The 72,089-nt window shown below is 25.8% G+C and overlaps 1 protein-coding gene across 3 annotated transcripts; it reads left to right on the top strand.

Annotated features, from left to right (window-relative positions):
• Window positions 1–21,941: 21,941 nt before the first annotated feature.
• Window positions 21,942–68,987, top strand: LOC113555636 (putative fatty acyl-CoA reductase CG5065). Of its 3 annotated transcripts, none has more exons than XM_026960099.1 (9): window positions 21,942–22,522; window positions 36,687–36,909; window positions 37,787–38,035; window positions 45,923–46,068; window positions 58,020–58,129; window positions 58,310–58,502; window positions 62,432–62,671; window positions 66,150–66,407; window positions 67,312–68,987. In XM_026960099.1, the coding sequence occupies exons 1-9, from the start codon at window positions 22,506–22,508 to the stop codon at window positions 67,469–67,471; spliced, it is 1,596 nt and encodes a 531-aa protein (XP_026815900.1). In that variant the 5' UTR covers window positions 21,942–22,505; the 3' UTR covers window positions 67,472–68,987. The 3 variants fall into 3 exon arrangements, with proteins under 3 accessions (XP_026815900.1, XP_026815901.1, XP_026815902.1); XM_026960100.1 differs by lacking the exon at window positions 21,942–22,522 and adding an exon at window positions 35,877–36,141; XM_026960101.1 differs by lacking the exon at window positions 21,942–22,522 and adding an exon at window positions 35,984–36,002.
• The last annotated feature ends 3,102 nt before the right edge of the window (window positions 68,988–72,089 follow it).

Below are 72,089 nucleotides of genomic sequence, written 5' to 3'. Positions count from 1 at the left end.
CAAAAAATTATAATAATATATATATATATATATATATACCTTTTAATATTTACAAAAATAAGTACATAGTTAGAATCATAAATATTTACAAAATAATTTATCGCAAAAAAAAATACATTTACAATTTACAATTTTCTAACATCACCATTAAATGGGTTATAAGTTATAATCTGGTCATGTAATATTAAACAATAAGCCGCCGTCTTTTCTGGAATAACCTCATCAGTTTCAAATTCTATGCGAAGGTCAACTGAAGACGATTTCACGTTATCATTCTGGCGTGATAGATCAACAACGGCGATTGGGGCACGGACGTAATACGATTTTTGAAAATCTGTATGATCCTTATACAATATGGACGTGATATTGTTGTGAAAGTCTGCTCGCAAATCTTCATATGGGTACACTTCAGAATTCAAGTATACCTTAAGATTTTTCATTCGACAGTGATTGAATTGGCCTGCGTCGATATTTATATTATTTTTTCGGTCTGTTTGAAATTCGATCAAGACAAATCTAGGTTTTTCAAGTAAATTGTTAGACTTTACCGTCCATGAATGTTACGTGTTTTTAGGGAGCACTGAATATTCGCATAAATCCCAGATTCTGAATGCGCATGATAATGTTTTACGGGAATTTAATACTTTTATCAGTTTTAATTTTTCTGTATCGCTAACTTTGATAATGGGCATTTTTCAATGCACCTTAATCAGCTAAACAGTAATTTTTTATTTTTCTCAAAGTTATTGCAGCACCGGTACCAACAAAATGTATTACATCAAGATCAATAGATGATCAATTTAAAATCAACTGATGATTACAATTAAGTAATATTATTTTGTAATCTTCACAAAAACCGAAAAAATGTTTTAAAAGAAACATAGCTACAGAAAAAATATATATATATTGTTTATGATAATATAATTAATACCAGATGTAGGGTATATATTAACTCATTTGTATTAATTATTAGCTAAAGAAAAGATTTATTATTTATGATTTTTAATTAATATATTACCATCTTGATATATTATCCATGATTTAGGTTTTGAAGAATCAAATTCACTCATTTTAACATTTTTAGCTTTAGCATATCTTTTGCTATCTTGAACCAACCCTCCACGAATGCCTATAACAATAAAATTAATATCAACACTTTTAAACTTTACCTTTCTCGAACATTAGTAACATTTCATAGTCATTTAAGAGCTTTAATTTCATTCCAGTGTATTTCAACATACAATAAAAACTAAATCCTGGAGCAGTATATAGTATACAGGATCTAAATTATACATCGAAATACAAATGTCACGAAAATTTTCAAAAACATCAAGTAGCAACAGCACGTCAATTAAAAAGTATAAATCACTATATTCACCCAAAGTTTTACAGTTAAAGTGATTCCATACATTTTTAGCATTAGCGTAATCATCGTCGTTTACATGAGACTCTGTCAATGAACTATAAAATGAATCTTTCGACGGAAACTGGATGTCATCCAGCTTATCCCAACAACCGGTATACTCGTAAGGGTATATCCCCTTACGAGTAACTAGCTGCATTGTCAAAACGTTGACATGTTTTGAAGTTTCTCGGAATTCAGCTAAATCAGGTGTAATTAAATTTTCAGCTAAGCTCGCTAGACTTGACGCCATAAAACGAATAGAATCGATGAATCTAGTAGTAAAGTTGTTAGTTATATATTTAAAAAATGATGTGAACTTTTCCTCATTATTAGGTAACACAGTAATCGTTTTCGTGTCATAACCCAGCTCTTTCACGATGAAATGTGAATCATAACTTGTCAAGTAATGAAAACAGCATGGGATAAAACTAAACGTTTGCAGCTTTAAGTTGCATGTATTGCACAGTTTTTGTTGATATTTACCTGACAAATGACAGTGGTCAGCTGTCTTATGTTTTCATACCGTAAACACTGTACAACACAGATTGTAATGGGTGGCGTCGTCATGTACTCGTCAATCATCCGCAGTCATTTTGATCGGAACGTTGATCTTCAAAAGCTTTGCAATATTCAAAGAAATTTTAACTAGCGTTTGGATAAAATGTTTGGCAACCGACGAATGTGATTTAGACCCGCGTTATATTATTGGTGACTTTGGGATATCAAAGCGCTCGAGTAGCTCGACCGGAACGTCATTCGAAGTTACTACCGAAAGTCTATAACTCATTGGCTCGTGCGAATGAATTGCGTAAGTGTTTTCTCCTTCCTTGTCATGGCACTTTGGAAGTAGAGCTTCGAAATCGGTGTAAAACACAAATGGATGACGTTGTGTATTACCCCGTACCACTCTACTCCGCACAACTATACTTTAAATACGTATAACTCATAAAATACTCGCCCTAAATTCGATTTTTATGTATCAAAATACTCAAAAATGATTAAAATTATTATTTATTATTATGAAATTAAAAATTTATGTTGTCATTCAAAAAAATTATAAGGATAAAAATATTTAAAAATATAATTTTTTAATAAAAAGTTGTTTTTTTTAACAATTTGAAACTATGTAAAAAAATATTTTCAAAAACATTAATACTTTTTGAAATAATGAGTGTTGTTTGATAAAAGAATCACTCTGTATAAGGTGGTCAGCCACCGCTGAAACCAACGGTGGCAGCAATGCTTGTGGTGTGCATGTGCGAGTTTCGACCGGTTTTCGTCCACCTGCGTTCTTATTTTTTATAAAAGACATTTACAATTTGTTTACATAAAAAAACAATAAGTAAATTAGATAAAATAGATTACTAGACGTTACTACGTGAGAGAAGGAAGCGTCCAGTGACACTACTTCCAATATTTTAGGCAGACTATAAACTTACTATATCTCCACCCACCTCAAAATTTAACATATTGAACATTTCATCCTGTTGATTATCGTTTTGTATCTCATACGTATAATCTAGTACAGGGGATATGTCCATGTTAGGGAAAAAATTGGTGATGAGAAAAAATTATCATTAGAAATCTGAAATAAATTAATGTTTAAATATGAAATGAAAAATAGAACAGATAAAATATTTACGTTTACTCGACGGATATTTCTCACTTTAAATATTTCGAAAATTGGAATAATGTCTCGTCCACCTTATAGCAGTATCGCGGTAAATATCAGATTGATAAAACAAAATAGGAATGTTTCTTTGCCTTTTCACAAAATGCACAAAAATGTATCCCCGACAATATGCACCCCGTTGTCATGTACCCAGACGTCTGCATTGTTAAAAACTGATTCTTTTAAAATAACGAAGAACCACTTTTTCCATTTTGATAGCATGGTAAAATGTTCACGGCGCCATGTACTCAGGTGGCAGGCGCCTGAATTATCGATATGCGAGTCTTTTAAAATACCTAACAAAGAACCGTTTGTTCCATTTTGATAACGTGGTAAAATGTTCACGGCGCCATGTACCCAGGCGGTAGGCGCCTGAATTGTCGATATGCGAGTCTTTTAAAATACCTGACGAAGAATCGCTTTTTCCATTTTGATAATGTCGTAAAATGTTCACGACTCCAAGGCGCCCGAATTATCGACATGTGAATCTTTTTAATAACGAATCCTTTCATTACTATATGTTTATATGGTATGTTTTATTGAGGGGTAGCTTCTTAATGACAATTGAAAATGGTCTGACGTCGTTTATACATAACCGGATATTAATTCTATCTTTATGTAAAGAATGACCGAGGGTCAATTTTATAAATATTGAAGAAATACGATCGGCGCCATGTACCTAGACGCCACATTGTATACCCAGTCATCTGTATTGTCGAAATGTGGATCTTTTTTTAAATAACAAATCTTTTCATTACGATGATGAATATTAAATCTACCTTTATGGAAGGAATGACCTAGGGGAGATTTTATAAATATTTGAAAAGAAAATACGCTACGTTTATTTCACTTAAAATATTTTATAAATAACTATAGCAAATGGAAATTCGGCAAGGTGAAAAATGTTTTTTGCTTTCCCTGCAGATATGGTACAAAATGTTATCATGTAGTAAAATTAAATATAATTCCGGGCAAATATTTTACTTCGGCAGATACCCCTGAATATAATATACTTATGTTATCGTAATGTTTTCATGTGGTAAAATAACTTAACAAAACGTTTATATAATACAAGTTAAAATAATTTATGCAAATTTTTACTATTGGTTATCATAATATGATAAGAGAACTTAATACGATAAATTTATTTATGTAAATTTATTCATCCATTACGTTAAAGAGTATAAATGAAAATGGTGCGTTTTGGTGTGTATGGTGAGTATGGTGTGGACCTAAAACTGGTTATTTTATCCTACTATTTCATTATTTATATTAGTATTTCCTATACACAATAATATTTTCAAAAAAATGTTAGACTAATTATTAAAGTTGTTAATAAGCATTTTATTTTTTACATTTTTTGTCTATAAATATTGATTAAATATATTATGGACAGTCAAAAAGCTTGATAATTCCAAACAAATTTCGTCCAATGTAGTTCTTAATTGGATATTTAAATGAGTACTAATAATTTTTCTCCAATGGGTTGAGTACTTATTTTGTTGTGACTCAAAACCAAAAAATATTAATCGTGATTGGAAACTTTTAAGTTAATAACAATAATTTATTAATATATGATATACAGGTAAGATCTAACATGACAACAAAATATTAAAAGTATAATTTCATAAATTATAATCGTAATAATATATTATAGGTATGTTATGTCTTTGAAAAAAAAAATAGTTCAAACTATTGTTGTATTAAGAGCAATGTATAAAATATACATTATAAAATGTTTTTATAAGTATTGAAAACATATATAAGGTCTTTGTTAAAAAAAAAAGTTTTTCGTATGCATTGATAATTAAATTAAATTTTAATACATCTTTCACAGTAACCTACTTAATGGTGATAAGGTACACCATATGTATACACCAGTGTATACCAAATGGTATTAGGTACCATTTCTATTATACAGCATTGCTACTTCATTTTTTATTATTATGTATGTTTTCTGTAACAAAACGTATAAATATTGCTTAATGAATAAAGCGTAATTTATACATAATATATATTATATTATTATATGAAGACACATTAATACGTGGTAATCTAAACAAATAAACTTGGTGGTATAATAAGAAATGGCACATCGTATATATTTACAAAGCTCGGTGATATGACTTCCTCTTAATTGCAACTGCAGACACTGCAGTGTTTAAAGTATCTATTTTCAAAGCATACAACTGGTAATCAATTAATAAGTTCAGCCTTAAATATTCAAATTAAGTATTTTAAATTAAGTTAATTAATATTAATATCAAATATTTTACTATAATTATTAGTTAAGTAGGTAGTACAAATGTTGTTGAATGCTCTTATAATTTTAAAAATGATCTTCAATTCTTGAATACTCGTTTCTTAATGATCATTAGTATTCATAATAGTATAATACTACCATATATTTAACTTAGGAGTAATATTTTTGTTTTAAATAATTCGCTTGTATATATTACATATATATAATGCATTTTAAATCGGCAGGTAGGTAAATAGATATTTTCAAATACTGACGAATACAAAATAAAAGTTTTTACGGAATGTTATTACCTAGGATATACCTACTATAAAGTTGGGTGAATCTTTCAAATGTTATGATAAAATATATGATTTGCCTTTTTTTCGCATTTTCACTCATCTGAAATTAAGGTTAAATATAGTATTACTCTATAAATAAATTAAAATAACTTCGTTAATTTTGTTTTAAATACTTAATAAATTAATTGTTATTTAGTCGAATATATTTTTAATGTTACCAGTCTTAACAGAGCATATTATGTAAATACGCCATACTTACGTATGTGCATCAGAATCAATACAGTTTTCGACATGGACATAATCGACTAACTCAAATACCGACGAATTAATCTAACTTAATATTATACTAGATTTACAATGACGAAATTATTAGGTTTTTCGGAAATACCAACGTAATCAGAACGAAATGGTACATTGTACATATTTTATAATAATTATTTTCTATATATCTATATTCTATGTATAATGAAAGTGAACACTTCAAGATAAGTGAAAAATGTGACTAAGACCTACTCGCAATGCATACGATACGTAGCGAATATTATACAATCAAATCAAAAATCGGTTTAGTTCACCCGTCTTGCATCAACAACCTATACTTAATTCGTATAATATTATACGTAGTAATCCATTTAGGTAACTGATTAAAATAATTATTGTCCGTCATTAAAAAAAAATATTATTGAATTATTTAAAAAAAATGTATTTAATTTATTTATTATAATACTATATTTACCTACTATAATACACAGCTAGTAAATTATAATTCTATACTATTTGTTTTTTCCTTAACGGTATTTTAATGTTTTTAATGGAAACTTTTATTTTTTATTTTATTATTAATAGTAGAATAATATTATATAGTAATCTATACCAATTGAACATTGTATAAATTTTTTATTGAGCTTTTTAAGTTTAAATAACTGGTATAATGGAACACGCATTCTCGGGATATTCCTAGCCACTCGATTCCTGTTATCAAACCTTTAAATACCGATTAATAAAAGATAATTTATTAAAGTACATAATCGTTTTCAAAAAATTGATAAGCTTTTGATTGTGAAATCATCGAAATTTATGAAAAATCACTATGATAGAAAAAAACTTAATGTTATACATTTTGGTAAAAATGAATAATTATATATTATAGTATGTACCATTTTAAAGTTTAATCTACATAAATATGCAAAAAAAAATATAGCAACAGAAAAAATGTGTTGGCACTTCAATAGATTACTCCGTATTATAAATAGGTACCTATGTAATATGTCCATTTACGATTATTGGCTGGGCCACCGTCTACATTGCCATGTTAATATGTTATATATTATATAACAAACGTTTGACCGATAATAATTATCAGTGTAGGTCAAGTTTTAATAATGGTTCTAAATCTACAGTACCAAAGAATAAATTCTAAAAATCTCAGGAGGATTCTTTTTTTAATAACTTTTACTTTATATAGATGTAATAACTTATAAGTAGTAACCAAATATATTTTTATCGTTGAAATACTTTCTATACCAATGAAATAAAAATAGAAGTAATCATAAAATGAAATAATAATATAATATAATATTTTAATATGAATTAAAAATTAAATATGAATAAAATACCAATTAAGCAGGTACCTAAATTATAATTTTAATTCAATACGTTCTGGCCTTTATGATTTTTCATAAATTGAAACATCGCTATTTCGTACATTTATTTACACAATATTTCCAATTTAGAATTATTTCAAGCCATTTAAATGACCAATGTATTTACACTATTATAATTTCTAAGGACTTAAAAGTTAAGAATAATTCCTATAGTATATTATATAATAATATAGTAATAATTATTTAGTATAGCCATGTAGGTGATTTGTGTTTAGAAAAATTTAGTTCAAGTTACTATACTGCCGAAAAATAGAAAAATAAATTTATTAGTAATATTCTGATGCACTCAGAATCATTTTTTGTATATGCAATGAAATCGTTGAATCCAAATTTCATACCTCGTGACCTATTCAGTAATTTCCTTGTTTTTTCGTTACCATTTTTATTATTTTTTATAATTCTTTAGATATTATTCATGACAGCAACGAATACAAATTTGACAAAAATTTTAATTTTGCCACTGGTGATGCGATATGACAGAAAACTAGTATCAACATTTGAATAGACTTAGCTATAATAATATTGTAGAGATAATTAACTTATTATTTACTATTATTGTGATTTTATTTTTTTAAATTTATTTTAGACTGGAGAATATGTTAAGAATCACTGGCTAGATATATTAGGACATCATTTTCAAATATTGATATTTAGATATACTGCAACAGCAAATTAGACTTAATACTCGTAAAAATAAATTATGACATGTATATACATACATAGTCTACACTCAGTATAATACAATGTATGAATTTAAGTTTTTATGAGAAGGTCCAACCTCAATACCTCAATAATATTACCTACTATCGTAGTAGCAGTCAGTCACGCGTTTATATTTTGTTGTCGGTATAGACGTATTTTTTTCGCTCCTTAATTTTTTCGATGACTTTGTAATATTATGAAACGAATCAGTTTTATTATTTTGCTTACGAATGTAATGGAAACATTTATTTTACAGGGAAATTAAAATTAATTAATGCAAATCAAACTTTAACGAAGAGATCAAAATTTTAAAACAAACCAGTAATAATTATTCGTAAATCGCAATGCACTAATGCATTTATGTGTAATAATAATAATTTTATGGACTTTTAAAACGTCGTCTGATCATTATTATGTGTTACACTTTTTTTATTTTATAACAAACCAATATTTAAATTTGGAAAAAGTAGTCAAATAAAATGTAAGGTAATACAAATTTGGTCATCACGAAAGGGTAGGAAATTTCATTAAAATGTTTGTCTTATTCGTATTAAGTGTATAGCATGTGCCATGTATATATTATAACAGATTCCTACTGTTTACGAAATATTAGACGTTGTCGGGTTATATACAGTTTTTAATCCAAAAAACACTAAAACGTATATATTTATATATCTATACAGTTTACATTATTATATGTATAATAGAATATTAGAGATAATTACAATATTATACAATATAGATATCGATATAATATTTTATAATCGTAGAAAACAATTATTTCCACTCGTCTGAGGTCGAGTGTACTTCGTAAAAGGCACCTAATAACATTTTGTTTGAAAATATTTACAATGTGTAATTACTAAATACGATAAATTGTTTATCAATTGTGAATGTATATACATAAATTATTGTGTATTGCACAATTGCTGTACATAGTATACATACAATATAGTCAATGTATGTTATACACGTTTGAATATACGATTGTAATTTGAATACACAGATCTAGGTTAAGTCCATCTTAAAGCTTATGTTATCCAAACGTACCTATATATAAATATGTCAAGTTACGAACGCGATAAAAAACAAATATATATGTATATTGTATATAATATATTTGAAACGGAAGGGTTGGTTAAAAATGCAAAATAAATATAAGAATACGAGAAAAACAAGCGCTGTACCAATGCACGATAATTAAAGTGGAAGAAAATTACATTCAAACTTGAACGTAAAAGCTTAGAAGTAAAAATAGTAATTAACGTTAGCTGGATATCAATGTATATTTTTAGTTTATAATAAATTGCATTATTTAAAAACAATAATGAGCTGTTCGTATGTATCTAGAATGTGTCTACGGTGACCAGCCATTAGTGATATAACAACACGAATAAAATGGAATTTTTATGTATATATAAAAAAAAAATAACAAACGTGTAAATTTTGTAAAATTAATTAGGTAACATTTCTGGCTTGTGAATACTTTTCAAGATTAACCGACAATATTAATTTGTGTGTGTGTGTGTGTGTGTGTGTGTGTGTGTGTGTGTGTGTATGTGTGTGAGTATTGGATTCAATAACTGTTTAAACGTATTTATTAGCGGTTTTTGCATTTTAATTATTATTATTTAAAGCGCTTTATATAAAATATATTTTATCTCGACATATTTTTCACATTACACTTATGACAAGAATTACCAATGTGTGAGATTTATCTATGGAATTTAGAGAATGTGTTTAAAAGAATGCAGCGAATTCATCCGTATATCTACTCAGTGTTATAGTAATTATACATAAGTATACCTGTATACCTACATCTTTCAGTCCTCGAGACTCTTTTAATGAGATACAGTGACGAAAGACTGATGATTATTTTTTTAGCATACTATATTACACGTAGCCCGTGGAGCGCAGCACATTTGGATCAGGAATAAATATCTACAAAATGTATGATTCATAAATCATAATAAAATAAATTATGAATGATAAACAATGTTGTGATTTTACTACTGCCGTATATAGCCATTTGTTTTATAAAAATACTATTTTAATTAAATATTATATTATGTTGAGACATAGTTATTGGCTTATTGCAAATAAAATACAAAAATCTCGTGAGACATTATTTTAAACTTAACACTATTTAATCATTTATATTAATTATTTGAAATACAGTAGGCATGGTAGTACATGACAAAAAATACTATACAAATATAATTTAAGTTAATTCTTCGATAAAAAAAACAACAGTAACATTAATATCCTAGGGTTTACCCAATTTACTACGATTTGTCATACTTACATAGATCGGTAATAATAGTATTGTACGAAATGATTTTGCTCGTTAGACTTCAATGACTTCAATACTTCATTAATATAATTTTCAGAATAAATATATTCTTGCCTAATGTTTGCAGTAGGTAAAATACGGCTGATAGTTCTATACGTAGTTTAATGACACGTACCTATATAAATATTGTGTCTGAATAAATATTGCAAATTATAGAGGGCGGACATAATCTATACATTATACATAACTAGTAACTACGTAAGCAATAATCTATTATATGAATAAACTCTGATAAAAAAAATTCCACAAATAATAATAATAGTACCTAGTACAATATAATTGAGATTCTAATTGTAGGTACCTATACTTAGATTATTTAAAAACAATGGATTTCAAGAGGTCGTACACATAAAATAATAAATTGAGCAATATGTATTCTTCATTAACAATAATCGAATTAGATTAATTATTACTGACCCACATAATAGTGTGTCGCTTACCACTTTCAATTCATAATATTGTCGTACTCAGTGCACTTGGCCCTGGTTTGGTTTAAACGGGTCGTAATACAATACGTGGGTCATATTATTTTTGTTAGTTCGCGTTTACACATAATTAGCGTCTCCGTGGTAGAATAACAAAATATCCATGTGTGTATTATTATTATTAAACTGATCGAATTTCAAAGCTGTGGACTATGGACTTACCTACACATAATTACGTGTAAGACAAAACTATGTTAAGCATAAAAATTTAAACAAACATTTAAGCGGTACCCCAGAACCACGTATAATTAAACAGTTTATCTATCAGACAATTACTACCATTCTTGAACATATAACAAAAATTAAAATATGACGTGTTAAAAACATAACAATATTTTTTAATGTTGAAAAAATATCTTTAGAAGTGTATAAAATACTGCTCAAATACTAGTTTAGAAAAGTATTATTATAAACTAAAAACATTGAATATATATTTTTTTAATTTAACAATTTATCATAAGTTTATTAAATTGCATGACAGGAGAGACAAAACCTGATGATAGGTATACTATATGCATAATAGTCTGATTTCGTCATTAATTATAGCCTATAGGTAATATAATTTGATATGTATAGTATAGGAAGTTTTGTGTAATACTGTAATGTGCTACTTCGTTATTTCGTAGATTACTGTAATAATTTTGTTAAATTTGAATTTATTGATAAATAATATAATGTTTTGTACAAAATAACGATTTTCAGTGCGATTTATATTATTGTTCAATGTATTCTTTTTTGGTAGTATAGCATGTTAAACTTTAATTTTAACTATTTCCAAAAACCATCGCATACAACATATTATATTATTAATTATTGTAAAATTATAATCCACTTATAAATCAATTAATACTACATACCTAAAAGTCTTAAAAGTATGCAATTAAGTTATCGTAGTATAAATAGTTAGAAATGAAATACTTAACTAAATATATTAGAAATTGTATTGTGCATAGAAAATAACATATGTATTTTTGATATTTTAAAACTGCTATAAGTTAAACTTACGAAGAACTTTGGAACTTTGTATCAAATGTTCATACTTTTTAGTTTTTACTCGCAAAAGAAAATGTTATCATACAGAAATTGATAAAATATTCAAAACTTATACATTTCTATAAATAGTATCAAAATGTTTTTAAAACAATATTTTTTTTCTAGAATATTCTAGTAAAAATATTTCGTGAAATATCAGTTTTCTACAATTATTAATTTTCAAATCGAAATCGATTTTGTCGAAATATACAGTAATTATTTTTTCCGATTATTTTGAAAAGTTAGATTTTTAGATTCTGAACAGAGCGATAAATTTATTATTAGTAGAGCCAACACTTGTATGCATTAGCTATAGTTTATACCAAAATTTGTTTCTTAACATAACGATGCTGTACACGAAATTTTATTTTGCATATTTTTGCATTTAGTATATTTTTGCAGCATATTTAAGATCTTAAAAACTCGTTAAAGACTCAATTACACTAATAGAAACTGCGCGAAGTAAAATATTGGAAGTTCGTGATACAAATGGCACTGATATTAACAAAAAATGTGAAGATGTTTTTATAAAAATATAATGGTTTTCATATTCTTACGAACATTTCTAAAGTATTATCCGGTGATGTATCCACGTTAAAAGGTATCCCAGAATATTTGACAAGCAACGATTTGTTGTATTATAAATACGCATCTATTATATCCGTTGATGTAGAACGTTCTTTTTCACGCTACGAAAATTTGTTAACGGACAATCGATGCTCAATGCTGTTAGAAAACTTATTCAAATCTTTAATTGTTCAATGCAATAAGATCAAGTAAAAATTAAAATAATTATCATTTGATTAATGTTTTTGTTTAAATTATTATTTATTATTTTAATTTTCAATATTTTTTAATACCGCACATTTTTATAAATCAATCATTGGCAATAACTGCATTATAGTATAATACAAAAATAAAAATTAATTATTTAATAATTTTTACAATAACATTTTTTTTTCTTTTAGAGCATATTTCAAGGGCATATTCTGGTATCTTTTAGACTATAACTGCATACATATTTTATAGATTTTTAGGGCATAAATTGGCCTTAATTATTAGTATGGAAAGAATACTTCTGATTACTCCCGAACTCCAAAGCCCCTAAGGTTTATCGGTGAAAACATCAAGGATTTTTATTTGTAATTTATTGAAAAAATAAGCTACCAGCCTATCTACAGATAAAAAATTGAATCGAGAATTAAAACTTAAGATTTTTCGTTGAAGGTGTGTACTATGTAAATTACAATATATATGACAGTCTAGAAAATGATGTAGGTACATCCGTTTTTTAAACGGAATTAACGCAAACGAAGTGCGTTGCAAGATCTTTTTTTCATACGAATTCTATCCCGATAATAATTAACAACAACACTAATTATTGCGTTCAATGTAAATACATTATTTTTCTTCCCATTTAATACAGACTTAGGACTGTTAATAAAAAAACTGTTTAAATATCTAATGTTATCAAAAATTGAGTTTTAAACTATTATAAAAAATGTATATAGCTTTACATTATTCTTTTTTTTTTATAGATATACCATTCAAACTAATTAAACATTTAATTTTAAAATACTAAAATTTCGTTTAAAGCCTTAAAATATTAATAAAAATATTTGGGCTTGATCATGAAACTAGAAATTTTAATACAAAATTTCACATTTATAATTCTTATAATAATTTAAAAATGCATAGATGAAATGGATAGCTTTTAATTTCAAAATTGCGTCAAAATCCATTTTTTTTTCAAAATTTGCTTTTGCATAAAAATTTCTCTTCTATTTTTCTCAACTACATATTTTGAAAAGTATTAGATTTTTTTTATTTTTAATCCCTCAAAGAATCAACTAAATCCAATTATCTAGCAGAAAACATCTTCAAAATTGAAGCATTTTTCAGTTTCTAAAAGTGATACCGAACCAATGAAAAACAGAACTTAAGAATAATTTATATAAATAATTTTGCTCATTTAACTTAAAACACTGAATTAATATGATGTAGTAGCCAATAGTTTATATGCATTGTCATTAGTCGCAAAAGTATACTATAATATAATAGTATGTACCTACTGTAGTCTGTAGTGTATAAATCTGCAGTTATAAGTTATTATAATATTTATAAATTTTTGATTTATGTGGTTGAATTAATTTAAAAATATATTTGCGTATTACAGAAAAATGAGAAAAATTATACAATAGGTAATTTATGGGGTATTACATTAAATAAAGAACTTCGTGTGCATGTATAAAATAAATTTCTGGTGATTAAAATTATATACAAAAGAAATCCATATTGATGAATAAAAATGAATGATTTTTTGTTTGGTATAAAATATATTAATTGTATAATTTAAATTTTGATTATTACAATCTGTTTCATAATATAAAATATGTATTCATTGTCTATATAAAAAAAAAGTTACAGTTATTATATTTTGTGATACAAATTCGAATAGATTAGGTTAAACCTAAAGTTTATATTTTATTAAAACATTTTTAATTTGTAAAATATATGTTTAAAATATTAATTGTATTTTATTGAAAATTTTAATTAAACTGAAACAATAGTTAAAAATTGTATATCCCGATGTACATTGTACATATTTGAATTACTTAAATGATCAATATTTATTTTTATTTCATAAATTAATTCATTTGTGATTTGTCATCTCGTTTTTTAGCAGAAAATATAATTAACTTCAATCTCTGACAAATGACTGTGGATTCTGATATTAAATTTGATATAGTTAATACTAAAGTCACTTTAAGATTAGGGAGGGGGGCAAAAGTATTCAAATACATTTATTAGTAGACAATTTTTTTCATTATTTATTTTAATAATTAGGAAAAACTAACAAAATACAGCTAGAAACTGAATTAACTACGAAACACAAATTTTAAAATAGTTGTTTTGTCACGATACTTTTAACTTTTATACATTAGTAAAAAACCTGAAATTTTATCAGTTATAAATTAAGATAGTTATAGATCATATACGCATAGAATTCATAGAATGAAACACAATTAGAAAGTCTTAAAAACATTTTTGGTGCTGCTATCAATAGGATTATTCCAAGTGCTTTTTCTCTTTAGATCAAGTGATGTTTTTTAGAGTTTCATAGAGATTCGAAATCCTGGTTCTACTTATAATATATTTTTTTAAATGTTATACAATCATTTATACTGTATACATATAAATAAAATTAAACAACATTTTTCTAGATTTGTTACAGTGATTTATCAATTATTATCTTATTATTTATTTTTAAACATTGGTTAAAATCAATAACATAATGGAAAATTGATTATTTTATACGTTTTTTGCAATATATTTTATAGTATTATTTTATCTCATTGATTCTGAGTGAAGCACAGAATGTATTGATTTTATAATGATGTGTGCTTTTATTTGTTTTTACCTTTGTATCCTAAGACACTTTTTTAGTAGAAAAAAAACTCTGTTGATCTACTACTTTGAGGTAGTTTTCTGGTAGCAAATTGAATCTAGTTTAATGGGTCAAGAAGAGAAATTTCTCATTTTTTTTTTTTTAAATAATTTAAGAAAAATATATGAACATTTGTTAAAATGTTAATATTATTATTAAAATAATTGCTTAGCAATCTAAATTAGATTTCTTCGCTCGAAATTGTTTTAGCCGTATGTGATGACTATGATTTATCATAGAATTTTAATTTAACACTTTATTCATAAATAACTTATTACTCATTAATGAGAAATACTCAATCGCCATACACTGTACAGCAAACCTATTGTATCTAACCTATTTGATGCTTTTTAAAATTTTTTCATACTAATTAATGTTGAAAGAATTTTTATACAACAACTACTAGTGTTAAAGTTGTTTTGTTAAGTGTAATATATTATTGGACCTAATATCGTATTATAAAATGGAAACTTCAGTATTAGTATTGGTTAATAGTTAGCACTAATGGTTTGGAATTTTACCAGAAAAATACGATGGGATGTAAAAAGGATATTATTATATTTTGGCTACTATACTAGAAAGGTAGACAGATGACGATTAACGTTTGGATATTTATAACACATTCTTTATTTGTAAATAAGAATCTTGAAAAATAATTAATACGTTTGAAAATTCAACTGGAAAATACATCCGTAAAGAAAATATTTATATATTTACCATAATGTTTATTATTTTAAATAGAATATTTTATTCTTGCAATATTATTTATTTCTGTAATTTTTTACTGATGATAGAGCAAAATTATAATTTTACGATTGCATATAAACAACTAATAAAAAGATGATTGTTTGAATTATGTCTTATATTTTAACAGGAAAGTTAATATATTTATTTTTTTGAATTTTGTATAAAAATATAATATAATATTTTAGTGGACCAGATATTTTTTTCCCCGCTGAACGTTTAGAACTAATTAAAATTATTTTTATACCTATATACGCAACACTTATATAAATTAAATAGATACTGATTATTCTATTAACAGTAAGCCCACTGTCTCACTCATTATCTCAAAAAGTAAAATCGTTTTTAGAATATTTTCCTTACATAATATAAATTGTAGATGAATAAAGCAGTAGTCCAAAATTTTTTTTTTTGCATACTACTCCATTCCACTCATCTGAAATTTAAATACTTATAAAGTTATAACTAGTTATATTTAACTACTCGTTTGATTTCGATTGAAAATGCGAAAAAGTTCTTAAAAAAATATTTTGATTTGGAGTATGAAATTAAAAATGTATAGTATAATCAAAAAGTATAGTCTTAAAACAGTTTACTTGAAGTACAAATATAAAATAATATAAAAAAATATTTTTAAAAACCTTAAAACTTTTCAGTATAATTTATTATTAAAACAATTATCCAGTATACATACTTATGTAATACGTATGTATTTTAAGCAGGTAAATTATTTAGTTCTAGCATTACCAAACTTTTATTTTACCGGACCTCTTAATAAAAATAAAAAACAACAATAAATAATAATAATTGAAATGTTTTATTTTCTTAACTAAATGTACGTATTTTTATGATTTAAAATTGACTTAATAATAAAAATAAATTGATAAATATATAACTAGTATAATTAGTAAAAAAGAATTCATTGTGATAAGTGATGTTGTTGTTTTTTTAATAATTATTACTTAACCGGGTATATTAGGATTTAACATATAATAGATAGTTGGATTCGTAAATTTGATTCTACTTGTAATCGCTTTCAATATTTATTATTAGTATACACCATACACGTTAATAGAATGAGCATTTAATTATTCTCATTGAATATACAAAATCCCCTATGGATTTCATATAAGTAATACGCTTGATTAAAATCATTTAATAATTCAAATATTTAATTTTTATAACCATACATTTGTTAAAATTAAAAGTGACTAATTTATATTAAAAATTATATCTATATAGATAATATGGTATATATATATATATATATAAATTATATTTCATTCAAAGTTTCAATAATTTTGTTTATATAATATGATGTTTTTATATATATAAAAAAAGAGGATCGTTAATTATATATTATTTAAGTTTTGTGTTATGTAATTACAAAAAAAAAAAAATTACGTCAATATATCCGAAAACTTTTTAAAGTATTTTTAATATATAAGTATTAAAAAAAACTAAAAATCGTCCAGGATTAATCCTAAGACATACTTTTGTTACGAATTACAATTATTAATCGAATAGATACGCACGGTGTCTACTAAACTATTTTTTCGCTATTAAAACGTTTGATATTTAAAAAAAATTATTTGGTTTATTTTTTGATAGCAATTAAACTAGTCACATTTTATGAATGTTAAACATTTAAAATGATTTATTACTAGTTACATTATTCAGTTTTACATAATATGCAATTTAAAGAATATTAGGTAGATAGTACAAAATAATGTGTAAAAACTAGAGTTAAATATTAGTTTAAATTATTTTCATATGATATAAAATAAATAACGGTACATATTCATAATATGCATTTATGGTTAACATTTTTCACATATGTATATAAATATATTTACAACTCTGTATCTGAGATGTATTATTTAGACAAAAAAATGCGTTGTCACTTTTTTTTAAATATTTTTTAAAAACAATTTAAAATTAACATTTAACTATATTAGGTCGTATTGGTCGTAGCTGGTGAGTAATTGAAGTTTTTCTCAATATTGAACTATGTAATAATGTTTTATAGATTATAGCCAATACGATTTGTAACATGTGTAATATGTATTTTATTTAATTGCTTTACTGTAAGACTTTATCAATTAAACACATTATTTAACAGTCAAAAATATTTATATTTTATACATTTCTAACGGTAATAAATGTATAGCTATTTTAAATAATAATGCGTTGAATTAAAAATGACAAAGTACAATATAGAGATTGTTTTCAAGTGACCGTTAAAGCAAAATCATAATAATAATAAAAATCCATATACCATGTCAGCAATAATGGCTGAGTAGGTACATTTTATAACTGTATATTATGCACCATTTATTTTGATAATAAATACTATGGTCGTATTTGATTTTGTTTACGGTCAACATTCATTAAAAAGCAGAATCATTTTATATCAATCTGATGAAAATAGGTTCGATAATATTCCCGCCGTTGTACCTATTACACATAATTTATGCTAGTGACTGTGGTGTGGAAAATGTTATGCAAATTTTTAATTTTTTTAATTAAATTATTGTAGACCGTAGGTTTTTGTTTTATAATATATATTACGCTATAGTATGTGATGAACATAATTCACATACATTACCTGTATATTGTATGTACTATGTAGGTGGGTACTTAACATTAACATTATTATAAAGAAAATATTTAATGAATACCTATAGGTAGGTATGAATGTATAATACTGTTACGAGTATATAACAATATATACTTTAATTTAATTGATTTAAATTCCGATCAAAGTAAAAATGTTTAATTTTGCTCGTTTACATTTATAAATTTACTTTTTATATTATTCAAATTAATTAACAATATAACTATTAAGACAGTGAGCAAATTACAAATTACAATTTTATTATAATAATGATATTGTTTAAAAATTCATTGGGAATAATGAGTACCTATTTAGTTAAACAGTGGACATAAAAGCAAACTACATGATAAAAATAATAGCAACTTTTAGATTCCTTCTTTTGTCTTGTTTTAATAAAATAATAGGTGCAAACATACAATATCAATAACGTTAAGTGAAGTCAGTGGAGATGATAGTTTACCTAACTAGTTAATTTTATTATTAAAAGCTATAATAGTATAATTTAATTATTTTGTAAGCCAATGTATACTATATGTATGTGTAATGTATATAATTATAAATTAAATAATTTTTATTATGTGATAAACTGATAAGTGATAAGAAATTTTTACAATTAAGTACTTATTATAATTTATACATTTTTAAAGATAGATTATTGAAATATTGAATAACATAAAACAACCACCTATTCGTCTTATTTTTGTATCTTTAAATAATTAATATACAAATATTTATTAATATAATTTATTTATAATAACTAATAACGACTTATTATTTATTCCACGGCAGAAACACGTAGAAAAAACAATGATTATTAATTATTACAGTTATTTTGAACATGCGAAGATAAAATAAGGCAAACCTTTGCATAAAATATCATTATTACTTATATAATTAAAAATGTATTTTATATTTATTCTCTAAGAAATATTTTGATCATGTCAAAGCAAAACTTGCAATTTGTCGCCATCATCATCCACGAAATGTCTAAAGAATCGTTTTTACTGTCAAACAGTGTCAAAATAAGTGAATAATGGAAAATAGAAATAAGAACGTGAGAATTTTCCTGGAAAGTATTTCCTTCGTGTTTGTTTAATCGAGCAGAATAATAATTATTTTTGTTCGGAGAAAAATGTATTTTTGGACTGATTTATGTAAAGTTCAACGTTTATATTGTAGAAAATACCGCGAGGGTAGGTAAATATTTATTTCTGTTTATTCTTTAGAAAAGAAAACGAATTCTTTATTTTGATCATTAGCTCGGTTAACCGTTAAAAAATTCTTTCACTCTCTCACCCTTTTACAACACGCGATTAGGTATATAATAATCGAGAGAAATGGATTCTATGTGCAATTTTCAATATATATCATATGTGTAAATAATACGCACATAATATATACCTTTTATACATTTTAATTGGAGCCGTCAGCTTTATATAAATATATTGTTAAAAATACATATTATTTATTAACTGTGTGTTATTTTGCATTGAATGTGTGTATTGTTCACATTTACCCTATATGTACAGTGTTCTGATGTAAAAAATCGAATTAAAAATTGTTTTCTGTGACTACTTTAACCGGTACATTATGCTATTGACTTTCCAAATAAATATCATACTGTTTACAATAAAATATTATTTTACCATATGCTGTACTTATTTTGTATTAAATATGGTGTATTATACATTTTTTAGATAAATATTTAATACCTATTCAATATTATATTAAATATAATCGTTGTGGTGAAATTTATTTTAATAATTATTAATTTTTCCAAAACTTCCAAAACTTCTACGAGTAATCTTAAAAAGAAGTTTTTAACCATTAATAATTATGAAAGGTTATACTTAAACATAATGGTAAGTTAACGTATATTTTGCGTATTACCAAGAGTTTCAATTCAAAATATGAATTCTTAAATTTCCAGTGAGCTGCAAGCCAAAACACCCAAAACAAATATACCTAATATTATATTTAAAAGACTATTTTTTTGCAGGTGTACGTGTATTTCACAAGGTATTGTTGTCTAAAGGTAATAGTATTACTGTAAATTACGCGCTGGTTGAAAAAAAAATCAAAATAATTTTAACAATTTTGTACATTATATGTATAATTTGTTAATGTGAACACCCTACTATATTATACGAGATTTACAATTATTAAAGCCGGGTTAAGACTATTAAGGTCATAAGAAAATAGTATATACATAATTCTTGATTACATACTTATTTAAATGTTGATACTACGTTTTATCATAATAATCTCGCTTTTCAAAAATATGTGAAACTATACAAAAGAATATAATTTTTTTAATTCAATTTTAATATTGTTAATTACTTGTAATTTTTTTTTTTAATATTAACTAAGTTGGAACCCAATAATATAATTATAGTTACATTAATTGTTTTTGATAATATGTTTTGGTTTATCTATTGTATTTGGTATATTCTTTGATTTTTTATACAAAATACCTAGGTATCTGATAAAAAACCGCATGTAATATGCTTTGGTGACAATATAATTGAAAGAATTACATTATGATGGAAACAAATATTATTTTTTCAATTTAAAAATACCAACTAAATTTTAATGTTTTGGATCTTCAGTCCAAAATTATTGCTTATTTTTGTCTTTCTCTTAATTTCGCAGTCCCGCCGATGACTATATAATAAAACAGCATATCATATCATACTAAATATTCAATCGAAAATTTGACTATTTAAGTAAATATATACTCAATTATATATATATAAATAAAATGATACAGGTAGGTAAATCATACCTCTCTCTACTCGATCTAAAAATATCGCGCGCTTTTTGTGAGCGCCAGTCGCGCTGGTACTGCAGTGGTAGCGTTGTCTCTGTCGTGTCGTTCGTATTTCACCGATTGTCCGGAACGCGACGACACCATATATCATCATCATATTATTATTATTGTTATTTTTTTCTGACAAAATAATGTTTATGCAAACATTTATAATCGCGTGAGGCCCACACATTCCTCGGTGTATTTGGTTCACGCACACACAAATGTATATAATATATATAAATATTATATACGTGTAGTAGTAATGATAATAATAATAATCCAATAATGCGCCTAGACAGACACGACGACCTATCATGGTGGTGGTGGCGTCGGACACAGTGACGGTGGGGATAGAGGGAAGAGGGGTCGTCTATTTCGTTATTAAACAACTGCGATACTGTAATACAGTCATGTATAATATTGTTATAATATTATGACGAAATCGTGAGCGCGGGTTTAGCCGCCGACGAGGGTTTTCGCAGTGGCTACGCGGCGGTTATTGCGATTTTTCACATTCGCCGTCTCGCCGATCGGTGGTTGTCGCTGTCATCGTCGCATTAGTCCGCTGCTGCAGTCCGTGCACATTATATCATATTTTACCTATTCCGTGGGACGCGAGTTCGAACTTAAGTCCGACTCTATGTAACATCCCTTCGTCATCATACACCTCCGTCAGAGCAACCCCTTAAAACGATCCGCATACCGAGTGACTTCCGATATTATAATATTAGCATACGAGTATATTATTATATACACCGGCCCATCGTATGCTTACGCGTTAGACTGCGCGTTGGTCTACTTTATATAGGTATATGAACCCGTAGTGAAAACTTACATTCGCTGCTGTCGTCTGACCGTATAACTGCAGTCACGTGCCTCACCGTCATACCTCGTGCATTCCGATCCGTGCTTCGAGTCAAATTTCAAACCATTTTACCGGCATGACGTCGACGAGAACGCGCAACAACGACACTTCTTAGTCGGTGACATATACTTACCACAATCATCGCGTTCATTTCGATATAAATATATGCCAGAGATCGCCAGGTAAGAACTGTCTTTGACAAATTTACCGAATTTATTTGTTTTAAATGAGCGAACAAACTTAAGCTGTATCATTGCGCCTAATAAATATAGTTATTAACACGTATACAACTTTTTTTTTTTTTAATAAAAACTATACGCACTAATTGAAATGAAAATAATTGCATGGATATATTCCATACGATAAACATCCATTTTCATAAGTGTTATAATTTAAAATTATTGAAACGGTTTTATAATCAAAAATTTTAAGGGTGAAGCCTAATTGCGTGTGTTATAATTTAAGGTTAGTGTTTGAAATCTGATAATATTATTATATTCAATATTAGATTTTTTTTTTAAACAAATATTTTAGAAATTAATGCATTAAAAGGTGTTGATAAATCTAGAAATTGATTTAATAGTTCTCACGATTAAATATATTTTATTATGCCCGTAATATTATAGAACTTAGTTCTTGCGTTATATTTGTATGTTTGACATGCCATACAATCAGCACTTGTTAATATCGGATTTCGGGTTTAGTTCACCTCCATTAGTTCACAAGTTCGTTAATCGCTTTATTATAGGTTAGGTATAGTTAGATACATATATATTATTATCATTATTGAGTCATATTGAACATATGGTTACAGTTTTATTCCATAGATAAATAATATAATTTTTTATTTATTTAGCTTAATAGTATTATAGTTTCCTACAGTCTACAATAATAACGAAAGAACTATGCAAAATTGTAAAACCATAACTATTTATGGCTTGACTATGGTCTACGTTTAAATGGATAAAATTTTGTCAAGTCTATGTTTAATAAATTTCAATAATTATAAAAAATAATTAATATAATTTAAAAAAATTAAAATTATTATACACGGGTAAATTAAAACCACAATGCGCTGTTTTATCATTTTTACTCTATTGTTTGAATCAGTTATATTGGATAAATGTTGTTTCATCTTGTGTTATAATAATAATAATAATAATAAACTCGTGATTACTTTGTTATATATATCTTGTATAAAAAAACAAAATGAAACTAATGTATTATTTATAGTACAATATTTTTGTATAAAAAGTTTTGATTAATTAGATGAATTTAAATTATTTCATCGTAAGTACAATGTTCTGTAGTAATCAGATGTTTTTTAAATATACTTTGTAAACATTAAAATAATAACACAATTTATTGTTGTTTGAAAATATTTAGCTGTTATAAAAACAACAAACTTTTTTGAAATTGAAATAATGTAATTTAACAAATGAAAAATTCTTACCAACGTACAAATATAAATTAGTTCATTTTTCATTACAAATATATATTTTTTCCCAGAAATTAAATATCGAGATTCTTAATTTAACAAAAACAAACGTGATTTGTTTGGTGTATTTTTTTTCCATAGTTAACATAGTTTTATTAATATAATAATCGATAACTACCGACTAGTGACCACTATCTAAATTTTATTGTTTATATTATATTCTATATTCATTATTCAGTAATACTGATATAATTTACCTATATTATACCTTCATTATTTATAAAGTAAAGTTTTTTTTTAATAATTTGACATTGTTTGTATTTTGACTATAGATATGAAATACAATATAATTAACTAAATAAATGATGAATGATGATTTGGGTTTGATAATTTTTTTAAGCAAGATTACTCATAAGTTTTTTACTAGAAATAAATTAATAATTACAAAAGCTAGTTGAACTTACCACATTAATGAGTTGTGTATTGCAAGTAGAGAAAATAAATTACTAATAATAATATAAATAAATTTTACCACCAGAATCATTTAAGTATAATATGAGTTATGATTAATTTGTTGAACACGTCCGTTACACAATGACTACCTGATGAAGAGGTACATTCAAAACTCACTATACAGCATAGCGACTTTTCTGAAATTTTATTGTTGTGGTTATCTGGAGTATGAAAATTTGTAATTGAGCTGAACTTACACCACGCTAATTATACATGTTAATAATTAAATTAAATTAAATGGAACGTTTGAAAAATAATGGTATAAAATATAAATTATAAATTTTATATTTTTCATAAATGTTAAAGAAATTTTTCTATGTAATATTGATGTATTCGAACTTAATATCAATTAATTGGAATCATCTTGCATTTAATTATTAATAAATAATTTATTATTTTAAAAACATTTAAATTTAAAACAATGTTATTAATTTGTCAATGTTTTCCTTTATTTAAACTACCTAGATTAAATAGGTTAATTTTCTTGGATATATTTTGTAAACCAAACTAAGTAAAATGCATAATTGGGGTAAATTATACACAAACAAGTTGTTTTCTAAGTAAAATTAATCAATTATATTTTAAATAAATATTTACAATTTAATCATTTTAGTGGTTATAATTGCTTTAGTTGTATGGTTGAGTGAACTTATTTTAACACCCGTTTTAGACAGAATTTCAATGCTTCCGTGTCATTTGTATTCGATTTCAAGATAATTACCCACCCTAGGTCGAGTAATAACACTTGAGAAAGGTAACTTTTATGGCTTCTTCATGTACGTAATAAATTAAGAATAAAACAAATTGATCCATTTATGTGGTAGAAATATTCTATGACCTGAAACAATAATAAAAAAGACTATTGTATAGAGATAATAAATATTTTTCCTAACTTGGGACTCGAGAGTTCCTCCACAAAAACATTAATCAATGTGCAAGACTTATTTCCAAAAGTATCAATTTTTACGAAAAAATTCATTTTTAATTATTAAAATATAGAAATAAATAATTCTTATCCTGTACAATGTATATAATTTATCTACAATAAATAATAGAAAAACATTAAACACTTATTTTAAATTAATACATAATATCATACCTATGCACTATAATTTGATTTTAAATAATATATACTATATTATTTAGACTTATAATTATTGATAAAATGATACCTGATGTATCATTTGAATTACAATCTATACAATTTACAATAAAGCTGTAACCAGACGATTTTTTTGTCCTATACATACAAATTGATATAGTAAATATTTTAGATTTTGGACGAAGTAAAGAATTTATTATTTTTATAGTGCAGTTTATTATTATTATTCTTTTCATTGTATATTTTTCAGAGTGCGGAAAGCTTAAAAAATTCAACTGCTTAGTCTGTAGCAAATATAACCTTTTGTTCATTTACTTACCATAATAATAAAATACGTCCATCAATGACTGTATTTTGATATTGAGTAGAGCAAGTTGGTTTTGTAATAATTATGTGTTTTTTGTTTACGACGAAATTTTTTAGAGCAGAAAAATTGTTGAAATCCTAAAGGTTGAGAATGATTTTCGGTAATAAATTTGATTTATGTATAACAAATAAAAATGTTGGTACGTTGTGAAACAAACAAAATTATTTTCACTAAATCAAATTTTGATGTAATCGATTTATTTGTTAATATATTTATTCAGTGATCGACAACCGGTGGCCCTCGCAACTATTCCATATGGTCATATATGGCTCCAAAATAACAATTAAATTGAATATTTTATATACGTATTATATTAAATACTGACGATTTTTGATGATACATTTAAGTATATGAATAAACTTAATTTAAAACTAAAAGGTAAAAATAAACTTATTTTTATATGTGGTCTTTAAAATCTTTTGAAGTAAAGTTGAAACTTTTACAGTTTCATTTTGAAGAAATGAACTAACACATTTTCTTGCTTGTAAAAATCTTTTTGAATTCTCGAAATTTTTATTTTCATCAACTAAATTTGTTGAATCTATTTTGACACTTCAATACAAATTTAATAATTGTTTTCAAGGTTTTAAATTATATTCACAATATTTTCAATTACTTGCCAACCATTTAATATCGAAGTTGACGATGTTCCTGTTGAGCTTCAAATGGAAATAATACGTAAATTTGCAGCGCTAAAATGTTCTTAAAAATGCATTTAAACAATCGTATTTACATTTTCATGCTGAACTTACTCCATTATTTTCGAAAATTAAAAATGTAGCTGCAAAATATTATTATTATTATTAATATTATTATTGTATGTTTGCCGTTTGGGTATATAAATATATGTGTGTGAACAGCTCGGCCTTTTCTCATATGAAAAAACAATTTATAACCCTTACCGATCACGTTGAACATATGAATCATATGATCATCTCCCTCCACCATATTATGCTTAGAGCGTGAAAAAGTAATATTGATAAGGAAATCGAAAAAATAGTGAACAATATACGTCCAACAGTATATTTATCAAATATTCAAACAATTTTAATTGCATTATATTCTCTAATTTATAACTGTTAAATTGCAACATTTTTACATAATAATTATTAAACAATTTTAAAATAATACTAATCATTTTTAATCTTTAAATGTAGCCCCAAAGTTTCAAAAGGTTGTCGACCACTATTTTTATTGATATATTTTTGATTATTGGAATGATGTCATACAGTTGATATTCGGGGGAGTAAATAATTCGTCAGTATTTTGTATGTTAGTCTGATGTGCTTAATTCTAGTTTCATTTAATTTGTGATACTTATAATTGGGTTTCTGTTTTATCTTATAACCGAATATTTAATTTTGCTTAACTTGTTTTTGTGACTACCTCATATATTTATCCACAAAAAATAGTGTTTTGTTTAATTTTTTATTTAATATCGGTGTATGGAAGATACATGCATTGTATGTTAGGTGAATGGTGAATGGAGCTGTCAAAATGAAGCATATGGTTAGGAATTTAAATGATGATTATAATTTTTTACTATAGATATTCCTACATCCTTGTGATTTTTAGTGGCTTCCGTAATTATTTCCTGAAATTCTTTATAAGATTCGAATTTAATTTTGAAAATATTTGCAAATAGATTTGGTGGTTTTTTTTTTAAATAGTGCATTTAGTTCGGTGTTTATATAAAATGTATTTATCCACGGAGGCCTTATTGTCTTTTTTCTTTTTATTATTTGTGTTGTTTGGATAAGTTTCGATTTTTTTTTAATGTTTTTAAGGTTATATTGTTTAATGATGCGAGGTTATTTATTGATCTGGCTAGTCTTGCAGCATACACTAGTGATATCTCTGGTCTTTTTAAATCAGAGGTTGTTTTACTTTCTATAATATAAATACTTTTAATGGAGCTAACTTTTGAATGTACTTAGGTATAATCATTCAAATCTTTATGTTGTGGTTTACGTCAACGCATTTTATTAAAGTGTTAGAGGCAGTGATGTATATTATATTATCCAACTATGTTAAGTTTAGCTTGTGTTTCCGATTTAAATATTTTGTTTATTAAGCGATTGATGTTCATAATTTGACAACATTTAATATTCAAACTTTTAGTTGTTATTCAAGAAATATTAATCACAGAGATTTGAAACTTTTCGGTATTATACAATATATATTATTGTTTTTTATAAACAAAGGAAAATTTTTAACAAACATTACAGTATTATACATATTAATATTTTATTTAAAGTATTAATAGATAATTTTCATAGATGACAACGAATTTATTTGACAATTAATGTGGTTGAAGTCAAACATCAATTTGAATTAATTTATTAAATAATTACAAAGAAAGAATACGTAGAAGTAAAACAATGAATAAACCTCCTCTTACAATATGCTAGGTATATCATCATAATTACTAGCTGTATGTATCAAACTATTATACAAATTTGTCTTAAATTTTAGTACGTAATAAACAAATATTAACTTGGTAGGTATATTTAATATATATTATATTATATTATAACACATATCATGTATATTGATAAATACATAATGAACATTAGTAAATTATATCATAACAAATTTTAAATTATCGTCTAATATTAACTGTATTGACATAAATAAGACATGATGTAATCGATATGTATAAATAGTTAGTACGCATAGTTCGTATGGACGTAGTGGATTCTGTATAAACGATGTAATGGTTGTAACATATTTTGAAATAGTATGTTTTGGTAAAATCGATGAATCCTCGTCAAATATCTTTTCCCCGAAATTAATCTAATAATCGTGTCAAGTAAATTATAGTAAAAACTGAAAGGTATTGATGTTTAAAAAATGCACTTTATCGTTTTTCCGTATTGAACTTTATCAAAAATCGAATTTCAAAACTATTAAAGCATTTTTCAAATTGTAAATTAATGTAAATAAATATTAAATATGCAATCATTTTTTTCTTGGATACCTGTAGCCACCAGGATTATTTATTGGAAATGTAAACGTTTTCTTCTTATTTACATTACATATAATAGAAAATCTCCAATCAAAGTATTTACAATAAAGTAAATTAAATGCAGTTCAGTGAGGTTTATAATTATATTTTAATGCAGTAATCAAAAGATTAAATGAAAAAATAACAAACAAAAAACTAAAGAAAATTTTCTCTGGTATTGAAATCACATCATAGAGAAATATACTTGTTATATATAATTGCATATAAGTTACGTACCGTTAGGCATTAAGATGCGTATACAATTATTTTTACGATAAGTTTTTTTGTGCAGATCGCATGTAGTATTCTATTAAATATTTTTGGCCCAATTTATACTTTACGTTTTCTATGCTGATTTTGATGGTTTTGTAGTTTGTTGCCATACTTTATTAGGATATCCCTGTCATACATTTAATCAATGTTGGCCTTTACGAAAACTGTTTATAGAATTCTATGAATTATTACACAAAAGTTAATATGTAACAAGTAACAACTACACAGATATTTCGGGTGAGATTATATCAAAGAGCATAGTTTATTTGGAATACACATATTGAATTAATTTAGATAATATAAATTCCAAACAAACCTAAATATAATTTAATATATTATTTTTGGTTTAAAGCGTGAGATGGTGATGAAATATTGAAATTATATTGATGTTATACTATTATTATGGATGCACCTACTATTTTATCATTTAGTTTAAACGTATTAATAATAAACTATTTTTGTCAAATTAAACTTTTGAGGCTTATACAAATTATTATAATTTTAAAAATACCTATTGATATTCAATATATTTATATTCTTGTTGAATAAAATATCATGGATTATATTTATTAGATTATTATTGTTAATAATATGAGTAGGTGGGTTTATTATAATCAAGTTGTTGAAACTAAAAATGTAGTCTTTAAAAAACGAAGAAAATAAAGAAGTTCATAGTACTTGTAGGTACATATAAAAATATTTTAAATAAGTTTATAACTTTTAATTTTTTCATTATATCTGTGAAATGCTTAGGTAAATAATGAAAAAACTTTAGAAGTGTCTAGAGTTATTAATTTTTAATCAAAATATAAAAGAATTATAATAGGTTATGTTCATAACGGGAAACCTATACATTTCACATTTCTCCCAACAAACTTTTTTTTTTTAATTGTTCGATGTTTTCTTAAAAACAACAGTGAAATAATAGATTCTAGTTTTTTTTTGTGTAAAATAATTTATTGTCTAATTTACAGTCAATAAAATGGCGAAATAAAAGTTTGGGACATTCCTTTTCTCATATTTACTAAGTGAATTGTTTTTAAATTTAAAGTATATGTAATTGCATTAAAATTTAAACACCGTAAATTCCTCATCTTGAAGACAATCTGGGATTGTCAGATTTATTTTATAGGGTAAAAAACAATCTTTTACATCAATATATCTGATTATGAATACATTTACATATCAAATTGCAGTTAAAAAATATTTTTAAACGTGTTAAATAATTTCTAAAATCACCAGATTTATGAACGGGCGAATAATTAGTTTTAATTAAAAATATATATATATTATTATAAAAAATAATATTTTAATTAATTTCAGTAGTATAATAATTGTTTAAAATAAATTAATGAATACCTATCTAAGGAAAATAAATTATTTAATTATATGAAATAATAAGGTCGGAAGTACATGTAAAAATTAAAATTAATTACAAAACACGTAATGATCGCAGTGTTTATACTTCTATGTATTTAATTAAAAAGTTCAGTGATTAATATTAATTAATCTGCCAATATTTTTATCTAAAATGTTTTATAAAATCATTCAATACTTAAAAAATTAATGAATTTAATTAATTTTTAGTGTTAGGTATAACTATTGTAAAATTACTCTAGTCATATTATCGTCTAATTTCAATAGTATAGGCATTTTACTTGAAATTTGACTAATTTCGCATGTACCAATGTGTTCGTTTTAAAAATCAAACCATAAGTTAATAAAACCACAGTAACTGAATAATTTTAATTTATTTAGACCAACAAGGAATTTAATGAATTTTAATTGTAAAACATAATCGCCAATTATTCAATCATGATAAGCATAAAGAAATATTTGTACATAAATCAATGGGCGTTACTCTGTCAAAGAATGTATGAATATACTTTTATTTGTTATTACTGTTATAGTTTATAGTTTGGCCAATAAAAAAGTAAAGAACATTTTATTAGGTACCTATTTACCTATGTAGTAGCCAGTAGGTAATATACATGCACCGTTATACAGACTAAAATGGCCTATGTTATATTTTTATTTCGAACCACTGAAACCATAATCAATTTAACTATAGGTACGTTTTCCGTTACAATAATATTATAATAATTAATAAAGATGCAGATAATATGGAGTGATGGTAATATACAAAAATACCTAATTTATCACATGATTATTTCATCAACCCTATACTATATAGATTAATAAATTATACGTAAATATAATGCATCCTAATATTAATATGCATTCGATGCACTAAATTATCGCTATTCTTATAAAGAATCTGTGAAGTATTATATGACTTATAATATAGATGACCGTTCACCGTTTTTCCTGATAACTCAACATGGGTACATTATGAGCCACAGGGGATGTACTTCTCGGCTAATTGGTGAAGTGTTTCACTGTTAGGTTGGGTCGATGATTGTATAGAGGCCCTTTCAAGATGTTGTTTTGTCAGAATTTCGTCGCATTGCACAACAATAATATATATATATATAGCGGGGATGGAAATGTTAAAGCGTGTTCGATTGAGAATTATTGTGAATCGAACGGCGGAGACCAATGTCGTAATACTAATGAAGTAATGAGTGATGCCATCCGAAAATATCATAGCTGCCCACTTTCCGTGAGCTTATCACGGTTTTTAAAAATGTATGAAAGGCTATACGAGCTCATTGATCTTCTATGTATCCATATTTCAATATTTTAAAAATAACGATGTCAAAAATTGTTTTTAAATCGTTAGAAATTATTTGTTTATTAATTATGTGCAAAAATTCGTGCAAATAACGTATTTTTATATTTTTGTGAAAAGAGCTAAAAATATATATTTTACTACGCGCTCACTTGGAAAATTTATCACTCGAAAACATCCAGTACTTGTTATATTATGCAAAACTGCCTTGTAGGTTTCTGGGTAAAAAACAATTCTGTTTTTCGTCTTGTTAGAACCTATCTGTTCAAAATAGTAGTCAATACATACCATGGTACTTGATCGCTAGACTCGCTCGGATAGTTTAAATCGAAAACATGCATTGACTGTTATGCAAAACAATTACAAGTAGGTCACAGGGTAAAAAAAATTCTTCTGTTGGCCCCTAGAAACCGGCCAGGGTAACTAGCTCGCTACGCTCGCTCAGAGAGCTTACGTTGAACACATTCCTCGATTTTGTATATGCAAAACCACCTCGAGTAGGTCACAGGTTAAAAACCAATTGTTATGTCAGAACCTAGTAACCGAGTGAAGTTATTCGCTCGCTCAGTTTTTATATGAACCACTATTTTTAAAACGTTAAAATAGTATATTCTTGAAACAAAATTCTAAAGATGGATTTTTTTACTGTTTTTTGTGAAAATAATGTTTTTTTATAAAGTTACCTGTGCATAAATGAAAAACCTGATGATTTTTGCAATTTTTTTTGCATCATTGTTTTAATTTAAATTGTTATAATATATTTTGTTATTGTACCTAATTCACAATATTATGTATGTAGACATCGTACTGTAAAATGTTAGTATTATTTAATATAAACCTGATATATTTATTTACATTTGTATATTATGTTTAACACTATATGTTTATGTATAAAAATTGTTTAAATAATATAATATTAAATACGTAATAATAAACATTTGATTATTTAGATTATAAAATAAAAATAATACAAGAAGAAACTTTTCATTACAGCATTAAAACTAATCAAAAACATGGTTTAAAATTACAGTCATTAAATTAAAAATATGTTAGTGTTTTGAACTGTAGAAGGTATTTATTGATAATAATAAAAAAATAACTAAAACATAGATAATTGTCTGAGTTTTTAAATAATTGACATGCAGTTATGATATGTAGAGAATAACGTTGAATTCCGTTCATAGTCTCGTATTGCATGTTATAGGCATAAGAGATAAGAGTAACTATTATACAACTATAGTATGAAATTCAAATATAAAATAGATATTATATTACCTATAAGGACACACAAAAATTGTTAACAAATTTAATTGTCCTTAACCTAATAGTAATAAGTATTATTAGGGTCTATAATTATTAATACTTATATTGACTATTATCTATTAATAACAAACCTTGATAGTTGATTAAGACCTACAAAGGCCCATTGGTTGATAGGTACTCAGCCGTGGACCTGCATTAATAAAAATACAGTCCATTTTTTATTTCTGTTCGAACGTTTTAATATTATAATATATTATAATTATAGACGTTGTCGTCAACAATTGTTATTTTCTGGAGAAAAAAAAGTGCCTACACATTTTCTAAAAATAGACAATATTCGAAATCACAAAAAAACATGAAATATATGTTAAATCATACTAGTACGGATTAAATATAATACAGTTATATTAAAATAATTCCATGGTACTGGAATATAAAATTTGCATACGAATTTAATACATATAGTGTATCTATGGTATTATATTATTTTTCTCTTTCGTCAAAAAAAAAAAAAAATGTTAATGTTTCTTAAAATGTAATATTTTAAATTCTTAGCGGAACGACGATGAATGTATTGATTTTACAATTATGTGTTATTTTTTTTTCTGTCATCACCTTTTGGAGCAATATAAATGCTTTGATTTTAAACTTTTAGGGTATCGGGTAGCAAATTGGATGCAAATTACATCTTATTGATACTTTGATAGGGGTTGTAAAAAATAAAAATATCATACAATTTTCGAAAATATTAAAATAAAACATAATATCTTTTTTTCTTTAAAAAGATCTATTTTACTTTAAAACAATAAAATTAAAACCTATAATTATTGTTTTTCACAAATTATAATTATATTTTACAAGATATCACTGTATTTAATATAACGAATTATCTACAAACTTGCAAGCCTATGTAACCTATCTATTTTTAATTTCTATGGTTGCACGTAGTCAATAAGTCGAAAATAAAACATTAGGTAATATTTATTTTCTATTTTATTTTATTTATTTTTTTTTGACTTTAAGTATATATTTTTTCATTTGGTTTTTTTTTAAAAAAAAGTGTTAGATTTAGCTTTCTGGGATATCAATTCTGATACTCAGATGTAATAACTTTTGTCCTAATAAATACTATTACAAAATAATTAATAGCTATGATAATATAAAAATAAAAATAAGTATTAGGTATATTGATTAAAAATGATTACAATATTATATTTATTCAATTAACATTAACGAGATCTTTCTTTTACATTATGTTTCGTAAGTGTTTATATTCAAAGAATAAAAAAATACCGTTTAAAGAGTTTAACAAAAACTACGACAGTTATGAACTTATGACTTATGATTTTATCAACTTGATTGAAAATTCTCGCTCTAGTTATTAAAATTTAAAATTGCATTTACCGTCATTCAATTTTCATTCGCTGTATCAAAGGTATATTGTATTGATAGAAAAGAAACGTTGGATGTTAAATTTCTCACAAATATATAAATAGGTACATTGTAAAAGGTATAGGCGATCGTGGCGTAATATTAAGTAATAATAGTAACTAATGTTATATCATAGTCGATTGGCGGAGCGCGCATACCTATACGTATGTATATAAGTACCGTAGTGGGTCGAGGGATGACTTTCGGGGGCATTCGGACGCACTGCAGTCCGCGGGTACCGGAACGGGGTCGATTTTTTGTACCGTTACGTATACAAAGTCGCAGTATTCTTTTACTCTCGGACCGCGTTCCAGCAAAAAAAAAAAAAAAACTCTCTCACCCCTCCGGCAAAACCGCGACGAGAGGAAAACAAAACTCGGCACCGATATAAAACACGGTCCCCCCTCCCTCCCCCCGAGGTAGGAATCAAATGCACACACGGTAATAATGCGCGTGTACACAACACGCGTTACGCACACACCATACACACAGACGCATAATTATTGTGCACATAATAATAACAACGTACTTATAGGTCGTCGACGCCGAGTGGACGTTTTTCAAAAACCAGACGGCGGTGGCGGCCTCGGGTTTTCCGCGTTCCCATACACCTCTACCTACACCTTCCCATTCATATCACGAGACGGCGGGCGCCGCGATGTACGCGAAAACAACACTGTACAGATTAACCGGCGCGGCGGTAGATGTTTATTCGCAGTCTCGGGGCACACGCAGTATTACCTATACGCAAATACGTACACACACACACACACACACACACACAAACAAACACGCATACTTTTATCCTGCCACCCACAGATTTATCGACACGCCGCGACGCCACCACCACACCCACATCCACCCCCCCCCCCCCGCCTCCACCGTGCCGCTCCTCCGCCGAGACCACATTACAGCCGTCCGCCACTACCGCCAGGGCCGCGGCCCAAAGACACGGGGGTGGCGTGCGAACAGCACGATAGGGGAAGATACCGCCAACGCCACCTCGGCGAGGGATGACGCGACGTTACTCGAGCGAGGGGAAGGCACGGGCAGCTCCCCGATTTTTTTTTCCCCGTCCCGTCGCCGCACGCACACGGCGGAACGCGGGACGGCAAGCGCGCCCGCCCCTTTATCGAATTACCATTGCCGCCGCCGCCGCCGGGATGGGGTCGTGAGTGCGTACGCGCACACATACGCGCGCGCCGACACACACACAGACACAAGGCGCGACACGCACGCGCACTTTGGCCGCAGTCTGCGACGGCGACGACTGACGCTCTCAGGCCTCAGCTGTACGGTCGCTACACCATACGGTGCGCACAGCGTATCTACACGCACACAATCGCAAAACACACACACACACGAACGCGCGTGCGCGCACTCTCTATCTCTCTCTCTCACACCTCTCTCACACACACACACACACACACACACGCGCGCGCACACACACATATCGTCACGTTGTGTACCGCCGCTCGTGGAGTGTCGTAGTCGGCGTCGCATCGCGTTGTCCTGCCGTCGGCTCTCGTCCAACCGTCCGTCGGCGCGTTGGTTGGTTCACAAGTCGTACACTGAGGTACGTTGCGGCAGTCTCGTATCCGTCTTATCCGTCCGCGGTCGTGCGTTTTTTTTTTTTCGTCTTACCGCATCCAAGAGGGGACCACCCATCTCTATTGGTATAATTAACGACAGCGACAGCGATACTATCGTTAACAGTAAATATTTATTATTGTTATTATTATCTTGTATATATGTGCCATGGATATGTTTGTAGGTAATTTTTTCTCTGAGATTTGAACTCGTGAAGTTCACCCCACATTGTCGTAATATTATATCTCTCCGATTAACCTCGGGGACGGCCGCCAACGTGCGAAATGCGTTATGCGCCGATCCAAAAACGCACCGGATTCGCCGTCAGAATTCCGTCACCGTCGACGAGTGACTAATGTATAGACAGGTAGAGTGGTCTCGTATCAGAGGATCCGGAGGGTGTAAGTTCTCACACGCGCCACGTGCACGTCACGCATATAATGCCACTATTAGAGGACATAAAAGGATTTCACCGTCTGTCGCTCTTTTCGTTTATCATTCATTCTTTTATTATTCGAGAAAACAATATCTACCCTACGTCGCTCGTTCTGTGTATTATAGTCATCGGCATACCACTACAGCTTTTCGTGTTATTCGTTGATTCAGAGTCATAATAATGATATGATAATAATACAAAACGATTATGTTTGAATTTATTTTTGTTTTTCAGTTGTGCTGCAAAAAATATCAAAATGGCCAGCACGTCCAGCCCGATATCGGACTTCTTTCGTGGTCGTCATGTACTCATCACCGGTGGCACAGGGTTCATGGGCAAGGTGTTGGTAGAAAAATTGCTGCACTCGTGTCCGAACATCGCATGTATATACCTATTAATCAGGCCTAAACAAGGCCACGACGTCAAGTCTAGGCTTGATCAACTACTCAACGCTGCGGTAAAATAAAATTATAATATCAATAATTACAGTAACAATTGTGTATATACATTTATCGTAATGTTTATTTTATTTTTATTTTATTTCTTTGATTAGGTAACTATTTCGGTTTATGTCACACGATGTACAAATAATTTTCATGTTTGCACAGTTAATTTATAACTACATTGAAGCATGCCGCATGTGTACCTTTAACATTTTTTATAAATTACTAAGAGAATCTAATATCTTTCATGTTTTAACTAAATTCATTCGGGAATAGTGAAAATCATAAGCTACGATCTATAAAATATTATAGTTCATTCAAGACGCGTGCTAAATTTGAAAATAACACTCGGTGTTTGGCAGCACTCGTTGATATTTTTATTCTAATTAAGGTCTTGGTAGTCATATAATAATAATATATAATAAGCTCTTTTTTTGATTTGTTTTTAGTTTATATCTACTTATAATATTTGGTCTGTGTTCAGTCTTATTCACTTTAATTAGTTTTTAATGTACCTATTACTTTCAAATCGTTTTACACTATATTATTTCGTGTTTTCTGATTACCAAATAAAAATGAAAAAATAAGTATACACAATAAAAAAAAAACAACTATAATATTGACATTTTGTATTTGTATGTACATAATATAATAATATTATTATATGAAACGTAATGATACTTCGATATTAAATTTATTAAAAACTAAAACTAAAAAAGTGGATACAAAATATTTTAAGCTTAGCTGGAAATTAACTAGAAAAATAATCTGGCAATAAACTGACATTATATTATACATAATTTTTACGTAATTTTTACGTAGGTACTCGTTGTAATGTTTAAAAATTGCAACTGCAACTTTTTGGTATTTTAATTTTTCGTTTTTTTTTAGATATTTGATTGGGTGAGGAAAAATCAACCCGAATCCTTAAAAAAATTAGTGCCGATTAATGGTGATGTCACTAAATACGAACTTGGCATCAGCTCATTGGATCAAAACACGTTAATTAATAACGTATCTATTGTGTTCCATTCGGCAGCCACCGTTAAGTTCGACGAAGCGCTTAAACTTTCAGTTGCCATGAATTTGTTAGGTACTAAACGATTGGTTGAGTTAAGTTACCGTATGACCAAGTTAGAGGTAAGTGTTACATATATACATAGTTTCTAATTATTCTAAAAACTAGTTGAGTTAATATTAGGCAACGGACCGTTAATAGGACATAATAGCCAACGGTAATTTAATTATTATTGGTTTTTGTTTGTATTTTTTGTATCGGTTTAAACCAAAAATATAACAATTACTATTCATTACTCTGATTAATGAAAGGGTTATTAATATTTTAATAAAATTGTTTTTACCTCACTTTAAAAGAAATCGATCATAATCATAAACTATTATTTTCTAAAACTGTTGACTATTAGGAATAAATCTAATAAAAAGTATCACTTTCAAGTTACTTACCTAATTTAAAATAGCTTATGTAAACTACAAACGAAAGTTGAACAAGATTGGTATACTTTTCTGACGTTTCAAGTACGAAGAAATAAACCTTTAAAATTATATCAAGATAAAACGATATTAATTAACGGATTGTAGGTACATTGTTATTTCGGGCATATTTTAAACTTAAAGTTGTAATTAATACGCCTTAATAATAAAGGTTGTTATTAAAGATGCAAGGTAATATTTTAATGGATCCTGTGTGGAGTTGTTTCAGTAGTTATTTCAGTTTTCTAGAAAACAAAATACTAACTTGAAAACTATTTTCGTTTTTATTAATTAAAAACGTATACAGTTCAGCAAGTACAAAATACAAATATTAATATTTAATTAAAATTTGAAGGATTTACTTTAGTCAGAACGTGTTACAGTAACTATAAGTTTAATATACTTATAAATAACAATATTAACTTTAAAATTAAAATACAATTAAATGATATGAGTTACAACAGTTTTGCAAATCATAAATCTTATTTTGTAACAAATTCACTAAAAACCGTTTTATTTTTATTTTTTTAAATTGTTTAAATTAATTTAACTATAATTTACTAGGTATACGGTTTCAAAAATATCGTAAAAAATTGTATAATTAAATTTATATATTATATTATATTTATAAAACGGAAAAAATTACAATAATTTTATTTTAAATTTAAACTCATAGTAATATCCACCTAGTTTTATACTATATAAATGAGGTATATAGCGCAAAGATAGTTTAACAACAAATGTAATTACATTTTATTACATTAAACATTTTGGAATAGAAACACATAGATAATATTTCATTGTCAAATAATACAAACTTTGAAACTTAAAAAAAAGGTCCACTAGATAACAATTTTTTTTTTGCACTGTTATTTAAATATATTATAGACCAATTCTATGATTAAGCCATATTTTACTGCAGGCGATTTATCAATTTTATTAGTTACTATTCATTTATTACTTTATTAAGGAACTACTACTTTATGATAACATATTGAATCGACGATCGTTGTTTCTGGTGACTATTGTTCATCATACTATCTACTTACCAATTTTCCAAGTGTTAAATTTATAAAAATTGTATTTATGTATACTCATATTACTGAACGTGTTATTAAAATTATTAATTTACAACATATTTTGTTTTAATAATTTTTCTCGTTAGATAACTTATATTTTCTTTTTATACCCATTATGTTGAAGTTTGTATGATCTGTGCACAAGGTGATTAATCAATCATGCTCACCAACAATCTTTCATTAAAAATGAATTTATTGAAATTCTGCTATTTAGAATTGGTAAATATATTAAAAAAAACAATATTTTCAAATTTTTAAGATTTTTATGCTACTTAGAGAATGTTCTGTGGCAATACAAACTTCTGTTTTTCAAATGAGAATATTTTTTTTAGTTGTAAATTATTACTGGATAATTTTTTTTTTTAGTATTTATGAACCTTAATCAAAATTCAAACGAATAGTTTCTCATCAGTCATTAAAATATTTCTAATAAGATTAATAATCATTAAAAATAGTTTTACAAAAGTATAAAAGATACATAAAATTGGATCTATTACTTATTATACTTGGCCAATTTCACAATTTATTAATTTTGATAAATAAATATTAATCATTACAAGTTTCAAAATCAGCATAGCCCCATATCGTTTAAACGTCAAGCCAATCATGAACCAATCATCTTTAGTACACAAAATTAAATAATTTAAAAACTTCTTGTTCTAATTTTAATTTTGATATTATATCAATAATCTCAAGGATTAGAAAATGTGGCTTAAGTATATTAGTATATACATAGAAATTCCAAAAATTAGAATTTCAATAAATGTATTATTAAATTAAAAATAGTGGTGACCACCTATGCTTAGTGAACCACTGTCTATAAAATATGTGAAATAAAAAAATTACGGAAGAAAAATGTTATATTTATAACTGGATAATGTTAAAGTCACTATAGCTATATTGTAATCATGTCAACTTATTATGAACAATTATATAGATTCAAGTGTATTGCACGATAAAATACAATTATAATAATTGTTATTATTATTGTTTATAATATGAGAAAGATGTAAAAATAAAAAGCATTATAATAGAAAGATGCACAATTTAAAAATTGTTGGAATTAAGTCATTGAAGTCGTTAGATAAATATAATGAACAATAATCGACGGAACCAATAGCCGCCAAAGTCGATAAAAAATTGGCCATTTTTGCCACTATAGATTAAATAATAATACCTAGTTGAATTATTTATTTCAAAATCAAGGTAACTCAAATCTATGGTAGCAGATTTTATTTTCATTTTAGTCACTATAAAAACTGATATTAGTTGGACCAAATCTATGAAATAACTATACGGTTAATTAATTAATATTAACTGAAGTGTTTTAACTATCATTAATTAAATAATTAACTTAAACTAAAAAAAAAAAAAAATTGTCAGATAAAAATAAAATATCATAAGTCATAATATTATGTAAACATATTATTATAATTTTACTTACTGTTATTTTGTAGCAAAAAAATTTAAGAATAGAATCATCTAAAAAATATACAATAATTATTACTAGAGTTTTATTAAAATAATGGATATTATGGATCTATCAGTCCGATTTCTTCCTTATAAAAGGGATTAATATAAGGTATTTACTATTTATATCCTCCAGGAGTTCAATTCCTCCCCATTTGAAGTTACGGTAAGCACCAATCCTTTCTAGTCTGACTAGCGTTACTCAAGATGCACAATTTTTTTTACGGTATTGATGTAAACATCAAGTCTATTTATTTTTGAAATGGCGTAATGTCATCATTTTTAAGTCATTGTGTATTTTTATCATACCGTATTATAGTTATACATATTTTTTAAAACGATGTGTTGCTGTACAATACAGATATCACAAACTAACATAATAATGATATTTATAATTTATCACTCGTATAATTATTCATATGCTGCTGAATGTATTTTATTTTTACATTTTGTTCTTTCTTTTGTTTTAACTGATGTATTAATTTCATCATTAGTAGCAGCTTGCTTTTGCAGTACAGCTTCAATAAATTTATAAATATTGGGATAGGGTGAATATAATTTACTTTGGGAAGGAATCAGGCTTACGTGCGAATTTATCAGTAAACTTAGCATGGAAGGAATCGTGTACATTTTGACAAACTGGTATGTATGGGAAGAAATCGGGATTTGCCCATTTTAGTGTTTTATCTACAATTAAAATGTTAAAAATGTTAAGTACTTACAAAATATTATATTACGATTAATTTTCCTATGAAAAAATGTATTGTTTGAATAAGGTATAAATGATTATTATTTTAAAAGTTCACATTCTTAAGTAAATACTTCCTCTTAACGATCGTATAATAAAAATACTTTAATTTTTTTCTATTATTACTTATCAACATTTTTTTATTTAGTTAATGTAAATAAAGTATGAACTTTGGGGATATTTGGTATTAAAATAAATTAAATAAATAATATAAATAATAATATTGATAGTTTAACATTCTCTTGGTAGAATACATTTTTAGATTAACATTAATCCAGGGAAGGTGACATTTATAAATCAAGTAATATATTTAAAAAAAATTTAGTAATAACATATATAAAATCCATACAAACGTTATGTATACAAATACTAATTAGCTAATGGATGTATAGTGTAGACATTCTTTAAATAGTTATGGCAGTTGTAGAACATATAAATGATTTATTACAAAGAAGTCGGAAATGTTTGAATTGACATTTCTTTAATAAACTTTAAGTTGTATTTAAAGAAATACATTTTTAAATATTAAAACTTTTAGTACCTGGTTGAAAATACTTGCGTGTTATAAAAAAACAATAGTTCATTGAAATAGAAAGAAAAAACAGGAACTTATTATTTTATGTGTATATTATTCGCCTTTAAGTTAATCTATATTATTTTATCACGTATACAGTTAAAACACTATTTTACATAAGTAGGTGCTCTTAAAAAGTTGAAAAGTAATATTTATGAATTATATTATAAGTAATAAACAAAATAAATGAAAAATATAAATTTAAAATGTTTACATGTGTAGGTACATAAATACAACCTCGAAATTCAATATAAGAAATTACGTTATTGTCTATGGTTATATAATATATAATTAATATACTTAAATAATACTATTAGTCCTCCTTTTACTTATTTATATTACTTAATACTAATTAATAATAAATTTAAAAAAAAATCCATTAAGTAGCCGCTCCGCTATGTGGTAGCAGTCGGGTTTATCTAGTATTGAGCAGGTCATTGTAATGCATGTGATCTATTTGAATTCAATAAATTATATACTATATAGCATATACAAATTGATTTTGAACGGAGACGATTAGTCCGTCTATTGTCATATAAATATATTACTATTAATTATTATAATAATTTATTTTACTATTAGTGATACGTTAATACGTTATACATTATAATCAGACAATATTGTAAAATAAATCTAAATGTTTTGGAAATAATATACGTAAAAGTTTCAAATCCCCACGAAAATATTTTTAATTTGCAATAAAAATATTAAAATTGTTTTACTCTGTTTAAATATTGTATTTCATCCAAATTGAACTTAAAATACTTACAACAAATTTATTTAAATCTAAAGTTTATAACATTTTTAGATTATTTGGTTTCATTATAAACTACAAGGAAATATTTGTATTAAATTATCAATCTTGAGCTTTAAATATTGAATAGGTACTTAAAGCATTTTTAACTAGAAAATAATTTACACATTTTTATGATTTTGACATTAACATTTAGCTAAAATTCAAATACTTATAAAAAAAAAAAACATAAATCTTTAACCTATGAGGAATTTTTGATTAAGTTTTCAAACTTTTTGATTTACTCATATTAATTTTTTGAATGTAACGATTCATCATTGAATTCAAATTTATCACTTCCACAACTATGACTTACTCAAATACGATTAACGATATACTAGATACTTAATGTGCAGCAGAATTCAAGTATTTGATAAATATTCTGGTAAAAGTATTAAATTATAATTTATACATATTTATTTTTTATTTATTATTTTTTTAATTTATAATCTGTTAAATATATAATGAACTATTATTTAATATATTGAATCTATATAATATAGTGAAAAAAAGGCTTGTTTTTTAAAACAAAGTATGGTTCTTTATAACTTCGATTTCAACAAATATTCATTTTTTTTTATTAATTGTGTGTCTTTATTAGACGTAAAAGTAATAATACAATGTTTATTTGATTTGATTTCATACAATTATAAGCAGATATTAACTAAACGATAGGTAAAATTTTAAAAACGTATGCTATTTCTAAGCTGATAATCTCTTTATCCATATTTTAGAATTAAGTACTTTACATCAAAGAATATAAAAGGATATAAACTGGAAGTATGTTAAAAATTGATAATTGAGTACAAAAAGTATATGAGAGGAGTTTGTAGGGATAAATAGGTATTCAATTATGTAGGTTATACCACAATTATTGTTTTTTTACACAAAATGTTTTCATTTAACACTGGTACTCATATTAAAAAACTTAAGTATAATATGATTATATTTGAGTGAGTATACTAATTTCATAAAAATACAAATATTTATTTTTGATTGAGTAAGTTTTGTCAAGTATATTATTTTTTTTCAAAATTTCAGGTTACATAATGAGTATTTTATTATTAGCATTGTTAATGCTAATAATAAATGCTAATTATTAATGGTATTACTGACATTTGTGTGCCTGTAAATTGTAACATTTAAATAAAAACACAATAATAAAATTAATAATCCATTTATCCAGGAAATTATTATATTGTCATATATGGCACGATGTATTTAACACAAATTTTCCTTCGTGTTTAGATTATGTAAGCAAAATGATAAACTCGCCAAGTAAAATATTTCATGTATAGCTTGTTTTAAATAGATAAAACTTTGAAAGAAAGTATTATTTGTGCCTATTTGTGTCTTGTTATAAACGTGTATGTGAATCAGATATTTCATGGATTTTTAACTTATTTATTGCCCAATGCGAAGGAATAAAATAGTAATGTGTATTTTATTTATTTAATTATGTGTCCATATTGACATAAAAAGAGCTATTTTATTTTAAGTATTTACCAATTTTATAAATAATAAACATCGCCTGTCCAAATGGATCTAGAAAAAAACACGCTTTATGAACTGCGAAATATCGTACTTTTAGGGCGTAACGGTAAACGTTGTCATCTAAATTAAACGTTATATGTTTAAGTACATATAATACATTTATATCATATTATGTTATATAAATATGAGTATACAAATAGTTGTGAACATTGTTTCAACAAAGATTTTGTTGAAACAATTAAAAGTTAATAAATAAAAAAAAAAAATTATATTTCTTGTTTGAACTTTTCAAACTATAGGAACTGTATTCATTTAATATACTTCACAAATTTCTCTACAATGTACAAGGTAATCCATTTAAGAATTAAAGACTCGTTATTAGGGCTTGAAAATTATATCACTAAAAAATTTAATTTTTAGAACTTTAATATGCAATTAAAAACACCTATATTAACGCCGAAATAGTACCAAAAATTGGTAAATGTGAAAAATAAAATTGTTAAGTTCATTTTTAAAATTTTAATTTTATAAATTATCTATTTTTTTTTTATATAAAATATGGTAGTATATATTTAGGAATTATAGATATTTAATTAGACTGAATAAATTGTTCGATACGATTATCATTAAGAACCAATAACATACTGGCTATTTTAAAATCAAAATAATGTTTTTGTTAGCATATTTGTATAATTTATTGGAGTTGTATTTTGTATTGTTTATTTCCATTATTACATAAAATATTCCTATAACTAGCACTTAAGACTCTAAATTACCAAAATAGCACTAAAAACCGTAAATATGCATAAATTAGCATAATTAAATTTTTTACACGACGACAAGAAAGTGTGAAATAAATTTATAAATTACTTTTGATATTTTATGGTCATTTATAACTTATCAAAAAATATACATTTACTAAAACTTCCAAGCCCAGCTCATTATTTTTAAAACTTAAAACATATTTACTATAACATTAAATTATGTAAAAAAATGATATTTTCAAAAAAGTTTTAACGTTTGGAAATAACGAGTTTAGAGTGTTTAAACACTTGTGATTACCTTGTAAATATAAATTATAAAATAATTAAAAACTTAAAATGTTCTAATTTTTATTTTTATTTACATAGTATGTAATTAAATAAAATATTTAAATCGTTATATATTTTAATCTTATAATAAATAATTTATCAGAAGGTATTAAAAAACATTGAAACTATTTAAATTTATTCATAGATACAAATATATTATCTACATCTTATGTCTACACTTTTGAATTTAGAATAACTACCTATGATTTAATTTTTATATGCCTTAACTTTTTCTCACACATACGCTTATATTATATTATATTATATTATGTATACATATGTTTTAGGCCTTTGTACACGTTTCCACTGCGTATTGTAATTGCAACCGGCAAGATGTTGAAGAACATTTGTATCCCATTCCTGCAGACCCAGAAAAAATTATTCAATGTGTCGACTGTCTTGATGAAGATCTTCTGGAATCTATAACACCAAAGTAAGTTTATTATTATATAGTTTAATATTATAATTGTTTGAATGAACAGTATATAAACCTTACATTTGTTGACAATATAAAAAAAAAATAGTACTTATATTATTTAAGTGGTAAAAATACATATATTTCCTTACCATATTAACTGATAATAATATGTTATAATAATATTTTTCTCCTCAAATATACTTTACCCACGGACTCTATATATTCAACGACTGACTATTGACAATCTTAACTAATTTACGGCTATACAGTCAATTGTCGGGAGATGTACAATAATAAACGCTTAATAAATAACGTTTTATGTCGAGACAGTCACTACCGTGTACCTATATTGAGTGATTGTGAATAAATAGCTGAACTCCGCCGAACATAATTAATTAATATTTTCATGTAGTTTACATAGTTCATAATGGATGAAATAACAATTATTGTGATATTACGTAGTAGTAAAATGTTTATTTACGAGTATTTAAATCATTCGTACACGTAATAAAAAAACACGGAGTGACATTTATTTTTGTTGACATTTTCATTTAAAAGAACGTTAACGATAAATAACGAGAAAAAATGAAGGAAAATAATAGAAAACAATATAAGTATGAAAGTTTAAGATAAAGATATTTATAGGTAATAAATTAATAATTATACGTCATACTATTTTAAACTTTGAAGTCCTTGATTCTATTATTACTAAAAATGTCCTAAGCTCCAATATACAATAAACTGGGTACAAACGTTCCAAACCTTGAAAAGAAAATGTCCTAAATTATGTTATAGAATTATGATTTATATCAACAGTAGTAATTTAATAATTTACATAATCTAGATATATTTTAAGTTAATTTGTTATTCCAAAAATGTTTGGTTATATAGCAAATATGAATTAAATAGGTATTTTATAAATGTTATCGTCAGTCGTCTGTGTCACGAATCATGATGAAATGAGTATACATGAGTTAAATAAAATATTTTAAGTAAAGTAAATTATTTTAATAGCAGTTTTACATTATCTTTGCATGTTAAAGAATAAATAATATTAAGTCAAGGAATTGTTTAAAATATACTTAGATACATTAAGTAGGTATACAAGTATTCTAATATAATGAATAACTGTCATCGGTCATAAAATAAAATAAACATTATTAATAATTATTATTATCAGATAAATAATAAATAATCATTTATGATTTTTATTTTTTTTTAGTAAAAATATTTAACGCATATGACTTATAAAAAACAATAAGACACAAATAAACATATGACAGTTGTATTTGTTATAAAACTTACTACTTAGTTTAAGTTTAGGCTATATAATAACACAATTATCGAGGAGTAAATACAAATTAAAAAATACATTCATCATATAATTAATGATTTTTATTCAAGATAATGATTAATAGCACTAGATAGCTCTTATAAAATAAATATAACTAAGCACTTAAATAGTGTAACTACTTTGATAGGACAAGTAGTTACATTATATGAGGCCCAAGACTGAAAACAATTTAGAATATTTTAATATAAAGAAACATAATAAGAAAAAGTACTTTTTTAAATCTTTTAAAATCTTGTTGCATTTTATTTTTATTAATAAACACTGGTTTGAGAAATCTAGAAACTAATAGCTGTGAAAAAGAATATTTTTAATATATAAATATAGGTACAATATTATGCATGCGTATAACACGATAAGAAACATAATGCATTTAGTTTTAGTTTCTGAGAATAATGTATTGATTTTACATGATGTGTATTTTTTTTATAAATGAGTACACAATAAGTTGTTCATAAAATGCTTTGATTTTCAAAAATAAGAGTAGTTTTGGATATTAAAATGCATCTAGTTTGTACCTTAAATACGTCAAATTTAAAAATTCCCAGTAATTATTTTTACAATTGAGAAAAACTAACAAAAATTAATGAAAAATGAGAGTTTTTACGTAAATCCGATTTTCGACAAAATTGGTTTTTTTAATATATCTCGAAAAATAAATAACCACAAAATATTTATATTATGGTTTTTCAAAAATAAAATTATTTTTAGCTTCATAAAAAATTTATTTTTATTTTTTAAATGTCAATTAAAAATTGCCTATTAGAAATGCTTTAAAATTGAATACAAAACTTTTCATAAGTTAATCATTTCTCAGTTATGAAATATAAAAAAATTATTGACACAATATTTTTTATAAGCATATAAAGTTAGAATTTAGACAAAATTCATAAAAATCTCGAAAATTAGTAAATTATTTTGTAGTTAAAAATTCATAATAAGTTATTTTTTTTATCTAACTTAGGAAACTTTAATACAAGATTCCTCAAATAGTTCATATTGTTAACATAAAATCTAAAAATATATAAAGATAATTATTTTTTCTAGATACCTAAGTTTGAATTTGGACGAAATTACTTATTTAAACGATAAATAACGATAGGTTAATTATTTTGTTACAACTTAAAAATATTATTCGCGTGAACTTAAACTGTTATGTATTTTATATTATTATGCTTTTTACAATACGATGTATACCATTTTTGATTTCTTTAAAAACTGATTAACGATATTTACAGAAAGATGTTATTAAATTTTTTGTTATAAATTGAAATACGTAATACGGAATAAATATATCATATTATATTATTATTATTATTATTAAATAATAATAATATAATAAGCACTGCAATATTTTAGAAAAATGTATCAACCTGGTAAAATACTAAAAGTAAAATAATTGACTATTAACTATATAAAAAAACATTATCACTTAGTAATATAAGCTGATGACCGTTTTCGCTCAAAATCGCAGAATCGTTTTTGTATATTATGATATATATCATTGAATTCAAATTTAACAGACCTATAATAGTGAACCACTTAAAATTTATTGTACAACAGAGTGGTACTCACTTACCTACCTTTTTTCTCTTGGTTATTATTTCTTAAACATACCAAAGTTCAAGAATTAAAAATAGTGTGTAGATATTAAACACTTAAAATAAATAATAAGAAATAAAACGTACGTATTCAGTATTGTAGTTATTGTACAACATACATACTGGACAACTAATTGGACATTATAGGAGGCAAACCGTTTTTTATATATATTGGTATTGAGTATGATAGCTATATAAGACATTATATTGTCAAACTGACAATGTCAAATTAGAGTTTTCTTCGATGGTCGATCCAAATTAATTTTAAGTATGTTATTAAATTATAAACATCGATCAGATATGTTGGGACAAAATTATATCTCAAATCTGCAGTTAGAACGATATTGCAAACTAAAAAATCAGTTAAAGAATCTCAGAGTTTGGGGTTGACAGATAAACGATTAACTTCGTTCAATCGTTTCCTTAGCTTAAATTTCTTTAAAATGTTACAACAGTTGTCAGTCAGAGAAACTGTTATTGAAAAAAATCTATGCACAATTTTATAATTGTATTTAAGTATTTGTATTATCTAGATTTAGTTCACTATAACATACGATATGACATATTTTGAAATTTTTATTTTCGTTTAGTCGACATTTTATCAGTGATAATCATAATAATAATTTTTATGGAAAAATGTTTATATTTACTAAATGCAAAATGGGAACTTTTTTACCAGATTATTATAATTATAATTGAACTATTAACAAAAGCCCCTTATGCCTAAAACGCAAGGGAATGTTAAAACTAATCAATAAAATAGTATTATACGCACATGTATATATTTTTTTACTTATACAATTTATTAGTCAACTTTTTTTTCCTTCCCTTTCAGCGTTAACACTTTAATTGGATACATTTTTCTATAATTTCATAGTATTATAATTGTTTTCTTTTTTTCCAAAAATATATTTTAATAACACGATTATGAAACGCGGCGTTATAAATAGGCTATTTCGCTACATCACTGTCTATGGACTCATTTTTCAGACACGTCGGTGTTCAATAAACACGATATCCGATTCTATAGTAATATTTAAAATTATATAAAATTCAAAGTATGGTTTTAAGTTTTGTGGTTACTAATTTTGAACCTTATCACCACCCTATTAAATTCAAACATCGATATATTGGATAACAACATTTAAATAACTTTAAATTGTTAGTATTTTTACATTTCAATAAGCTATTTTTACTCAGTTTATTGAAAATTCTTAGATGCTTCTTTTTTACTTAATGTTAGTTTAAACAAGTATGGTAAATTTATTGCATATTTTAACAAAATGAAATGCATATTTTTATGCTGTACATACCCTAGCAATGGGTATAACACGATTGCGCCCCGATCCCTTTTTACCTGATTAAATCACAACACGATTACGTACCAAATGGTATACGATGTATAATTTAGGTGCAACATAAAATAATATATATAATTCATAATTTCTGTTGTTTTCATATTTTAGAATTTTCTATTATCAAAACAAATTATCTTCGTTGGTTTAGTTAAAAATTGTTTTTTTTCTAAATCATACTATATAATATAATATATTATAAATGATATTATAGTCAAGATTATTTTTTTACTTCTATTATATACATCATATTAAAAATTCAAAGAGTACCATATTTTGACTATTTTTATAATTTTATTTTATCGTTTACTCGGTGTAAAGCATTGAATTAATTTATAGGTACCTAATAAAGATAATACTTTCTTAATCAGTGATATTAAAAATAAATTACAAAAGGAGCAAGAATAAAACAACTTTAAATTTGTAACGGATACTTGGGAAAAAAAATATATAAATAAATATACTAATATACTAATATATTTTTAAAGACGTCGACATTGGTGAATATTTTTGATAATCTAAATACGTTTCTCGCGAACAAAAAATTGTTTCTGTAATTGTTTTTACTTCCATCTAATTAAAAAAAATAAACACTTAACTACCAAACAGTAGGCATTTATAAGTTAAAACCAATCGTAAATGTTTTTAATATATTACTTTATAAAAATATCAATATTCTCCCAATTGCTTGATGAATACTATATTTTAAATGAAAATTGAATACCTACGTGAGCATCAAAAGGATCAATAAATAGTTCTTAAGCATGCTTTTGATGTATTTCAAAATTGCGATGAAGATGTTTTATTTTCAATAAATAAATTATTAAAATATTAATTACTTTACTCATCAGTAATTCTAATTCTAAATGAACATTACTTTCATTATGATGTCTTAAAACATGATATAATCAACCATCCGTAAAACACGTTTGACTGGCCATACACTATTGAAAATTCACAAGGAATAAACGTTGATATTAAAATAGTAATTTAAAATATTTACAAAAGTAAAGTAAAATTTTCATTTGATATATGCAAACAAATAAACATTTTAATTTTTAATCAACATTTTTTTTCCATGTGTAAGTTTAACATTTAAATACATTTTAATAAATGAGTTATTTATAAAAAGTAATATACTAACATTCAGTAAACAATAAAAGAAAAATTTTAAGTATTATATTTTATCTTGTTCTTATTTAATTATGATAATAATTATTTATTTGAGTTTGCTGTATGAAACAAGAACTCGACGATTTGACCTTAAACCTTGAAAACAGACTGCCTACCTACATATAATAGTTTGGTTTTTATAATATATAAGGCATAGGTATTTATTGATTCAAAAACAAGATATACACATCGGTTATCTTTATCCTGGTTTCGATCAGTGGTATGTTTAAAAAAATGATATAGGGGCAAGAAGGCATTTATTATAGATCTCAAGTTTAAATAAGATATTGATAACAAAATGGTTAGTTATTAAATATATTTAAAACACAAAAGATAATAAATATTATATACCAAACATGTTTTCCTTTAATAATATATAAATATAAATTCCAATTTATAGATTTTTTAAGTTTATTTAAGAATTACTTCATTTATATATATTTTATATTATTTAAGGAGTGTCTTTTGACACAAATATTTATTTTCAAATGAAAACCAACATACTTAAACTGTACATTTTTTAGTAAATAATAATTTTGGAAATAAGCATAACAGTCTTTAAAAATTGTTTCATAAAATTATCGACTAGTTTTATTGAATCTATTATTTCTTAAATTCTGAAAAATTTTTACTAACTATAAAATTTTAATAAGCCTACTAGTATTTTAATATATTTAAAATTATCTATTTTAGTTTATGAAATTAAATAACTCAAGAATTACTCAATGTTTTCAAAAAAGATACAGGATTAACGATTTAATAGAAACAAGATGAATTTCATTTGAAATAAAAAAAAAAGAAATGATACAGGACACTCCTTAAATATTGTAAAATTTAAATACATATTTGAAAATATATACTTTATAAGATATATTGAAATTCCAATATAGGAATTTAATTAATTCTTTATCAAGTGAAAACATTAGGATAATCATGATTAACGAATCATCCTGTATATAATGTAAGTAGAATTTATATTTTTATATTCTATGTTTTATTTATAGTTAAATACTTAAATATATTAATAATTAATTATTAAATTACAAATTATCTTCTCAAACACAGAACCTAAAATTAATATTAAATCAAATTCATTATTAAATACACGAACATACTATATATTTTTAATATGTACCTACCTGTTTAATGAACCTTTTTTTATTTAATAAATCATTTTATATTTGAATTACTTCATTATCCAAACAATATCTCGCTATTACGTATTTGCCCATCATACATTATTGTAACATAATAACAATCTGCGTTAAAGTCCACAGGGCACTACATACAATTATTTAATTCTTATAATTAGGCTTTTTTTATACAGTTTTAAAAATAAAAACGAAGTATACAACTTAAAACACTAATAAGTAAAAATAATGAGTTGAAGATAAAATTAATGAAATTGCTAATGAAATCATGAGACCGAAATTTTACTCGTACAGATGGACGATGGTTAAGATATAAATTCTAATTAAACCTAGTAAAATATAGCTATAATATATATCTATGGTATTACCGCTATTGAATATTAGTTGATATGTCTTTAGGCTATCGTTTAGAGATTTGTGTATACCTACATAATTTTAGGTTATAAATTTCAATATCATTAATTATGGTGATAAAAGTCGAAACGATAAAATCGTGAATCAATATGATAAAGGTACACTGTTACCTCACACTAACACTAATACTCACAATGTTTGAATTAATAAATAAAGCTGCGAAATTGAGTAAATTTATTTATTATAACTCAGTTAAATAATATACTTTGTGTGAATTTAGATACGTATAGGCGTGCATCAGGGAGGGTTTAGTTTCTATGGTAGTCCACTGGACATGTTTATGATGGGATTAACATCAGCGATTGGGTTCAAAGATATTTTTGACATTTTAATACAATACCAAATTACAAGTATATTAGAAATATACATACCTGCACTAAAGAACAATTTATATGTAGTATAATTATTATGAGCATTAAATGTATTGTTGTACGGGGGTGTAGCGTACGTTAAGTATTGCAAGCACTGCTTACGGCAAAAAAAAAGAAAAAATTGTTTTAAAAAAATTCAAGTCTTGTTTAAATTAACAATTTAATAAAAATTATCAGTTATTTTTAGAACATGTACTATGTTTGATGGTTACACAATGCTACAATAGATCGTACGGGCCGCCGTGTCGCCACTCATCGGACATTGTTGATACCCACAATAATTGTGGGTGATTTATTTTCGTAATGCTTTATTTATACTTAACGCGGCGTAATATAAATTGAAACTGCTTTTATGCGAGACTGTTAAAATTGCATAGGAAAAGCATCATAGGAAGAAGCATGAATCATTACGCACAGTTCATAAACATTTTCAATTTTTAGATTAGTAAATGTTGATGCTGTTCTTTCAAACACAGGACAACTTGAAACAAGTAATTATATTATTTTTTGCCTCCACATATTGGTTCTTGTGCGCATAGCTTAAATTTAATTGCAGCTATTATTTCTTCTATTGAAGATAATAAATACAACAAAATATCTGAATCCAAATTTCAAAAATTAATTAGATTTTTGGAATCTATCTTAAAGAGTACAGTTACAGCTGATAAAGTCTTAGGTAAATATGTGGCTGTAAATTTTTAGATCCTTTAGTGTCCAGGTGAAATTCACTATTCCATCATCTGATGACCAAAATAATTTTGACAAACAAAACTGAAATAGTTAAAATATTTGAAGAATTGAGATTAACAAAACAAATAAAAATGACTTAACTTTTTTAGGAGAGGATTGCATGGTGATGGAACTTTTAGTCATTTATCTCAACAATATACAGTGTTAAACATGGTTTTATTGGGTTATGATGCACCTATTATTGAAGTATTACGCCGCACTAGATAATTTATAATACTGTATTATGTCTTAAAATAATTTATAGTCTAGAAAAAAAGGTTTAACTATTTATGTATAGTAAACTGCTTTAAAAAGTCTGGTAAGGTTCTCATAACCACCACCATGAACAACGAATCCCTTGAACTCGATTTACCCAATGTACCATTAGATGTTTCAGGATCCCAAATAGATACAGAAACCTTTAATGAGTGACTAACTATAAATTAGGACTTGATTGAGTATTGGAAAAATTTATAAGATTTAATTAATAAATTGATTTATTATATTATGGTATCTCTATGTTAAGTTTGTAATAAAGTAATAGTATTAATTTTTTTTATAATTAAAATTAAAATGTAATTATTTATATATTCATTTTTATGATAATACAATAATGAAAACAGTCGTCTATAATAACTCAAAAATATGTTTATTGTTTAAGCATTTTAAACATAAAACTGAAAATATCAAAGTATCTAAATATAAACTTTTAGATTCTGAGCGGAGCAATAAATGTATTGATTTTATTATGGTGTGTTATTTTTATTATTACATGCTGTCAATAAAACTTTTCGCTTTTCAAAAATAATATTTTGGTTATCGAAATGATTCTTGTTTGTACTTTTGAGAGGTCAAATTCAAAAATTCCCAATACTTATATTTATAGTTGAGAAGAACAAATAACAAATAAAGGAAAAATGGGAATTTTTACGCAAATCCAACTTTTAAAAAAAATTGATTATTTTTGTTTTTAATTTCTAAAACCAATAATTATAGACATTTGAATTTTTTACAGAATGTTTATGTTATTATTTTTTATTCATAATAAAATCAAATTATTTCAAACTATTTATAGGTATGAGACTTTTTTATTTTTATTTCTTTATAAACTACAATTGAATAAAAAGCTTCTCATAAGTTAATCATTTCTCAGTTACAAAATATCAAAAATCTATAGTCACAATATTTTTTTATAATTGTTTAAGTTAGAGTTTTTACAAAATTGATAAAAGTCATGAAAAATAATAAATTATTTTGTAGTTAAAATTTCATTAAAATTTTTGTTATAGTATCTCAGATTTAAAAATGTAATACAAGGTTCGTTATTAGTTGGTCGATCTATACGTGAAAAAAAATTCTACCGGAAAGTCAAATTAATTTTTTATGAGCATTTCAAGTTTAAATATTTACAACATTCGATGTTTACCCATAAAACAATTATTTCTCTTCAAACAATTTATTTGCAAAACTTTCGTCAAGTTCTTCAGGTGTAATGAATGTAATAGTATTATTGAAACATTATTATTAAAATCGTAGTTAAGTTTTAGATCTGATAATTGTAAATATCATAACTAAAGGGAAACCTAGATCCAACATTTTACGACTTAATACATTTAATGAACAAACTCAATCCAAAATTAAGTGGATATCTTTCAACATCTACTGTTTTTATGGGCGCTTTCGAGTTATAAATGATCTAAAACAAACAATTTCTAATATTTTATTAAAAACTATCAAAAACGAAATTGAGCATACAGATTTTGTTTCTGTATTCATGAATAAAACAACGGACACCATGTCCAAATCTCAATTATCTATAAATTTATGATATATATGACTAATGGAGGTAGAAGAAAGATTTTTAGGATTTGTAGATTTAAATCACGATCTCTCTGATAACTGTTTAGCTGAATATGTTTTTTGTTTATTACATTAATATAACTGCAAAGATAAATAAGTTCCACAAACTTATTACAGAGCTGCCGTCATGTCAGGACAACATCATGATTTACAAACATTATAATTCGCTCAAAATGTAAAGATGCAATATTTGTTCATTGTTATACTAAGATACTAAATTTAATATTGATTATATGAAATAATGTAAAATATTTTTCACAACTATATCTAGAATTTCATCATTTTTTCCAAATTAACAAAAATAATTAATGCATTTGATATAGAATTGACTTATATATAGGGATTTCAGTCTGTGACTCCAACACGGTGAAATTAAAATAGTTAACTCATTGAAATGATGTTTGAGTACAGAAAAGTATATATTCGATTGTAGAAAATAGACACGGTATAATGAAAAGATATCGTGTGCAACAGAATCTTAACAAACAATTTAAGATTTTGATTTCAACTTTTTTCTTTTAATATTTGAAAATATTTTACATCAAGCAACAATACTTTTTAATAAAATACAAACAAAAATGTTTGATGTAAATAATAGCAATAAAAAAAAATTAATTTTTAAATTTTTTAAAAATATAAGAACAGATTTTAAATGCTTTTACTTAAAATAGGAACAGTAATTATAAATATATATATATATAAGATTGAAAAGGCAAAGAGTGAAGTATTATTAGTACATAGAAAAATAAATTACCGAAGACTATTTTGAAATCATCGACGTATTAATTCCAAAAATTAATGAAATAAGTTGCAGAAATAATTCAACTGAATTGTTTTTTTATAAAAGTTTTTTCAAAATTTGAATGGTATGTCATAAAATTTCTTACAAATGCAACGAACTCGTTTAAAGATATAAATATGGTGAACATTCTGATTTTGCAATTGTACCTCATATTTCGTACTCATTAAATTAATTTCATATAATAATCAATCATGAACTGTGGATGTATCTCAAATTTAATAACAATCAGATAGCTTATCAAAAGTTACAAAATTAGATCAATAACAATTTCAGCAATAAGTGTAAGCACTGAACGCTGATTTTCTTGTTGAAAAAAAAAGGATACTTCTATGATTGTTTATTCTATCAATTAAGAAACGATCTTTGACTACAATTCAAAACAAAAATTAATTTTACAATGATGTAATTATCGATTTCACAAAAAAAAAAAAAGAAATGATTTAATATACAAATAAAATATTTTTTTTTATTTATTATTATGTATATTTTATGTAGTGGTGAAAGTAGTTAATATGAACCACTATATTTACTCACTCAAAACAGTGGCGCCTTTAATTTTGTAAGAGTTATTTATATAAAAAAAAATAAAACAGTATTGCATAATTGAAGTTATCTTTTTAGATAGTGAACATTTAGTTATTATCTAAAAAATTAATTCTCATATTTTCTTTTCCGCTTTTCTTTTTTCTTTATAATTTTTCAATATTTGTACAATCAACCAAGTTACTGAAGTGGGGATACTGTGAACTTGTAAATTACTTCGCATAATTATTCAAATATTTTAATTTCATTTTTATTTGAAGAAATAAAACCACTGAGGTTTAATTATGTTTATTATATGTGTATATTTACATTTAATATTTATAACTAATTGACTATTATTATAAATTGTTATTTATTTTAATAATAATCTAATTTAAACGATGTGCATAATGTTTTAGTTTCCAAATGTATGATATTTAGACTGATATATTATGTAGATAGAAATTTGATATTGAAATTTGGAATACATGTATTATAAATTCGTTTATAATTGATGTTACATTTTTAAAATTCTAAACTCAAAAACAAATAAATAATTATTATTTTCATAAAATATAGAGCATTGTTATTGTATTAAAATGTACCAGTAAAATGAAACATTGGTTTTGTTTTTCAGGATTATCAAAGGATGGCCAAACACATACACGTTCACGAAAGCATTAGCGGAAAAGATGTTATTACAACTAGGCGATGGATTACCCATAGTAATCGTCAGACCATCAATAGGTAATTTTCAGTTGAAATTAGTGCAGATAATTGTAATAGATTACATATTGTACATAATAAGAGTTTGTACTAATAAAATACATCACCTATTTCAATCACGCATTGCACTTAATTATTTATTTCTATTTTTTTTATTTATTGCATTGTTTTTGTTTTTTTTTTTTTTTTGTACAAACACAGTTACGGCATCGTGGAGAGAACCGATATTAGGATGGGTAGACAATTTAAATGGACCGACGGGCCTGTTAGCTGGCGCCGGCAAAGGGGTTCTGAGAACACTGCTATGTCATAAGGACTTGATTGCTGACCTGGTCCCAGTAGATATATGTATCAACTTATTAATATCGGCTGCCTGGTACACGGCCATCAATAGGTAACATATTTTACTATGACATCATCGGCTTTAGTTTTCGTAAACGTGAAATACGAAATAAATTTATTGACAGTAAATAAACCAACGACGTGATTTGCATGTATTCAAGTTAATGGATTATTCTAATAACTATAATATCTTTACAGTTGTTCGTTGTATAAATCCTTAAAGTAAAAAGGTATTACAATTAAATTATATATATCTTAATATTGAATACCTATACAAAATCCAATGTAAATTTAGATAAATACAAATACAATTATGTAGACTACGACTGTCAATTGTATAATTATATTGAATTTCATTTCATTTAAATCTTGAAATATATAGTTTATTCTGACACGCATATCTTTGTTTCTAATCGAAGTAAGGAATTATTGGTTTATGCGGTCTTATTTTTTAATTTACTTTTGGTATCTTTGTCTGTATATAGTTTTGTTGGGTACAATAATGGGTGTTAAGAAAAATATCATGTACCGTCTTTAAAAATCAGAATTTGAGCCAATACATATTTTTTGGTTTTCTCATTAATTTTTTTTACAGAAAAAATGTTAACGTTAATCAGTTATAAAGAAATATCTCAACTATAGTTTTTTAAACAAGCTCGGCTCAGAATTATTTTTAGAATGTAAAGATTTGTTTTTTTATCTCAAATTTAATATAACTGCACAACACTATCCAACGCCAAAATCATTAAATTGGGATTAGTGTCCCAACACCTTTGGTACCACTTATACTTAGCACCATTTCACTCTGATTTAAATTTTTGCATTATTAAATGTTTAATGATTGATTTTTATTTCCATGATTTATCATTTAATTAATTATTTAAGTAATCACTTTGAGTGGTTGATATTTTATCCTTAAACAGTAGTTTACCTCTTTGCATCCTTCGTATGGATCTCTGCATCCGTATTTCTCATACGCATTACTGAAATGACCAGTAAAATTGATTATCTCAAGCTCAAGTAATAAAATATGTTACTGATATTTTAAAATCACAATACTTAGATATATGCGATGTATAGTATAATAATATACATAATACATATGCTATATTATATTGTATATCGTATATGGTTATAAATATAAGCCTCTTAGAAATATTCTTCAATATTAACCAACTATTTTTTTTTTTATTTAAGGCATAAAATGCTTATTGCATTTAGCTATATGATTAAATATAGTTTTAGTAGTTACAATAACATAAGCATAACATAGAAAGGTGAAAAATTATCTTTGCTACAAATTATGGCAATTTATTTCAACGAAAATATTAAACAAATTTTGTATCTTCTTTAATAATAACCTTTAAGCTTATCTATAAATAATATATTATTAGGTATTTAATTACGCACTTTAGTCAAAGTTATACAACTGTTTTGAATGTAACTTAATTAAATGGAGTTTTCATATTACAAAAGCTTAGACACTTCCCTATAGTCTAATACTAAGGTTCTATCGAAATAATAAATAATATACCTAGGAAGCTAAAAAAATGTATTTTATCCATAGTTTATACAACCGTTCGTTTAATATTCGTATTTTACAAATAAATCACCAACCGTGTTTAATATTAACCACCATATTCCAATGTTTTTATTGCCTAAATTTATTTTAGTTATTATTATCTTGTAATATCTTCTTTATTCTTTTAAACGTAAATATTTTATACTAGAAAAAAAAATAGAACTTATTTGTCAGCCCATTTTAAAAGTGATGATATTTGACTGTCTCAATGAGTCTGGTGTATTACTTGAGCAACTTGTGCCTGACATAAAATCAGTGATCATATTAAAATTTAATGCATTCCCTACTATTTAAAAAAAAATGTGATCAACCTACTCTTACTTTACCATTTACATGTATATGTGATAGACGTACTAGAAAAAGAGAAAATCAATTCACGCCACTTTCATTTAAATCAAGCACACTGGTATGTGTAAATCAAAATATGACCCTAACTTTTTAAAAATCCAAAGTGAATATTTATTTGGTTTAAATTATAATTTTATTGATTGATTTTATTCAAGTATTTGAAAATAATATTAATGATAAGAGTGTCCAATGTGATTTAGGCAGTGTAAGTGTTGATCAATATTTAATGAAACTAATAAGAAATAGTCATTTGAATAATAAAATTTAACTACTTGGTCTAATATAAGGTGACAGGTATTATGTTCTTTATAACCAGTGGCGAAGCGTCATAGGAGAAAATGAGACAACGTCTATCCACTAAGAAATTAGAACACAGGAAAAATATTTTTTTTTTATAAAATATTCACAAATTTTAACGTCATTTATATTATAAAAATGATACATGTTTTAATATTTGTTAAAATTGGTTTTTCGTTGTACGGTTATATGGTCTTTAAGAATTATTAAAATAGATTAGATGCGCGCGATACGACCACGCGAGTTATTCCAAATATTGTATTATATCAAAAAGACGTTGCGATACAATGTCTCCCAATTATGGGTGCGTGGGTATAGGGGGGATTTTAATGTAAGTGGGGTTTACTATCTTCGCTATGAGACACGTCTCGCTATTCGGATTTCCTCAATTATTGACATCTCCATCGCGTTGTTACGCCATCGTCCCCTGCAAATCGCTATTACTGATAGCCGATAGGTACCTACGTGTTTCTTAATATTGTTGTTTTTATATTGTAGTTTGTCCTCATGGCTGATGATATAATTTATGTGTTATGTCATTTTGAACGATGGAATTATTAATTGCTCATACGAAAAAAAAATGTATTATCGAATAGGTAAAATAAAAAGGGAGGAATCCAAACGTATTAGTGTCATTTTATTCAATGTCACCCCAACTAAAAACTTAAGCTTCGCCACTGTTTATGACTATGAAAAGTTAATTATGTTTTGAATAAATACATTTTAATTTAAACATACCTTTTTCCAACGATGTCTACGAATTAATCCAATGAATAAATTGAACATAAAAAATGTATTGCCATATTTAATTTGGTTTATCTAATGTGCTCAAATGCTTTTTTCTTTAATTTATTTTTCGTTTTCGAAATCATCTGTTGACGAGTATCTAATATTCAATAGTTTTTCAACTATAATATAACCACTTATAAAACGAAGAAAATATAAATTAATTTATAAAATAAATATGACCGTTTCATATAAATTATTTCAACACTTTTAAAAACTTCGTTACAAAATCGACGTACAGATTATTATTACTACATTTATTATTCTCTATCCAATTGATTTTGAACTGGATATTTTTCTCATTAATTCGATTATGTTACAGTTAGCCAACTATCACTAAAAAATAAAATTATTTCGTGATTATTCTAAAATGAATATGTGAATCCACATGGCCATATTTATTATGTACTACATCACAAATAGCTCTATTTTCATTTAAACAATTTAGATGTGTTTCTCTAATGGTGATAACAATTTCAGTATCAAACAGCATGAAAAAAATATTACAATGTTTCCTAATTGCAGACTAAGTAATAAAAACTATGTGAGTTGCGGACGAAATCTAAAAAGATGACATACGAATTGCAGACAAATTTCCAATCATTATATTCAATATAAATATTGCAAACATTGAACAATTTGTATTAAAAATGGACGATTGGCGAAAAAAATATCTTTGGGTGGGGGGGGGAAGTTAAACCCTCCATCCACTAGGTACGGCCTTATACCCAGCTACTCTATTAATGACTATTTATTAGTATTATGATTGTGACAGTGCTTTTGAGTTCTAATTACTGAAAAACAAATTTTTCCTGTGTTCGCAACTGTCTTTTGATTTGAATTTTTTTTAACTCTTAGGTTAATTTTTACAAAATAAACACTATTAAACTTAGATAATTTTATTTATAATCTTTTTATAATATAATATATATATTTTCAATATTTACGAATTATTTGACTTTTTGCAGACCAAAGGGAATAGACATCTATCATTGCACGTCGGGCACAACGAATCCAATTTACTGGAAAGACATCGAACGGTTAGGCCACGAGTTCATATTAGAGAATCCATTTAGTGACATTTTGTGGTACCCGGGTGGCAGTTTCAAAAGCAACAGAGTCGTCAACTATTTGTGTGTAGCCGCTTTTCAAATGGCACCTGCCTACATCATTGATGCGCTCGCCAAAATTACCGGTAGACAACCGAGGTAAGATTTCACAAATAAGTATAATGATATTGCATATTTACATAGATTACTATTGCAGATTAAAGAGACAATTTAACTGGGACAAACGCTTGTTTTTTTATTACCTATACGACTATACAACATTATACATTTTTTTTTCATTTAATATTAAGAAAATCAACACATATTATTGAATCATTATTTAATCAACACAAATTAAATATTCTTAATTACAATTTTAATTTACCTAGCTCTTTTAAGGTTTATCTTGTGTAAGGGATGGGAAATTATTAGGTATATTATTAGGTACTAAATATTAAAATAATAAGATAATATAAATAAATATATGAATATAATATAAACTTGATATAATATGACATCTAAAAAATAAATAAGCAAAGAAAAGAAAAATAGGAATTTTAACATAAACTACAGGTGTTCCTATCCAATTCTAGAAATAAATATTTATATACTACACATTTAACATTCATAAATGTAGGTTAATAGTGAACTATAGTAATACTATATAGTAACTATATAGCTTATAAATAAAATACTGTAATACTGACTTATTTCCTTTAAAAAGAAAATAAAAAGAAATATTTATTGGTTGTAAATGATAAAAGCTATTATTCCATGTAATAGAATTTGATAAAATATCATTAACGCTTAACAGTAAAGTACAAGGGCTTCGCTTCGTTTGACATCAATATGTGTCAAATTCACGTATTTTAGCATCAATGAAGGAATATTTGCTTGGTAGTTAGTATAGGTAGCTCGACCGTGAATGACCTTTTTATATTGTTAGTAGGTTAACAAGTAAAAATTGAAAAGCAGATGTTAATTTTAAAATTTTTGAACTGAGGAAATTTTAGTTAGATACTATACATGTTTATTTCAAGTAAGCAACAAATAAAAAGATTTTTATTTTATTAAATTGTTAACTCAAGTATCAGAAATATATACAGGTTGGCGGGTCACCAAGTTTTCCCAATCCATGTGTTAGCATTAAATGTAATCACGGTTTTGCATAATATTAAACATTAATACATTATTTACCATTTACCCTTAAGTCCTTGGTTCTTACTAGTTTAAGTTATATTTATATATAATATAATTAATTATTGAACAATTCAATATCGAGTCATAAAAAAAATTTATAATAATATTAGTTTAATAATAATTAGGTATTACGAAAAAAACTTGAATTAAAAATATGTATGCGGTGAATCATAAATAGAATAATCTTAATCTATATGAAAAAAATATAAAAGACACAATATTATGTAACATAGCTCATCAAATCATAATAACTATAGATAAATAATTAAGTAAATAATTAATTATTGAGCTGAACTATTAACTTTTAGTGGAAATTCGTTTGATGTAGAGAGAGGGGTGTTCTGCATCTACATAGATCATTTATTGGCAATGTCATTAAGATATACGCGATACAACAAATCATAATAATATATTTTCAATAACAAGTATATCTGGTTCCTTAACTGTCAATTACACATATCAATATGATCAATAGATATTTATAAAATGAGCATAGCGTGCAATGTACGCTGTAGAGTAGGTCAACTCACCTGCCAGTCCGCGGACGCCAGGGTACATAATTTTAAAAAAATTCTTGTCTTATGACATGGACAAACAATAAGCATATTCTTCTACATAGGATTTATCCAGAATCAGTTACAGATTAGAGTTTCGGAAATCCTGTTCGCAACAACTAATATGAGGGACTCTTAAAAAAATTACTATTTATTAGTAATTTGAATATTTGATACCTATATTAGTTGTATGATTATATTGGGTTATTTGATAAAAGTGAGGGTCCTAAAACAAACTCTATACCCAATGGCGTAATTTGAGAAACAAATATCAAGGGTTGTAAAAATTACTCAGGATGCTCAAAACCCGTAGGGACTTTGCCCCCACACCCCCAACATTATAAAAACAAACAATGTCTTAATATATTATATTAATATAAAATACATTTAAATCTATATAATTCTTCTTTTATATAGATACATGTTATTAGAAACCATATAATATTTTAGATTTTTATAATTAGTATATAGTATACAAACATTAATTTTATTTAAGTTTTAAATCACACAATCTTTTTATAATTATAATATAATAAATAATATCAATCGTTTATAATTTTAAAATTGTAGGCTATAGCAGTCTCATTATTATTCTCTATTTCAATGTATTAATAGTAATGTACATTTACCTTAATTTTTATTTAATTTATTTTAGTGAATTTTAATCAATTATATTATTTTCATTGTTTGAGTATTGATAATATTTAATCTCAATTTTCTCATTCTTCAACATTTTATATTTGATAATTAATTAAGAGGTCGTAGTACCCGTATGTGTTATCTCAGTCTTACACACTCACGACATCGCAAATATTCGTTCACTAATTTCAGTATTGTACTGTTAGTTTTGATAAAAGAATGAACTGACCTATTATAAAATGTAAAGGTAAGATTATCGTCTATAACCCCACGTAGCTTTTTATTGATATTATTATATTTAAGTAAGTTAAGATCATTTTAAAATTCCCTGGATAATAATAGGTCAGAGACAACACATCCGGGCATTACGTCCTCTTAACTAAATAATTACTTACTTATTTTACTTATTTTTTACAATATAGCGATTAACCATAAATATGAAAATTTCAGGGATTGCAAAAGTATTATTTTGCAACCCCTAAATTATATTTGGGATTGCAAGTACGACCAATTGTGCCCCCCCCCTCAATTACGCCACTGTCTACCACCATTAAAACTAGTACTACCCAAGGTTTGATAGATATATCATAATATCATTTAACCGAATATAAATTACAAGGTTCTTGGATTTGGATATCTAGTCACTATTCTTAACATAGCTATATTTTCTCAGAGTGGCTCCAGACTCCAGAAGTTGCATACAAATATTTTTACTCCTACATAGATTTTGTACATAAAGCTCTAAAAATAATCAACAATTTCTTAAAAAAAATACTTTATGACTAGAATAATGAAAAAATTATTTAAAAATTAATTTAGAATCCTGAGTGAAGCAATGAACGTACTAAGTTAATAATTTCACAAGGTTTCACAAGGCGTGTTTTATATTTTTGTGTCCAAAACATTAGATTATCGATTTTAGACTTTTAGAGTGATTTTTGGTAAAAAATTTGATTTAGTACCACTGTCGGGGGGGGGGGGGTAAAAAATAAACAAATGTTCAGTATTTTTCAAAATAACAAAGAATTACAACAAAATAACAAACCACTTTTCTGTACAGTAGAAGTCGAAGATAATTCGTCTACTAACTAATATTAGTACGAGCGAAAATACCAATTACGTTTATTCATTTTATATTTTTCACATTAGTTTATACTTTAATACTTAGATAAGTAAACTAAATTTAATGTACATAGATCATAATAAATAATTATTAATTGATTTGTTTGTGCGTACACATGCAGGTTGATTCGAATCCATAAAAGGCTACAGAAAGCGGTATCGTGTCTAGAGTTCTTCACCACGCACGAATGGAACTTCAAGAACACAAACGTGCAGAAGCTGTTTACCGAACTTGACCCCAATGACCAAAAGACGTTTTACTTTGATGTATCGCAACTGGAGTGGCGGAGCTACATCGAGTCGTACATATGGGGTACCAGGCAGTTTGTGCTTAAAGACCACCCAAGCACAGTTCCCAATGCCAAATTGCGATTGAGACGGTATGTTTAGTTCGGAGTTTTAGTTTTATTTATACTTAAGAGTATTACTTGACTGATTTTATGAAATGTTTTGACGACCTTGTATAAATGAACTATTTGCATTACTGGGATTACTGGAGACCCCTTTTTTATAACTTTAAACGCATTTGAGGACAATTTTTGAAAAAAAATAAACTTTTTTTATTAAATTGTTTACTTGAATTTTCCATATTCTATAGCCTCCTCCTAAATTTTAATTGTACTTTTATAAATACTTACGCCAGTCGACATTTTCAAATAATGTTGTGACATTTTTTAACGTTATTATTGTTTTATTCGATTACACAATATTTCCGATGTAATTCTAATTGTTACTATTGTTTTGTAAGATTAGTGAATTGAATTTTCTAAACCATAAGTGTGGCAACAAGGGTTTTGTAAACTATAAATATTCGTACGACGTTCGTAAAACCGATCACTCAATATATTATTGATATAATTTTTAAACTTTTTTAATGAATGATTGATACTGACACTGATTGAGGTTTGATATAGCTTATGTTAATATTTTGAAAATATTACCAGTTTTATATACATACAATTTTTAATTTTACGCCGTCTTGTGATGTTTTCAATTGCTATTGGAAAATAATAAAAAAAAAAAATCTCTTTAAATCACAGTGTTTTTTTTAATCCATAAAAATTTGTTGAGTGCTTTTACTAACCCCATGCCTAAAAAATACATTACAAAATTTATGGGGTAGCTCTTTTGATCCATTAGGAATTTAAATCATCCTTAACACAGCTTGAATATTAACGATTAAAACGGTATATTAAAGGAATGTGAAGGTCAAAGACGACTACTTAATCTAAAAATCTAACCTCTTAGACACACATATTTAATCAGTTTTTTTCATTGTTTCAGAATGTACTATCTACACCGGACTAGCCAAATGTTGTGTGTCGTGCTGGCAATCAGATACATATTACTAGGCAACAAGTCTATCCGGCGGTTTTGGTATTCGGCTCTGTGTTTCCTAATAAAATGTATCAGTAACGCTACTTCTTCTCTGCGTCTGCTGTAAGCCGCAGACTCGCATTCAATAGAATAATATTATACTTTCATTAATATTTTATACACAGCGGTGTCCGCCATACGACAGTGCAATGATCGTATAATATAATGTAACACGCATTATACATTTCTATATTAAAATATTACATTATTTAGGTATATTTTTAGACGATTGCGTATTGCTCGACGAACTTAATTCAATCAATGATATAGGTTATCATTATAATATATCATCAAGTATATCAACCGGCCATAAATATTATATTATACTAATTTGTCTCATTCTGATTATAATTTCCCCTATTCCGTTATACTTTGTAAGATAGTAATCAGTTACATTCTTATTTATTATTTTTTCCGCGTCTCTAACAAATCATACTATATTATTAAACCTAAGCCCATATGACAAGTTCATTATGTATGTTTTTTTTAATTATTATTATTATTATTATTATTATTAATATTCTATACTATATACATATTATACACCTTACGGCTTCTGCCAATGTAAGGCCGTTTTAAAACTAAAAATTACTTACTTGCATTACATATTTAAATGTAATATACATTGAAAGACATTATTATATAATTAATTGTATGTCACACTTAATCATCTGCTTTAGAAATAACAAATACTGTACCTAATGTACCTATATATACCAAAATGATAATGATCGTTGATCGGTAGTTTGAAACTAATTTCAATGATTCGTTTGATGAGGCTAAGAATGATACCCCCGTTTAATAACATATACCTATCATGAAAATTATTATTTTTCCATTGATTTAATATTGTTTAATACGTTAACTATAGTGGTTATTATTGATAGTACGTGATATATTGTAATACAATGTTATATTTGTGCTTTGAATTGCATTGCGATAATATTAATTTATATTCAATTGTTTGTACACTTTGTTAACTATGTATTTGATTCCATTGTTAGACAATAATTTCCATTTTATACGAAGATTATTATATTATTATTATTATTATTATTATTATTATTTTAGCCATTTCGATAATTAGGATTGTATAATAATACTGATACAACGTTGTAAAATAGTCTAAAATGCCTACTTGGTATCCTACAAATATTCTATTCTTAATTAATAAAATAATTTACATATTTATTTATTACGCACATAAGCACTTATAAAGACAGAATGTCATTGTAATTAATCCACAAAGACATTAATATATAATTGTAATATGACATAAAAAGTGTAAAGATTCACAGCATGTTAAGTAGGTACACATAAATGTACCTACTCACACCAATGAATAAATGAAATGCACCGGAAATAGGCACAAACATATTTTGGCTGCATCCGAATAATTGGTTCCCGTACCTAAAAATTAACATCCGAATTGATTCCCGATATTTTCCAACAATTATAAAATGTGACATAATAATTTGAAAAATTCAAAAACAATTTTCATTTTATTGATATTTAAAATTAAAGAAATGGATAAATGTCAACAACATGGCGTTTCTAAATAAGTACCTTAGTATAAAAAATAATTTATTTTTATTTTTACTTAGTCAGTATTTTTTTTTTAATTGTATATGTTTTTATTTTTATTTTTATTAATTATTAATTATTATATTATAATATTAATAATTATTAATAAGCGATTTATAATGACATTACATAATATTATATAACCTGTTTTAAAAAATAATTTAAATTAAAGAATAACAGGTAATATTAAAACGGTGTTAGAAAATTGAAAATAAAATTAATCTGGATTATAAATATGATAACTCTTCATAACAACCCGGGAACCAATTAGGATTTACCAAAACATTTTTTTTCTTATTTTTACTAGTCACCTATATCTTACCTATTGATTCAGTAAGTACCTATCTGCATAGATAGGTATGTAACTATATAAGTACAACTAGAACATACATAGTATACGTTTTTATGCTTGGTGTATACATTTTCACCGATAAGCTGTTTTATAGTGGACGTAGATCAGTCAAAGTATACGATGTAATGTTGTATCATTGCATATAATAAGAATTCTATTGTGCAATGTTTAACTTATCCTTAGGTAGGTACCTCAAGACTTCGAGTAAAATATTTTCCATTAATATATTATTTTTTAATGCGATACAATCACTGTTTAATTAAAAAGAATATATATAATTGTAAAATGTTATTTCATCCTACGTTGTTTCACACACATCAACCTTAGTCCTTAGATTTCAACGCATTAAAATGTTGTATACATTGTTTATTATTATATTTTATTGTGTTAAATTATATTGTTTTATATAATATACAATGGCGTATTTACATTTAGGTTTCATAAAAACGTTGGGTAACTATACGATATTTAACTTAAATACGTTATGAAGTTTCATTAGCTAATACGCATTTCATTTTGTTTTCAAAGAAAACAAATCGACAAATATGAAAAAAAATTATTTGTTGTAATTATATGTGTAAAGAGCTTTTTTACGATTAAAATGTTTGTTTTGAATATTTAAGCCACAACTAAGAAATATTTGTTAAATATGTCATTGTATTAAGTGTATCGGTACAAATATATTATGTATCTACCTATATGTTATGTAACAATACATGTTATACGGTTTATGTAATATTTTATTTTTTAACATGTTTTTTAGGAAAAAACATTGTATAATAAGCGCCTTATACTTGCACAGGATTACTAATAAAACATATTAATTGTCAACATTCATTGAATGTGTGGCCTACGGCAAAATGTTCACTTGTTTGTGGCATACAATATTTAATCTTACACAAGTATTTTATTAGATAGAGTAAGTAATGTACCTTATTTGCTGGATATTTTATAATAAATTATATTGCATAGATAAATTAGACTAGACTAATGGTTATTAATATACTACACAAATAATTCAACTTCAACAGTGTCGTTGTAGTGATTGCATGTTTTCGTACATTGTTTTTTTTTTTTTTGAAAATGTTAAAATATCAGTGACCGAAATGTATTCTACAGTTTATAATAGAATCACAGTTATACCATCTACATTTGAAACTGATTTAATCCTTGTAGAAATGTGTGATAGCATGTTGTACTCATTTCAATATTTATACCTACTTATCAGTGAGTAAATTCAAATAAGTAACACATTATTAAGAATAAAACGTAAATTAAAACCGAGGGTATATATTATTATGGAAACAACCGACTGAACAGATATTTTAATTAGATTCAGATAGATAAAATACCAGCATACAAAAAACTATGAGAAACAATACTAAACGTTTTGAAGGATTGTGGATTTCGGTTGAGTTGGAGAAAATATAATAATTTTTGTTTAGGCCATGTTGCACGATGGTTATGTTACACTAATTAATATAAATAATTTAAAATTACATTTTGGTTAGTAGATACAGCTGTTTAATTGGGCGAGTAAGAAGCCTATGCAAATCTCCAATCTCTACTCTCTAGGTTATTACAGTAAATCATTTGGAACATTTTTTGTCTAAACACTCAAGCAATTGAGGCGATGTGGTCTGTTTTAAAAATGAACAATAGACGTTAAATGCATGGCACCACTCAGGATTATAACCATGGCACTTGATCGACACATAATGGTATCAATAAATAATTAAAACATTAATTAATTAAATTGTATAAAAATAAATCCCGTATACATATATTTGAATAAATTCTTGTTTTTTTTTATGTTTATGCAAAATTATAAATTTGAAAAATAAAATTAATATTTGATTGTATTATTCTTAAAATATTTAAATTCAATTTTTATAATAAACATTTTTAGTGCTTAGGTATAAATATTGTATTACTTATTTTATATTAATTAAATGGGTAGGTTATTAAAAATTACGCAGTAGATCACTTTAGATGTTTTTTTTAGGTCACACATTCAATGAATTTCTTAATTTACAAAAATTGAATACTCTACATATTTACAGGATTGAGAATGAATAAATGGCACGATTGCGATCGAATTTACCTATCCTTTTTTATATGACGTTGCCGAATCATTGACGTGCTACTTAGTACATACAATTATATACAAAATGAAATGCGTGAATCAAAATGATTAAAAACTTATATTCTATTCAATATTAATTTTATAATAACTTTTATGAATTAGTATGAATAAAAAAATGCGATTAATAAGAATTATTGGCTAAATAAGTTTTGTAATGACAAGTCTCGAAGAGAAGGAAATATATATTTTTTTAATCAAACCTTGGATTTATAATAATGGTTCTTGTGTTCAATGATACTTTAAAAATACGATCTACCATGCAATGTCGCACGAAAAAAAAATAAAATTATAAAAATTAGCACAATTATTGTGCAACAGAAAAAGTATTTTCCAAATCGTACATCTTATAAAAAAAATGTCATTAATTAGCCGATAAACATGTGCATTCGCGTTACAACAAAAAAGGTTACACAATCGCAATCGTGTTTTATCAATTAAAATACATAATTATTTCGCCGAATGTATACTTTATATACATTGGATAAACGGTCGTTGAACAACAAATGCTTTTTTTAACAACTATTTATTTGTCGATCTTATTGTGTGAAAACGGCATGTTTTCGAATTCAAACACCTTTAAAAAATGTTAATAAATGTGCTCAA

Source organism: Rhopalosiphum maidis, chromosome 3 (genome assembly GCF_003676215.2).
Source record: "Rhopalosiphum maidis isolate BTI-1 chromosome 3, ASM367621v3, whole genome shotgun sequence".
NCBI classification, from domain to species: Eukaryota; Metazoa; Arthropoda; class Insecta; order Hemiptera; family Aphididae; genus Rhopalosiphum; species Rhopalosiphum maidis.
Note: the sequence above shows the minus strand (reverse complement) of the source record. Positions and strands in the feature narration are given on the sequence as shown.

Coding starts and splice junctions, on each gene's coding strand:
- LOC113555636 (XM_026960099.1), top strand. Junction 38,036..45,922: donor ACCGTATGACCAAGTTAGAG/GTAAGTGTTACA, acceptor CATATGTTTTAG/GCCTTTGTACACGTTTCCAC. Junction 58,503..62,431: donor TGGTACACGGCCATCAATAG/GTAACATATTTT, acceptor GACTTTTTGCAG/ACCAAAGGGAATAGACATCT.